Source organism: Mangifera indica, chromosome 4 (genome assembly GCF_011075055.1).
Source record: "Mangifera indica cultivar Alphonso chromosome 4, CATAS_Mindica_2.1, whole genome shotgun sequence".
NCBI lineage: Eukaryota > Viridiplantae > Streptophyta > Magnoliopsida > Sapindales > Anacardiaceae > Mangifera > Mangifera indica.
Genome location: NC_058140.1, coordinates 9,736,088 through 9,808,176, shown reverse-complemented (window position 1 = coordinate 9,808,176; position 72,089 = coordinate 9,736,088). Strand labels below are relative to the sequence as shown.

The window sequence follows — 72,089 nt, the reverse complement described above, 5'->3', positions numbered from 1 at the left end:
CTCAACCCCTAAAGACCTTCATATGCGATAAAAAATCACACAAGGAAAAAGCATCTCTAAACAACGCACATTGAGAACAAGGACCTAAATTAAAACCATGTAACATATTGGAGACCAGGGATCTAAACTGAAGAAATTTACATCCAGAAGAACATTTGAAATAAGAGATAAAAATCTCAAACCTGGTCAGTATCACCAGCAGGTGCAATAGCATTAATTCTAGCAACTGAAGATCTCGTTCTCATGTCAAAACATTCCACAGCACCATCTTCCCCACCACAAGCAACTAGCCCATGAAGTTTGCTGAAATTGTAAAACAAGCCTCCTTAGCCTCAGATGTGCATATATATTATATTACTATAGCACATATAGGATATAACAATAGTAACAAGATTGAGCAACAACCTTCGAGAAACTACATTTAGAGCAGGTGATTGCGTATTCAGAGATGAGAGAAAACGACCCTGTAAATTACAAAGTCAATCACTAGCAATAGTACCTAAACATAAAGAAGGCCAAGGAATCTAAATTGAAAAAATGAGACCTATATAAATCTGTACAGAACAAAAAGCAACTAAATAATTCTATATAAATCTGCGACTAATGCACAAAAAGAAAATAAATAAATTCTATATAAATCTGTAATTAAAGCACAAAAAGCAACAAACTAAATTCTATATAAATCTGTAACTGAAGCACAAAACTCATACAGAACAAAATGTACCTGTTCTAAATTAATTCTATATAAATCTGGAGATGAAGCAGCACAAAGCAAGTCACAAGACCAGCAATCATATGCCATATCCCTCCCCATCCTGTTAAATACATTCAAATCCACAACATCAACCATTGCTCATATAATTTGAAAAGAAAAAGTCAGAATGGTAAAAGTTAACAAATGCAAATTGCAAAGGCCTAATAAAACAAAGGTAATAGAAGAGACAGATAATAAGATTAGAATCACATCAAAGTACCACTTAAGCTGTTAATTAGTCATGACCATCCACCAATCCCTATCAGTTTTTTTGCTTTAACCTATTAGACATGACCATCCACCAACTACAATCAGTTTTTTCATGGCACAATGATACAAACAAACTGATGAACAAGAGGCAAAACATTTCTAATGGGGATTTTTAATGCAAGTAATCCCAGATCAAAACTATCATACTAAAAAGAGACAGGCAGCTAATGAGAATCCATAATCAAGTGACATCCAAACACCAGTTAGACCACCAAAAAGCCCCTAACTGACAAAAAACTTCTGACACCCACTTCCACTCTAACTCCTACCTCACAAAAACTGTGATCGTTCCCACAATTCCAAGAAAGCATATCAATGTACTAGAGGAAACTTTCTAAGTTCACTTTATAGGCAAAGACATTGGCATAATATGCTATCATCTATGAGAATTTCTAATCTGCCCAAGGCACTGGACTAAAATGGACAAGTAGTGGGCACAGAATTGTTGTATCCTGGGGTTAAAAGACTGATGAGCACAAATTAAACCGTATCCAAAATAATAAACTATGATCCTTCATCTAAGGAAGTCTAATTCCAATACAATATATGCACTTTGAGCAACAAGCAACTATGAGAGGGCTTGAAACCCACAAGCTAAGGCTGGAAGCCCTGATAGACTGAAGTTGAAAGAATAGTGGAGAAAAGTGAAAACCTCTAACCCAAGTTTCATTTCACCCAAAGCAGTTTAAAATTTTCTGACAAAATCATATTTAACCACACCCTTAAATTCCTATACTCTAAAAACACTCAACTTATTAGAAAATAAGGCCAAAGCAATCAGAAACAAAGACTAAAAATAAAATGCACTACCCCAAATATTAAATTATTAAATACTGACAACCGAATTGTATCCCATTAAATTCATGAAATTCTTTCTTTTGGAACAAAATGGCCCACTATTTACAAAGAACTTATCCCCAATCTGTATTGATGCAATTATTCACTAAATAATCATGAAAATTTTGCTTGGAAATTAAAAAATAAAAATCCAAGCAAAACTAAACCATCACCGAATTTTCAGGGAATTTAAGAAGCATTTGAACCCCCCAAATTATAGACAAGTTACCACATTCTTTTCCAAATTTTATTTGTGCTTCTGATTGATCAAATCTCACAATTAAAACAACCTCTGAGCAATCAAAAGTTCATTACACATCCAAGCTTTTAGGTCTCTTAGGTTGACTTCTGTCTTCTTTTTCCCGGACACCAGCAAGGGTTATCAGTATTGGAATTTTAAAACTACAAATATGTTGGCGTATGCCTCTAACTCTCATCTACATGGACAGAACACTAACTTGCCTCTACCTCTAGATGGACACCACAGAAATAGCAAAATATTCCTAAAAAAGCTATTTTAACTTAATATCATGACCGAAACTTCCTAAAAACAATATTTTTTGCACAATAATGCATTAAGGAAGTCATATCAGAATTTCTCCTATCATAATTCATCATATTTCAGAAAATTTTGGCACCCACTCCTAAAACAAACAAAAAAAAAAATCCTCCAATTGTGAAATAAAATACCAGGCTGAATGTAACATGAAACATTAGTCCATCAAGGAAAACGCTTAATAGAAGTCCAGTAAATCAGTAAATCCAGCCATGTATTATCTATATCAATTATAAGTAATGCAAAATATTAAAATATAAGATGACATACAACAGAAACAGGAGCAAATAGCAAAAAAGATTAAAAACCTGGGGATTCGCAAAGTATAGTGCATTCCATATTTGGCATGTAGACAAACAGAGCGATCAGCACATAAAAATGCAAGCTTCGAATAATCATCAGCCAATACCTATATAGGCAACAAATCATTGTTACAAAAATATTAAACTAATTAAGTCATTGTCACTGAAAAGTCAGTTAATATATTAACTTAGGGAATATAAACTTTTAAAATTCTAAAATAAAACACAAAACTATCTTTCATAAGCAAGAATCAAGTGCAAGTACCTCAAAATCAATTATCTCGGAATCCAAGTGTCTCTCAAACTTCAAAGCCAATTGCCTTAACTCGTATACTTTGACTTGTGGTGGATATATACCTGCGTTTGCATTTCAGTAGTAGTAAAGTAACTTTAACAACAGGAAATCATATTTAAAATAAATTAAAGGAAGAATTTAAAATTTAAACAGGAAAAAAGACAAACTTAAAGCACCTGAGACGATAAGAAATTCTCCATCAGGAGTAGCCTTGATTTTTGTGGTTGCAGTTTCAAACCACAAGTCCTGAATTAATTCAACTCTTCGTTGATAATCTAGAATTGAAAAAGCCAAAGATAAAATATGAATACTTCTTTCCAAAAAGAATATATGTATGAATACTTAATAAGATATATGATAAATAACAAAACGGGTAAGATTAGGCATTAAAGTTCATATGAATACCAGCATTTTTACGAAGAGCTCGTTGCTTCTTTGGAGGGATCCAAGCAGCCACAGAGCGTTGTTGTGAAACAATGGAGTACACCTTTACTCCATTAACAGTTGTTGATTTTAGTAAGTTCCCTCCTTCTCCTCTTGATGCCATTACTTTAAAGTTGTTTTGAGGCACGGCTAGGGCTGGATTTGAGCCTGAACAGGGTGAAACTCGTTTTGGGGTGGGCTTAACTCATTAGAAAATAACTTGTTCGTGTTCAACTTTGTTCGCCACTCGAGAGTTTGTGTTTAGTTAGAAAAAGGCACATGTTCGTGTAGACAAACCAAACTTGGATCGGGTTCGCCGAACTCCTTCATTGGGCTTCAAGGTTGGCTCGCTTATTAGGCTTGGCTTCAAGCTCACTTCGAAATTCTGGATTTTTTGAATCAATTATTAATTTTTCGATTTCAGTTTAAATCTTTTTCCTTTCAATTTACTTTCACGGTTCGTTCTTGATTCCATGTTTGATACAATAATAAATACTAGAAAGAAATTACTGCTAAAAATTATTTTCATAAAATTTTCACCAGCAACAAATGTTAAAACAGCAGCAAACATAAGATCACTCCCTACACCAAGTCTAGACGAGCAGCCTTTTCACTGTCTATTTCTTGCATAATCCCAGGAGATTACATTAGTAGATTTCTTGTCGAAGTGAGTACAGTAATTAAACACATGCAAGGTTTTCTATTTTTTTCACCCATAGTTTTTAACGTTTTCAATATGAATTAAATAAATCCATATTACAGTAAGTTCTGCAGCACTGTCACTTTTAAGGGCCGTTCTTGCTTTGAAATTGAAAAGATCATGTTTCAAGCAAAAAATTTCAATTATCAAAGAAACACAACGTGAAATCTCAAATCTATAAAGAATAATCCAACATCTACCCTTTATGTCAATAATCCAACTCTCTGCCTATCCCAAACAGGGCGTATGAATATTAATTACTTTAGAAACCCACTACCCCAGTAGAAGATTAAAAAAGAAAACACAAATAAAAGCTAACACAATTCTTGAAACTTAGAGAACAAATACTCCATTATCAACCAGATTCATTACCATTGTCATTGGCAGATTGACCTAGATGCTACCTACAATATTCACCGTCACAATGCAAAATCTCCATCACCAGCAACACAAAAATTGATTGAACAATAGAACCGGCAGAAAAAAAAGGCATAAAACTTACAAGCCATAGTCACAGCATTCAAACTAAGCAAGAAAAAAATGGTTGACGTACTATGCCGACGTCGCCGAACGAGAAAGAAACGCCGGAGAAACGCGAAAGGCGCCGAAGTCGCAGCGGGAGAACACGAGAACGTGAGGAGGCGGAATCGCGGCGGGATAAGGGGATAGGGGGTGTAGATACTGCAGTAGTCTTAACGCGTTTGAACTTTAAACTTTTCAGGTTTGTAATATAAAGCGAGCCGAAAGAGCTGAGTGGTGGCGGCTGGGTTTTCAGAGTTTTCGTGGCAGGGGAAGATAAGAGTTTTTAAACCGTACATAATCTTCGAGGGGTTTTATAACAAGGGAAGGTGAGAGTTTTTCAACCGTAACTCTTTTTGAGTAGTTTAGTTTTGGAAATATTTTATTATTAAAATTAAAAAATTATTTTAAAGATTATTATATATAAATTATTATTATATTTAATAAAAATAAATATGTAAAAATAATTATTATATTTAATTAGAGGTAATAAAAATTATTAATATATTATTTTATTTAAATATTTTCGGTATAATTATTTTAAAATATTTTTATATTATTTGTTATATTAATTAAAAATAAAATTATTTTTGTCCTAAAAAATAATAAATAAATTATATATATAATAAAATCAAGATTACATCAGTAATTTTTTAATACTTAAGGAAGAGATAGTAATCAAATTACCTTTTATATTATCTGTCATATCACCATTGGTAATAGAAGACTATCAGAATTTTTATTACTTATAAACCAAATAAAGTAATATAAGTAATAAAAAATAGATTATCAGATTAATCTTTAATTCTCCTCAACCGAACGCACTCTTTGTGATATTTTGCTATAGGGGAAAAAGCAATTTTTTAAGCAATGAACTTTTGTGATATTTTGCAATAGGAGAGAATTTGCTTTTTCTTTTTTTTAATTTTGACAAGCGTGTTGTAATATAATTGGTTTAGGGAGAACGAATTGACATTTTTAGGATTAGGAGGCAGATTGAATTATAAGGCTTATGAGGGGGCTAACCAAAATTGTTATAGATTAAAGGAGACAAAATGGAATTGTCATGGATTGTAGGGGGCAAATAAAATTTATCATATTTTGGGGGCAAATTAAATTTGTCATTATTTTGGAGGCAAATTAAAATTTTTGTTAGTTTAGGGTTTTTAACATTTAGTTTTCAAATTTTCAATCTATTTTTCCGAATTATTATAGTAATTAATAGATTTTACTTATTGTGGGTTTCATATTAAGGTTTTTAGACATGTAATTTTTAAAATATTTTTCATTTTTTTGAATTATAAGGTTTATAAAGGGGAAAACTGAAATTATTCTAAACTGAGGGGGTAAAAAAATTTATCATGAGTCGGAGGTGGCAAATTGAAATGTTTGCTATCCTAGGGTTTTTTTATTTGTAGTTTTCAAATTTTTAGTCCATTTTTTTAATTATTACGATAATTGATAGATTTTATTTATTTAGAAGATATATATACGTTTTATATTAAGGTATTTTTATGTGTAGCTTTCAAGTTTTCGATTTGTTTTTTTGAATTATTTTAGTAATATTATGAAAATTGTCATGATAATAGTTTTTTTATTGTTTGATAGAAATATTCAAAAAAAAAAAATGGGGAGCATTAAAGGGAGCAATGAGGGAGACAGAGGAAGGAATTGAGATTTCCCAATAAGAGTTTATACTTCCCGACGGAGATAACAACCTAGATAAAATGAAAACCCATAGCCCCGATCGTGTCTACCTTAACCCAACTAAAAATGTTGGAAGGATGTGCTTTAGATAGTTTCTACGATTTAGAGACATGAGATTTAACTCAGCTTTGGTCCACTCATTTATATTGAGAGAGTTTACCAAACATGACATGAGAGACTAGTTATGGTTTCAGATTAATAGGGTTGAGTGAGGTTCAGCCCATATGAGCTTGGTCTTGTTACTAGCTTTCACTTATCGACGTTCACTGGCATTGCGATGTTTATGCCATAGGATGTCAGAAATAGGATTAGAGACACATATTTTTGAGGGTGTCGGATGCATGACCCATGGTGATATTGAGAGGGTATTTATCGCAAGGCCATGGGAGGTGATGATGAGGACGTCATTAAATTAGCTATGTTATATTGTCTCTATATAATGTTACTGGGGAACAACAAGCAAAAAAAGATTGATATGCGGTTTCTCCAATTGGTTAATCATCTTGATGAGTTCAATGTCTACCCATGGGGGAAACTAGAGTGGGACATGACGTACTGATCCATATGCAAAGCCATTACAAGATTATCATCGAACCCGCCTAACACCAATAGGAGAAAGTATAGTATTATGGGTTTCTCATATGTTTTTTAGGTAGGTTGATTAATATAAATAATTTTTTTTATTTTTAGTAAATTGATGGAATTTAGACTTGTATCTTGTTATTGTAACTTTGGATATATGAGATGTTAGACTCTGTGATTGAGTAGGTAGATCAAGTCGATTGTTTTGCGTTTTCACGTATGTTCAAGTGGAAGTCGAAAGGCCTCTCGAGATGAGATGATACAGGATATTTATTCAACCGAAATAATGTTAGTAACTTTGAATTGATTAATTGATTAACAAAGTATTAATTGTTATATTTTAATGAGTATGATAATGTAAATTTCTCGTTTGGTACTTTCCTAACCGAGGAACAGTTACCATGGTATATCGATGTCGTTGGCTACTTTGGACCAATGAGTTCACATCCTTTCTCTCCACTAGCATTGGCATTATCATCATCGACTTTTATACACATCTCCAACCATTGATCCTACTCCTCTAGTATCACCTGTCGTTGAGCCCACTCCTATTTCTCTATTCATTAAACCTATTCCTATTTCTTTATTGGTTGAGCGCCCTATTGTTGAGTCGACTATTGTCAATGACTTAGGTGTGCCCCCTACAATAGAGTGTCTATCGCCCGCCTGTGTGACCCCTATGACAAAGCATATTTCATCTATTGGTATAGCCCCTACAACGAAGTGCCTTCCGCCCACGTCTGTTGGTATGACCCCCACGGTGTCCACATTTAATGCTGTATTGACGAGATAGGGTAATTTTAGTTTGGACAAAATGCAACACGAAATGTCTCGTTTGCAAGAGGAGATGTCTAGTCAGATGTCTCGGATGAGTAGTTTAGAGGATATCGTAACGTAGATTGACCGGATGCATTCGTTCAGGTGAAAATGCCAAATGTATATCTTCATGTTTATTTATTCGTTATTAAATATTTTTTTACCTATTAGTTTGACACGTATATATTCGTACAGGGTTTTCATGAATGTTTTGGTAGGCCCACACGTTAGTAATTATTTTATTTGTTATGACATATTAGATGAAATGTTATTGAATAATTTAATACAGGGTTCTCCCAATGGTTGTCATAGGCCTTTTTCCCTATGCATTGTGATTCTATCTCCTTCTCCCCCAGCTGAGGCTATTAATTATTTGTTACGATATTTTATATAAAATGTTATTGAATAATTTATTATTACATTTTGTATAAGGTTTTGACCATAAAAGAGTATCGGTTTGTAGTTTTCAACATACATCATCCCCTATTGTAGAGGTATGAACATTGTTGTTTTGAAGTCGATCGAATAAATTTAATCTTAACAGGATGATAACTTTTTATTCTTCGTAATTCCAAGATGAACAATTATTCTTCCTAGTGAACCTCCCATGTAAGAAAAGTAAAAAGGTGTTTGATATCAACTTACAGGGAGATGATCTTATCCATGTACTATCAAAAGGAAATGGTGTTAAGGTATATACATAATTAAATATATTTTTTCTTCTATATATTAGTAATTGAAAACATTAAATTCCTTCCCCAATCTATCACGGGGGCACAGAAGGTTGACTTGACATCACAAGAGAACCCTCATGCTAAACCTTTTTCTTTCGTAAGTTGAAAAGCTAACATTAGCCTATTTCATCAACTATATTAATTAAGATGAATTATTGAATTAACATATTTCTATATTTTGTTCAGTTGATATGGACAACTCATGGTAAGGTCATTTAGAAGGGTTCACTCATACGCATTCTATATATAAATCTATTCAAACTGAGGGTAAAATGACAGATTTAGACCATTCCCTCATCGATCATAGAGCGTGAGAAAACTTTCTAGAAATGGTATGACAATACTAGAGCATCAAACAACTATGAGGTCTAAAGTCATATTTTGGTTCACCGTTGTCAAGCTGTGTCAGTGGCTGATCGACGATGTAAATGGTTTATATCCATTGACTTTGTTTAAATATTTTATATATTCATAAAAACATAGAACAATTCATGTTTTTTTGTAAATCATCAGTATGTAGATTCCTTTTTGGCACTACTACATCGGTATTAATACGAGTACAAAGTCATTGTCCTATAGAATTGGACTATAACCCACACATTCTTTGTGAGACATATTAGTATGGCATACAATTGTTGAAATTTCACCTCGCAAGGTGACTACAATGGGTCGCAACTCTTCATAAAGATAATAGAGATGGATTATACGTCAGGTTTATTTTACAAACCATGAAGGGTAGTTGATAGGGTACTATATACGTGGTTCCATTATAATTTATGTAACACCCCATCTAGAAGTACTGCCCTCCGAAGGAAAACATTACTAGATTGATTATTTTGAGCATTATATTTATTATAAAGCAATAAGAACACAATAAATAACTGAAATAAGCTCTTTATTAAAATTGTCAAAAACTTACTAAAATACCCTAAATAAAAATAAATCAGGGAGTTGTAACATCCCTCCCTAGAAGTACTACCCACCGAAGGAGAAATGTTACGAATTAATATTCGGAACGTCTATTTTTTTTCTTTTTAAAAATACTTTAAAATAAACACATCATTAAAAGTGTTTAGGAAGTATTCCAAGAAAATTGAAAATCTGGAAGCGAACAAAAGATGTATATACTCATATAAAGACTCATCTGAAAGTATCTGAAAACAAGGAGTAATCATATGCAACTGTACCATAATCTCAAAAAGTCAAAAGTCGATAAGAACATGCCACTATATGCATGTAATATAAACCAGAGATAACTTGCTCCAGTCAGATCTACCTACGCTGACCTGACCCTGCCTCGCAGTTAACTCGATCACCTGTACCTGCAATCAGGAAAGAAAAGGGAGTGAGTGATAAGAACACTCAGTAAGAGGAAAGAATCAAGTAAATTATTTTTTTTTCCTGTTCTAACTCACTTTTGAGACTCAACCTCACATCCTAACCTCTATAAGAGATTGAAGGGGTAATTTAGTTCACTCTTTATTATTTGGGTCATACTTTGTCTCATCTGGCGTTTATTTAATACTTTCTGGAAGCTAACTATAGGGATTTGACACTTTTCTAAGCTCAAGTTTTTTTCTTTCACTACACTATTTCTGAATCTGAATTGAGCTCTACTGCGAGCATGTTTTACTGCGAGCGGACCCTACTAGGGGTCTATGTCTTACTATGGACGTGTCCTACTGCGGACGTGCCCTACTACGGGCGGTGTAGTGTAAAGTGCCCCCTCATAGTTTATAGCATGCATGCGGGTCTTATATCTTACTAATTTTACTTCCATCTAAATTTATTCATAACTCATCAGACATTACTCTTAGGACAGCCCTTGAATCTTGAGTCCCAACCTTTTCTTGCTTTTCTTTTTTTTCTTTTTCTCTTTTTTTTTTTTCTTTCCTTTCCTTTCCTTTCCTTTCCTTTCTTTTCCTTTCCTTTCCAAACTGTGAAATATTGTTCACAACCCTGTTCATTTGACAGGGCAGCCTTCTTTTTCATACAATTTCACAGTCTAAACGGTTCCTAATTCATACAAGCTATATATCGTTGAAAAGAGAATTCAAAGAGCTTTCTAAAAAGCTATAATAGAACTCATAATTCATTCAATCAGGTAGTCAAAACAGCAGATAAAGTCAGTGGCAAAAACTGCCTCCTCTGTTATTTGATAAAGCAGTCCTTGTGGTTCATGTAATATTTAACAATCCAAATGATCCCCAATTCATACAAGCTATATATCACTGAAAATATAATTCAAAGATCTTTCCAACAAGATATAATAGCACTCATAAATCCTTATATAAGACAGTCAAAACGTGAGATGAAAACAATGACAAAACTGCCTCCTCTGTTTATTTGGTAAAACAGTCATTTTGGTTTATACAATATTTAACAATCCAAATGATCTCTAATTCATACAAGCTATATATCGTTGGAAAGAGGATTCAAAGAGCTTTCCAACAAGATATAATAGCACTCATAATTCATCAAATAAGGCAGCCAAAACATGGGACGAACTCCGTGGCAAAAACTGTAAATATTATGCAACTTTCTGCCATGAACAAAATCACATACATAGACATCCCAAATGGCAAAACAATATTCTTCAACATCAAAATCATCATTTATAACATAGATCCAAGGAACCAAAAGCCTAAAACATGTCACCTATCAAGGATGATATCCCTTACCTTGTTTCAAGCCAAATTTTTGCAAGTTGGCTTCCTCCTCTTTGTTTTGCTTCCTTTATCACCAAGATTACTTTAAATCAATACCAAAACACACTAAAATATTCACATAGCATGCATATAAACATAGATAAAAGGAGAAGGAAGGAGATCTTTGGTTACCAAAGCTTCCAAGGTGCTTCTCTTTTTTTTCTTTTTATTTTATCTTCCAATATCTCTTCAATTTCTTCCTTTGGCTTCAAGAAAGCAAAGAAAAGGCATGAAGTGGCTGTTGGAATATGGACGGAAAATGATGGAAAAGTCTTCTCTTTCTCTTTATATATAAAGCCTTATCTCTTTCTCTTTTTCTCTTTGTCTTTTTCCTTTTCTTTTCTTTTCTTTTCTTTTTTTTTTCTTTTTCTTTAGGTATATATATATATATTTATAAACACATATATACATATAAAACAAATATATGTACTTAAAATGGGAAATATCTCTAAATAGAGTCAAAAGACATAAATACCCCTGGAACATACCTGAGGGTATTATAGGAGTATAACAAAAGATGTTCATAAAATTAAAACCAATAAAAATGTACAGTCTAACATATCAACTAAAATAAAATTGAAAGTAATTAAAAGTTTGATAAATGTTACACCAATGGAAATGCTTTCTAACTTTACACCTTCTAATCATCATTTGTCTCATAACCATTACGATCATTTATACCTGCATATACAAAAAAAAAACAAGATGAGTGATAAGAACACTTAGTAAGTAAGAACTTAATAGACACTGTTATTGGATTCTCCAAATGCCCTCAATCTTGACTCTAAACTCTATCATCTGGAGTTGACAATGCACTTTGTACTGAATGATGACAGGTCTTAAGTACTCCTCTAGTGCTTATGTTGTACTCTAGGGCTAATTAGGTTATGTAACTTAACTCTCGGATCAAACTATGTCCCATTTAGTCACTTAGGAACCATTCCCCTAGATTTCTATCTAACGTGACTTTACTAACTTCGGCAGAAGCATTGCATCTGAATCTGAAAATTGTATTGCAATTATATACTAGACCAATCAATTTGGATCGAATATAGAGATTTGACACTTTGACCATATGAATTATCTCTCACTTCTTGATAGTAACTATATAGTAAAAGGGTTCTACTACGAGTAAGTACTTTATTACAAGTTTGGTGTCCTACTGTGAACTTGCCTTACTACATGGTGTCAGGAATAGGTACTTACGGTGCCCCCTCAAATGACCCTATGATGTTTAGCATGCATACATCTCGAGCCTTTACTAATTCTGGCTTATCTGTGTTTGTGCCTAACTATATCTTGTGTCATTCTATATCTTAACTCTTAGGCATGTGAGGTACTACTATGTACCTAGAATGTTTAGTCTATCTCTTAGACGACCCTTACTTACCTAGCCAAGTTCCCTTATTCTTTTTCCCTTTCTATCTCATATACACAAGCATGTTTATTGTTATGCATGAGGGTCTGTCTAATTATTACTCATACACAACTATCTCCTCGTGATTTCTCCCTGTGTATTACTATTCATGGACACATGGGTATGTATCTCCCTCTCACATGAGTGTGTGTCCTTTATATAGTTATTTCTCTTTTCTAACCCACCCCAAATTGTGTTTCTTTTTAGACCAAACGACTATTTCCCACCCAAGGTATGCTGTAATAACAAGTTTCCACCCTTTAACTATAGAAAAACCAAATACCCACCCATGACCGATTAAATTTAACAAAACCCTAACGCTTAAAAATTTTATCTCATTTTGCCCCCCTAAACTTTAAAAACTAAAATTTTTCCTCAGCCTAAGTTTTAAAAAATGACAGTTTCACCCTAGGGTTTGGTTTTGAAATCTCTGACAACGTCTCCGGCTCTATTGTCGATGACCTCTCCCTCCTGAAGCATCATCTCCTTTCGACGATCTCTTTCCTTCCATTTGGAGGGTCAATCGACATCGGAGACATCTTGGGAGACGAAAAACTTCATCGGGTAAGACAAAGAACTTCGTCTTCCCCGACAAAATTTTTCGTCTCCCAAGGCATCTGCGACGCTGATCGACCCTCCAAATAGGAGGAAAGAGATCGCTGAAAAGAGAGAATGTCTCGGGAGAGAGAGGTCGTTGGCAATGGAGCCAGAGATGTCGTCGGAGATTTCAAAACAAAACCCTAGGGTGAAACTGCCATTTTTTAAAACTTAGGCTGGGGGAAAATTTTAGTTTTCAAAGTTTAGAGGGGTAAAAATATATTATATTTTAGTTTATTTTTTAATATTATAGAGAAAATGAAGATTTTACCCTTACCATCGTTATTTTTAATTGGTCATGGGTTAGTATTTGGTGTTTTCATAGTTAAAGGGTGAAAACTTGTTATTACAACATACCTTGGGTGGGAAATAGTCGTTTGGCCTTCTTTTTAAGGGTAAATTGGTCAATTCACATTATATATGGTCATGCTGCTTGACACACGAAGGTGTCTACAAACCCTAGTTGACCGCCAACCGGTCAACGACATCCAATTATTACCAAAACACTAAGAAATATCCATTAAATTTGAGGCTTCATGTACATAGACATGTGTCTTATACCATATGACTGTGTGACTAGTCCAAAACGCAGGAAAGCATCCCACTCAAGCCTTAGATTGGTCACAAAATGAAATCCTCCTCTTTCTAGTAATCATACACTTTAATCGATGCAATTATACCATAAAGATCATCAGTAAGCCAATTTATGTGGCCACAAACCAACACATAAAACGCTATGAAGTCAATCAAAAACCCAATTGACGTGGCAAAGACACGTAACCATAACCTCCTTCACACACATTAATAATGTATGAAACATAAATAATATTGATATAAGATTCCAATGATTACATCTCATTTCAACTAGTGCATAAATCAAACTAAATAGAAGGTTTAAGTTGTGAAGATCTCTTTCTTTTATTTCTTCTTGATGAACCCAATGTCATCGAGCTTGAAGCCAGTGTTGTACTCTTACAATGTGATCATATATATCCAGGTTGATTACATCAATTGCGTATAATAATCTCACTCTATAAAGGACATTGATTCATGTTTGAAGGATGACCCGATTAACAAAAATCAAGAAACAATGGCAGAATAAGTTTTTCCTCTTCGGTATATAACCATTCTGATTAATCCCTCAGTGGATTGACAACTACATATATTGCACAATTGAATTTGGTGGTGTAGAAATGATGGATCTATGCATAGACATTGGTGAGCTTCATATGTCTTACGACAACAACGACATGCATACATGGATTGTGTGAACACTGAAACTTCATGCATATACATGTTTGCTCATAAAATCCATAATGCCAATGTATTTGCCCTTACTTATAACCTGGTACAAACATTTGTAACTAGACAAACTTGAAAGTTTGCAAACTTTAACACATAGTAGCCAAGTTTTTTCTCTGTCCATGGTGTAACCTGGTAAAGGCATTCATTTAAAAGCATTAACACATCCATTACTAAATAAGTGTAAGTGTAAAAAGTCATAGTTAGCATTAACACTATACATACTTGCATGGTTTCTCTGCTTGTAAAATCATTATTGTAAAGTGCCCCAAATGAACTTGATCAGCATAGAGATAGGCAAACCTCGCATGTGATTAACAAGTGTATTAATTGACTCTACGATATTAGTTGTCATTATGTTATACCTATTGCTCGGAAAATGTGTTTTGCTTCATTACTAATACCCTACCTCAAGTAGGTAATCCCTTGCTTCAAGATGCACCTCATTAATAAATTTTATCATGACCTCAAAATCTACCTTTGTATAGGCCTTCACTACATTCTTGTATAAACATGTGATCTATGAGTTACGTTTGTAATTTGATCATATGTTACAAAGAAAATGATGACATAACATCCATGGTGTATATTTAGAAACACCTTAACCATTGTAGAGTAGATAGTATGATGTCGCTATGAGATTATTACAAACTCTAATGCTTCACTTATGCAATCTTTAAGCTTTGTCAAAAACCATTATCACGTTAGATGATCATCATTTTTTCTTACATCTAAAGCTATTGGGTAGATCTGGTTATGACTATTGAAAGCTACGACAAGAAATAAATGTTTAAAATATCGACTCTTTAAGAAAACAGTATCAATACAAATAACTGGTCAAAGATATCATTGAAATGCATGGATAGAACAACCTACTACTATGAAAAAGTACTGAAAGCGATACTCATCATCTATTTGTATATGCATCATAGTGCCTAGATTAGCATGCCTTAAATTGTAGCAATAATATGGTAAAAACATCAATGACTTTTCTAATGAATCCTTCCATGACTGTATTGCCTAATTCTTTGCCCATCAAGTCTGTGATATATCAATTCTATGCTTGTCAACAATATTGACAATGATTTCTTTAGGCATATAAATACGACCAATCAATATGAACTTTGATTTCATTAACTGGCCTAAAGCTTGAGCTTCAACTTACCTATAATGTGGGTTTATCTGATCTCTTGAGCATATTTACATGGGATTCATAGAACAAATTCAAAATACGTCATTGGGTTTTATTCTTCTTCTTGATAGATACCATTCACATTTCTTATCAATGCACTTAATCTTTCATTTTTTCGTGTCTAACTTGGCCACTTTGTATCAGAATCTTTTTTCCAACACAAATTGAGTCATTGCATCTTTCAAGTGGTTTTTATCCCTAAAAATGTCACTAGTTTTGACAGCATTTCTCTGTCATACTGATCTTGCACCACTTGATGTTGTTGAAGGCTATAGAGTTAAATCGGATAGCCACTTAAATGTATCAATAAAGACATTATCAAAAAAATGGATCAACATAATTCCCGCCAGCCTGAAAAGGATCTTTAAGCTGGAGACTACTTATATCATAGTTAACAAGTAAGCTTTTTGACCCAAATTTTCAGTTTTACTTCTTTTAGATTTCTTTTAATATGAATTTAATTTTAAAATATTATATCATTTAAAAAAAAAAAGAAGCTTATGACAAATTCGGGCACAAACTTAATTTAAAATTAAAAATTATAAACTTTCCAATAAAGTTATGTATAAGTGTTAAAATAAAACTTAATGTATTAAATAATGTGGCTACATTTTCATTATATTTGTTGAGTTGATGTATTAACAATGTATTTATACTAATATTTAGTTAGTTATATTTGTCTCATCTTCTTTAAAGTTTGAAAAAAATCAATAAATAATGTTGGTTTTGTTCCATGTCTGGTGGATTTTCCATATGCAATAATGTTTGAAAAATGGGATGGAAATGCATTCAATGGAAGAAGAAGACAAGTAGCAAATTTGGAAAAATTGGTGGGAAGGCATTAAATTAGTATAGAGGCTGGCGAAAGATGTTACCTATATAAGGACCTCTTTCCTTCCCCCCCCCCCCCCCCCTTCATTTGTGTGGTAACCCCTTCACTATATGTTTGTTCTTAATCCCCTCTAATTAACAAAAGATTATTCATCCTCTCATGCTCTCCATTTCAACTTCGGTTTCTTCTCTTTATCATTACTATTAGAAATTATTTATTTTATTACAACATGTTATCAATACGATTAGCTCAGATATATCATAATATTTTCATTATGTCATTACATTGTTTGTATATTGTAAATATGAATATCTCATTTGTGATGTCATAGTTATCTTTTAATTGCTGTTGTTTTTCTTTTTAATTTTTTATTTATAATTATATCTTTTTTGCAACCCAAAGTTTGTAAAATTATAAATTTGGACCTAGACTTTTGAAAATAATGAATTTGGACCTAAAGTTTGGAACGTTATCTGGACATGAAGTCCTGATTATCATAAACCTGAACCTGAAGTCATGACTATCATAAATTTGGACCTGAGTCCTGAATATTATTTATAACCTGAAGTTTATAAAATTATTAATCTAGGCTTACAATCCTGAATATCATGAATCTGGATCTGAAGTTTTAAATATCATTTATAACCCAAAATTTACAAAATCATGAATTTGGTCCTAAAATCATGAATATCATTTGTAACCTGAAGTTTACAAAAGGCCAAAAGACTATTTCCCACCTAAGGATTGTTGTTTTTCCAAGTATCCTCTTTTTAACTTTGAAAATCTCAAATACCCACTAATGAGTAGTTAAATTTAACGGAACTCTAACCCCTTAAAATTTTATCTCTTTCTCCCGCCCCTCTTAAACTTTAAAAACCAAAAGTTTTCTCTCAACCTAAGTTTTAAAAAATGACAGTTTCCTCCTAGGGTTTGGTTTTCAAATCTCAGACACCAAATTCTACGTTGTGTCGGCCGTCTATCCCTTTCGAAGCTTCCTTTCCGTTCGACAGTCTCTTTTCTCCCATTTGGACGTCCAATCGACGTCGAATAAGGCTTGGAAGATGATGGGAGATGACACGAAGCTCTTCGTCTTCGTTTATCTTCCCAAACAAAGACAAAGATGTCGTCTTCGTCTGGGAAAACGATCATCTTCCCATACATCTTCTTTTATAGTGGCAATATCAAAAAAAGAAATTATGAATTAATATTTTTTTGTTAAAAACCATCAAACTCGTCCCGTAAGTATTACATCTTTCTTTGAAGTGAACGTAACTGCCATAAGTAGTTATTATGGGTGTGAGTAAAATCATCCTCACAAGTATTATATTGTTCCCTGAAATGAATGCAACTACCAAAAATAGTCATCATGAGTGTGAGATCATAGATAAATAATTTTTGATCTGAAGATGGTTACAATAGAAAATCTCAGTCAACCATCAAAAGTGGACTAAGACCAAAATGAAAAATAACAGAAAGTAAACTAATAGATGTGGTCATAAATGTCATTGATTGTGTACTTATAATACACACAAACATTGTGTGGATCTATATTAATTTTTTTTGATGGTTTTGATCTTGTCCATCCAACGAATCTTAATATTTCAAAACTTCTTTTAAGAATAAAAATATGGGTCACTTGAATAGTGACTGAATGTCCAAGATTTTTATAATTAAAATCTATCATATATATTTATTTTGGAGTCATGAATATTATTTTACATTTTATAATCATGTTCTCCCTCCTTTCAATATTTTGTGTACGCTATAACTAACGTAATTTTTAAATAAAAGGAAATGGACTCCAAAATTGAAGCGTGGATTTCAAAAGTTGATGAGAGAGACATGTGTTTGGTAGATAGTGCAATAATGCACACAATTCTCAAGAAAAATAAAATTTTCTTGACTTTAGCATTGATTAAAGCTAAAATAGACATTATATCATGATTAATAAATCTGATTGAAGGCTCCGAAAGAGCCACCATTTTGTTAAAAAATGGAACTAAATTAAGTATCAATAATGTATTATATTTAAGTAGATCTAGAAGAAATGTATTTAGCTTTAAAGATATAAAAAAAATAGTTATCACATTAAAACCATGAGTGAAAATGGGGCAAAATTTATTTGTATAAGTAGTAATTCCTCTAAAAGAAAGCTTATACTAGAAAAATTATTGATTTTATCATCTGGATTGTATTATATAATCATAAAGACAATTGAAACCTATGCAATATCGAACCAAAAGTTTTTTGATCTAAAAGTATTTATGCTTTGACATGATCGTTTAGACCACCAAGATCTACAATGATGTATAGGATTATTAAAAATTCACATAAAATATTAAAGAATTATAAAATTTTATTATCTAGTGAAAAATTTTGTACCGCCTATTCTCAAAGTAAATTAGTAATAAGATCACATCCCTCCAAAATTGGAGTTGAATCCTCATTAAAGGGTTTAAGAGGACATATGTGCACCTATTCATCCACCACGTGGGTCATTTTATAATTTTATGGTTTTAATTGATGCATCTACACAATGGTTTTATGTTTGTTTATTACATACTCGAAATGTTGTGTTTACTAAACTATTAACACAAATTATCAAATTAAAGACACATTTCACAGATTATTCGATTAAGTCAATATGGGTAGATAATGTTGATGAATTTACATCTAAAATATTTGATGATTATTGCATGTCTATGAGGATTGATATTGAACATCCAATCTCGTATGTCAACAACTCTAGGCAATTGCACATATTTTACTACTAATAACTCAATTACCTACTTCTATATGGGGACATGCTATATTACATGCTACAATATTAATTCGCTTATGATCTTCTTCTTATCATCAATATTCTTCCTTACAATTGGTTTTTGATCACTAACCTGATATATCTCATTTGAGGATATTTGATTGTATTGTATATGTTTCTATTGCGTCTCCTTAACGCATAAAATGGACTTCAATGTCATTTGAGAATATATGTTGGATATAATTTACCATCTATCATCATATATTTGGAACCATTAACAAGTGATCTTTTTACTATATGATTTGTAGATTGTCACTTTGATGGGACAACATTACTATTTTTAGGGGAAAAAAAACGTCTCTTGAAATTAGATATGAACTTACTTGGTGTGTACCTATTATGTCTCATTTAGATCCTTGCATATCCCAAAGTGAAACTGAAGTGTAGAAAATAGTGCGTTTACAAATTATTGCCAACCAAATGTCTGATGCATTTGTAGATACGACAAAGGTGACAAGATCACATGTTTTAGTTGTCAACGCATCAACAAGAATTAATGTGACTGCTAAACAATCTATTTGAGCCATTACTGATCAATTTACTACAGACCAAAAACGTGGTAGACTTGTTGGATTGAAAGACACAATTCCTTGAAAAAGAAAGACAAATAATCAAACATATGTCAATCATAAGGATCATAAAATGAATGAAAAGTTCACACTCTCTAATATTTCTCTAGAATAGGTTACGGTCCTTGAAGAGACCTAACCCTTTGAAGTGGCATAAACCCCTAAAGTGATATAAAATCCTGAATAATAGAAAAATAAAAATACTGAGATATCTTTAAATTATGCTTATACATGAGAGATGTGAAACTGTGAAATGATTACAATTGATGATATATTCTCATTTGTAGTAACTATTGAAATTATGAATGATGATAATTTTGAATCACGTACTGTAGTGAGTGTAAACAAAGACCTGATTAGCCTAAATAGGAAGAAGCAATTTGAGTTGAATTAACTCCTCTAGCAAAACATCAAGTGTTTGAGCTTGTAATTTTAACACCTTAAGACGTATGACCCTTTGGATATAAATGAATATTTGTGAGAAAAAGATATGAGAAAAATGAAATTGCTAGATATAAAGCCAGACTTGTAGCCCAAGGTTTTTTCCAAAGGCTAGGTATAGACTTTGATAAAACATATGCACTTATAATGGATATAATCACATACAGATATTTAATTAGTTTAACAGTCTTTAAAGAACTAGATATGCATCTAATGGTTGTAGTTACTGTTTATTTGTATAGAAATTTGGATACTAAAATTTATATAAAACTTCTTGAAGGATATAAATTGCCTGAAGCAAAAAAAGTTAATTCAAAAGGCATGTACTCAATTAAATTATAAAGATCATTGCAAGGATTAAAAATAAATCGACCGTATGCAGTACAATCGCCTCAGTAAATATTTGAAAAAAAAACTATGTGAATGACCCTATATGTCTATGTGTTTTTATCAAAAGAACATAATTGAGATTTACCGTCATTGTAACAATTTATGTTGATAACATAAATTTAATTGAGACTTCTAAAAAACTATTAAGTATCTGAAAAAAGAATTTGAAATGAAGGATTTGAAAAAAACAAAATATTGTCTCCACCTACAGATCGAATACAATTCAAATGAAATACTTATCCATTAATCATCATATATTGAAAAATTATTAAAACACTTTAATATAGATTAGGCTCATCTTTTGAGCACCTCAATAGTTGATCGATCTCTCGATCCGAAAAAAGATCAATTTCATCCTAAAGAAGAAGATGAAAAGATACTCGACGTTGAAGTACCGTATCTTAATGTCATTGGAGTCTTATTATATTTGGCCCAATATATTAGACTAGATATATCTTTTATAGTCAATTTGTTGGCTCGATTTAGCTTTACACCAACCCGTTGTCATTAGAATAAAATCAAACATATACTTCGTTACCTATATGGAACTAAAGATTTGAGATTATTCTATTCTGTCAAACCCCTTAAAAATCCTAGTTTGATTGAATATGTAGATACTGGTTATTTTTCTAACCCTCATAAGACCTATTCATAGACGAATATGTTTTACTTATAATGACACAACAATATTTTGACACTCCACCAAACAGACTTTGGTTACAACGTCTTCAAATCATTCAGAGATGTTAGCTCTTTATGAAACCAGCCGAGAATACATATAGTTACGGTCTACCATCCAACATATCTAGAATGCATGTAGTCTTCCTTCTACAACCAACACTCTTTCCATATTATATGAAAATAATGCAACATGTATTGCTCAAATTAGAGGTGGCTACATCAAAAAAGACAAAACCAAACACATCTCATTAAAGTTCTTTTACACTCATGAGCTCCAACAAAATAGAAAGATTGATATCAAACAAATAAGATCCAGTGAGAATCTTGCAAATTTTTTTACCAAAACTTTACTGACATCAACATTTAAAAAGTTAGTTTATAACATCGGTATGCGATAGTTCACTAAACAACTAAATTAATCCTACTACAAAGAGAGGGAACATTCATCAGGGGGAGCAATTTATCAAACAAATGTTTTGAAGTTGATCACATATTAAACAAAATGTGTATTGTATTTTTTTTCTTTCATTAGATTTTGTCCTACTAGGTTTTTTTAGTAAGGTTTTTAATGAGGTAGTTTTAATACATCCAACCCTCCTTTATAGAACACTAAATAATTTTGTTTCTTTGCTATAGTTTTTATCCCACTGGATTTTTTTTTGCAAAGTTAATGTAATTATCTGTAAGTGGTGAAAATCCAAAGAGGAGTATTGCATGTTTGGTGGATTTTTGGCCACATGTAGTAAAGTTTGAAAAATGGGATGGAAATGCATTCAATAGAAGAAGAAGACAAGCAGCAAATTTGGAAAAATTGGTGGGAAGACATTAAATTATTATGCAGGTTAGCAGAAGATGTTGCCTATATAAAGACCTCTTCCCCCCCTTTCATTTGTGTGGTAACCCCTTCACTACATGTTTGATCTTAATTCCCTCTAATTAATAAAAGATTATTCATCCTCTCATGCTCTCACTTTCAACTTCTGTTTCTTCTCTTTATCATTACAATTAGAAATTATTCATTTTATTACAATAGGTTTTGTTAATTGTTACTTTTGAAAAATTAAATAAAATATTGTTAATTGTATATATACCAATATATTAAATTTAAAATCTCATTTAAATTACATTAAAAAATTTATATTTTTTAATTAGTTTTTTCATATATAATAAACTCTAGCCCTTTTTATAATAAGTATTGGTTGGTTTCATAGTTTGGAAGATAAGACACCTTATGTATTTTGGCTTAGATTGCACTTTCCAAGACAATTTATTTATTTTGTAAAGGCCAAAGGCCTATTTGCCCCCAAATGTTTGCTGAAAAGACAAACATACCCAGGAGAGTTTAAAAACGCAAACACCCACCCATCTTAAAACTTTCATTAAGATATTAAATATAAACGTAAAATCTTCATTTTAATAAAAATATTAAAAAATATATAAATTAATCTCATTCTCCCCCAGGTTTTGAAAATAGACTTTCACCCCCAAATCTCAACTTTGAAAAATAACTTTTTCATCTAAAATCCTCAGGGTTTTTCCACTTCGGTGATGTCGATGTTGACACCGACGACCACCATCTCTATCCTCCCTTTGCCCTCCGCCACTGCTAATGACTCTGATGACATGTGAAGAAGTTCGACCTACGAACAATCGAAGACGAATTAAGGACAAACTGAAAACCATCACATTTTTATCGCATTTTTGTCGCGTTCTGTCGAATCAACTACAACCATCGTGTTTTCATGGCCTTTTGGTCTTCTCCTAGCCTATGGTTCAAGACGTGACTGTCGGTTTCAACCGACGAAGCCAAATCAATGGCCTCATCGATTTCTCTAGACGAAGATGATTCGTCTTCATCCAAACGACGACGATTCATTTTGTTCCAGACGACAACTTGTCTTCTCTGACAAAGACGAGGCCATAAGCAGTGAAAGAAATGGTCGAACAACATCAATTGCCAAAGAGGGAGAAGTTTCGTTGGAAAATCGAAACACTAGGGGGAAAAATAAATTTTTTAAAATTTAATCCTAAAAAAAAATTATTTTTTCAAATAAGGGGGAAAATGAAATATATTTTATTTATTTTAATATTAGTCATAAAATAACAATTTTATCCCTTAACCCTAATTGAAAATTATTGGATGTGTGGTAATGAAGTAAATTTTGAATGGATATTTGAGTTTTTAATCTCCTATGAATACGCATTTATCTTTTTCACCAAACTCTGGGTGGTAATAGTTCTTTGGCCCTTCGTAAAATCTAGTGACAATTTATAATTAAAACGTACCACCTAACCTAAATAGAGTGAAAGTGAAAGTGAGAGTATCCCACGAACTCGACTTTATTTTTTATTCAAATTAATCAGCATCTTTGATTTTTTTTTTTAAAAAAAACCTACTGCATAAGTTGAAAATAGTCTCTCTAGTCTCCACCATACAATAAAATAGTAGTCCGAAAAATTCAATTAGTTATTGGGTATGGTAAGCATCAAACAGTTCATTATACTCGATGATAATGAATTACTACATCAATATTATGTGTCAGAAAGGCACACATGAACTTTACACATCTACATTTCTAATAGAATGAATTTGACAACAAAACCTACAAATATGAAATCATATATAACCATGGAATCAACAGCAGCCCTATAAAATGATCATGATTAAGGTTGCCAAGACAAATTGTCTTAGACCCTTTCTGCCAAGAGCAGTTGTTCCAGCTCCTCTTTACGTCGCTCCAACTCCTAAGATATTTTACAAGAATTCATTTAAAAACTCTGCTGAAAATTCATGTTTGCACAACTCATGGAAATAAATGAACAAATTAAAAAGAATTTATATCAATGAAATGAAATTAATACTCATCATAAATCTTAGCAGCTAATATTCTCCAGGTCAAGGTAGACCTCAAGGAAAACTTAAACATCCTAATGTTACCATAGGATGCAACAAAATCCCAAGTCCCCCCACCCTCAAAATGGTCAGAGAAATGGAACTTCAATTCGTATAAACCCCAATAACAGATTCCACATACATCCAGACATTGTGAATCCACCACATGATAAGCCACAACTGTACATCATTTCAATTTTTATAATTTATAAAGAATAAGACTGTGTTGCATCAGCGTTTTTTTTTTTTTAAAGATGCATGATAATGATGTGAAATATTTGTAGAGTGAAAAACTTTGGAAGAGCTATAAATCACTGTTTGGATGAAGTTCAAGGGGGTGTGCAAGCAAATATTTAAAAACAAATAAATATGGAATCGTTACAGGCCTCACAGATAAGATACTTAATTCTGAATTCCCTTTTGGAAAATTACAACATGAGAAGACCTCCAGATGATGCTTATTCCAAATACATAAACATCAAAGAGAAGGATGAACAACAACAAAAACCTGAAGTGGCATGCAGATAAAAACCTAATTTGTAGTATGATGGCTTACCTCTAGATCCTTGACTGCTTGGTCCCTTGTCATTTCTTTCTGTTGACGAGTACGTTTGAGCCAGCCAATGCATAGAATTCCCTAGAAATTGGTAGTTGCAATTATGTGTTAAATATTATCAGTTTCAATTAAAACTCCAATTATAAACATACAAAAAGCTATAATTGAGAGAATTTTGAGTACAGCAAACCTATAAATATCATTAGGTATCAAATAAAGCAAAAGTGACATTAAAAAGCTACATGCATAAAAATTAAATATATCTTAAGACATCATTAATTGATGAAATCAAGAAACCTTGAGACTAAAGGAAAATAATAATTATACTGTTGAGCTGATATATCCAAAAAGCATCAACCCAGAACATAACAGAATATATTGAATTTTTTTAGATAAAAACAGAATCAATTTGACATAAGGTAGGGACTCCACATCAAGAAATGTCAACATCAGTTCAAAAATTTTCACAGGAAAATTATCTTTAACCATTAGCGATCCAAGTCAAAAAGTTAAAAAAAAAAAGAAATATTAAAGGGAAGAAACAAACAACTCCTGGCTTAAACTAGTAGTATTTAATATGTTTTCATCATCTTACCGATATAACATAAACTAAACCACAAGCAAGAAGCATATAGCAAGCTATATTTTGAAGAAGAACAAGATCTTTCTGGCTTTTAGAATAGTCAGGGAAAGCTCTTGTCATTACCGCAACACTGAAAAGAAAAACCATAAATTTAAAAAACTGAACGTGATCATTAATAGGTGTGTGTTTGAGTGTGAGGATAACTGTGATACTTTAATTGAAAGCTGAACAACATTACACAACAGTGAAAGAAATATTGTAATAATATATTCAAAGTTAAAATTATCTAATAAATGGTTTCTACAATAATCCTATTCTGGCTCTGTTATTGTGTGAGAATCAAACAAATTTTGACTGATTCTTAACTAAACTGATGCATTTGGTATAAAGTCAATTTGTTAAGATTGGGACACTTGTCTTCAATCCAACGGTTAATTTTTATTATAAATATATGTGTTAGTTTTCAAAAGGGGGGAGAAGAAAAATATCAGGGTTTGTTTAAGGGCAGCCATCCTTGGCTGAGTTAGGGAGGTCTCCGGCGCCTCGAACGGGCGGAAAATGTGAGGCCTCGAACTCCTCGAATTGTTCAGTTTACCATTGTAATGTTTTGGTTAATGAAATAGTTTAGTTTATTATTGTTTTTGTGTTTTAATTTTGTGTTTTGGTTGAAAAGAGTTGGCTTCCTAACACAATTCAATCTGATTTGCCAATTAAAATTGCCTTAGGGAACAACAGCCAACAGAACAGAAAGAACCTAGATATAATTCTGTGCCAAAAATAAGTTTTTTGGGTTGAACACATTTTGCGAGATAAAATAAAACAACTTGGCCATAAGGAACAATGGAGTGGAGACAAGAGACCAAAAAAAAAAAAAATTTGAGAGAGAGTGAGAACAAAGGAAAAGAAACATATTATATCTGTACAAATTCTGATCAACTTCGTATCATGTGGCTCAGGTTGACCAACATTTAAGAGCCTTCGCTAAAAAGAAAAGGGACAAAAAAAATATCATATATCTTACTGAAATAGAAGACATACAAGATCTGCAGCATACCCCTACCAGCCCAAAACTCCAATATCTGAAAATTTTTACCAAAGTATATCAATCAAGGCAACACAGAGTGTGAACAAAATCAAACAGTAACAAGAAGAAAAGAAATATGACGTATGCATACAACAAAAATTCCCACAAAGTGAGTCACGAAAGGCATATGACACATTTTAAATATGTACCTAAGTAATGCAATATGAATTATCAAAAACAAACAAAAAAATTGAAAGATTGAAAAAGGGACAGACATATCTTCTGGTACTTTTAATCTGACTTCTATCTTGAAGCAACTAAACAAATTACTGTAAGAAGTTGTTTGCCAATTACCCACTCATATATATTTGTCTTTTATCATCTACATAGAAAGTTGCTTGCCAAGTACCTGCTGTAATCCTGAAAGGAGCCACAGAATATATAATTTTTGTCCATAAGTCAGGAACAGAAATCTCTGTTAATTCACCGAGAGTTTAATTCCGCTAATAGAAACCCCAAAGGTGAAAAGTATCTTGCCTACAGTCAATACCCAATAGATAGAATATAATCCAGCTGGATCCAACTTTCGGTACTTTTCTTCTACCTAAATTTGCAAAGTGCTCTTTCTCTTTCCTTATAAGGTTACCCAAATAATAGGTCCAGGTCAAAGAATTTCATTTATTCAAGTTTGATATAATGTTTTCCCACTTGAACTTTGATGACATTAAATTGTTCACGTGGTAGTCGGAATTTGGTTGCTGAATTTAACTCTCCCCGGATCCCCAACAAGATAGTAAACTACTTAGGAATCTAGGAAATGGCAGTTTACTTCGGCAACCACCAAGGATGAAAACTAGAACTCTCCTATTTGCAATATATGTAGCCATATAAGTTTATTATAACAGCGCAATTACTATGATAAGGGAAGCAAATACCCAGTAATCTTAGAGAAATAAACCATCAAACTAGCAACATTAAAGCATCAGTTTGTCATAAACGTTTCAAAGTGATGTTTCACATTAGAAATATGGCATCCTACATCACAAAAATTAAAAATTAAAAATAACATTACCAATCAAATAACATAATACAGTATACCCTTGATAACACGTTTAAAAAATGAATTAATAGGCATGTGTTGGTGAAAATCATGAATATTTCAGCAGCCACTGTCATCCTACCAAAAATCAAATTAATTAAAACAAAAAAGACAATTCAATTATAGCAATAAAAAGTAATACAAACCTTCCAAAACTTCATAACGAACCCCCATTCAGTCTCAGCAAGAACAACGAAAAACGCAATCAAAACCGCATAACATCTAAAAATTCCGTCAAATACCTATAACCAGAAACAACATAAAACATATAAAACCAAAAGCCAAAATGACGCAAAATTAATAAACATAAACAATTGAACAAACATCGGATCCGTTTTTGAACGAGCGAATAGCAGAGAGAACGTTGACAGCAATGCAGAGAAGAGCGCTGATAGAAGTCACCAAGCTAAAGCATCTGCAGACCACCAAGAGCGCGTCCGGCCGCGTCCGGAGTCTGGCAGTCGATGTTGAACACGAGGGGGAGGGTGCGCCGTCTCCTCCACCGTTTCCATTTCTGGGCATTTTCTGATGATAACGAGAAGTTGGAATTCAATTATTAAGGGAAAATGACATAGTTTGTGATGGATTGAAGGTTGTTTAATGGTTTTCTTGTGTTGTTTGTGGAAGCGGGATTCTAATTCTTTCACCTCCTGTTCAAGGAAGGAAGACTCTGTTTTGCGAGTGAATGGTGTCCGTTAGAAGGACACGTGGCCATTTCAATTTTGTTTTATAAATTTAAGGGCAAAGAACTATTTCCCACCCAAGTTTTAACTCAATCTCAAAAGAATACTGATAGCAATTTGAAAACTCAAATATCTACCCATGCGCTAACTTCTATTAAAATTTTTTATTAGAGATTAGAGTAAAATTATCATTTTACTACTAAATCTTGAAACCCCAATAAACTATATCATTTTACCTCTATAGTTTGAAAAATTAATAATTTTTTTCTATAATTAAATTTTAAAAACTTACAATTTTCTCTTAGGGTTTGAAAATCTTTTCCAGTCAATAAATTTGACAAGTCATTAGTGGCCAAAACTCCAAGAGGATGACTTTTGGATGATGAAGAGTTGTCTGTCATCCATACATTGAAGGATGACGTTTCATCATCCAAACAAAGTGTCATCAATGACAATAATTTTCCGTCTTCCAAATTGATGATGTGTCTTGATGAAGTGTTGTTTAGATTGGCGACACTTCATTGTCCAAAAGCATCATCGATACGGAGACGACACTTTGTCTGGATGACAAAGTGGCATCCTTCAACATCTAGATGAAGGACTACATTTTGTCGTTTAGACACCTTTCTCTTGGCGTCCTGACTATCAACAACTTACCGGATTTATTGGTTGGAAAAGATTTTCAAACCCTTGAGAGGAAATGGTAAGTTTTTAAAATTTAATTCTTGAGGAAAATTAAATTGAAGGATGACGTTTCATCGTCCAAACAAAATGTCATCAATTTGGATGATACTTCTCTGTCTTCCAAATTGATGATGTGTCTTGATGAAGTGTTGTCTAGATTGACGACACTTCATTGTCCAAAAGCATCATCGATACGGAGACGACACTTTGTTTGGATGACAAAGTGGCATCCTTTAACATCTAGATGAAGGACTACATTTTGTCGTTCAGACGCCTTTCTCTTGGTGTCTTGGCTATCAACAACTTACTGGATTTATTGGTTGGAAAAGATTTTCAAACCCTTGAGAGGAAATGGTAAGTTTTTAAAATTTAATTCTTGAGGAAAATTGTTATTTTTTCAAACTATAGGGGTAAAAAAATAGTTTTTTAGGATTTAGTAATAAAATAATAATTTTACCTTTATTTCTAATAAAAAATTTTAACAGAAGTTAACCTATGGATAGGTATTTTAGTTTTTAAACTATTATAAATATTCTTTTAAGATCGAACTAAAACTTACGTGAAAAATAGTACTTTGCCCTAAATTTAATACAAATTCTTGACTGTGGCATTCTCAATTCCTTGGATATCCTTATGATGACCATATTAATTACTCTTTATGGTTAAGAGTAATTAATGAGTTGTGACTATAAAATACGTAAAATATTAGCCATCACTAAACACCATTGCCCTTAATCAACCATGACCATTGGATCTCTGATATACCCCCATCAACAAAACTAAGAGTCCGAAATGAGTTTGATTCAAGTGAATTTGAATTCGAATTTAAATCTAAGAGTTAAATATTTTAAAATTTGAGTTCAAACTTGAGTTTTAGTCATCTTCGTTTTTGTCTAGAAAAACCCTAAGGGGGCGTTTGGTTAGGAGATTTTAAGATTACCTTGGTAATCTATCTTTTATTCCCTTGTTTGATTTGCCAGTAATAAAATATTACAATAATCTTCTATTACCAATACTGACGTGGCAGGTAATATAAGTGAGAATCTGATTACCACCTTTACCTTAGATATTTAAAGATTACTGAGGTAATCTTGAGTTTATTATAATTATATTATTATTTATTAATTTTTTTAGATAAAAATAAATTTATTTTTAATTAATATGACAAATAATATAAAAAATATATAAAAATAATTATATTTAAGGGCATTTAAGTAAAATAATTTACTAGTAATCTTTTATTACCTTTAACCAAATACAATAATTATTTATACCTATCAAATTTTATCAAACATAATCATCATTTATACCCAGTAATCTTTTAAGTAATCTATCTTCAAGGTAATCTTTCTATTTTGGTAATAAAACATTACCCAAACCAAATGCCCTCTAAAAGGTATCATCATCGTCTGATCTAGAATCGTGTTTAAAAAAACATCAAGAGAAGCCATCTTGAATCACATCTTCTTCATCATTTGGAATCACGTCTTCATTGGTTGGTGAAGGAAGGATGCAACGGCTGCTTGGTCTTAATAGAGGAGGACGCCGACAATGAAGGGAGATCGATGTTGAAACTGCTCTAAAAACTGAAATCAAAGAAGGTTGAAATTGAGAGTTTTCAAAAGACAGTGGGGGTGGCCAAAATGGGTAAAAGATTAAGAGATTAGAACCTAAGCTTGGGGGGGGGGGGGGGGGGGGGGGGGGGGGAGGGGATCTAAAAATATGAGCCAGGGGTAAAAATAAAAATTTTAAAATTTAAGGTTAATCATGATTATGAGTTTAAATAAATTTACTAAATAATGATGTTATCCCTAACCGTAATAATCAAGATTAATAGAAAGATAAATATATGGATTTTAAAAAATCAACAGGTGCAAAGATGAATTTGATACTTAAGGTGCAAAGAAATGGGTTAACGAAATAGCCTAAGGGATTGAATTTAAACAAGGGTAGACATGACCTATTTTTATTAAAAAATTTAACATAAAGGTTGAGTCTGGGCCTATCCTTAATGAGACTATCCTTAATGAGACTGATTCTGTCTCTATATCTCCTTAATGACCAGAATTACGATTTCAATACAGATGTCACCTTATGTTTGTCCGTAGACTATGACAAAGAGAATGAACTTAGCGAAGATGATGAAAACAACATTGAGGTTGATCAAAATGGCTTTCGTATACGAGGTTTGTGACAATTTTATAAAGATGAGCAAAGGAAAAACTATAATTTGTTTCTTAGACAACATCATTGAAGAGTTTTTTCTTGGTCGGAACTTACTAGTAGCAAGAGTGTCATCAAGTTATGGAAAAATCTAGGTTTAGGATTAGGTCTGAATGTTGAAGACAATGATACAAGTAATGTTTTAGCAAATATGTCGATAATTTATGATACGAATGACGAACAAGAGATCCAAAATATCACTTCTATTTTGAAACCTGTAATTCCAGCTTTTGTTAATACAGCATCAACATCTTTTTTGATGACCTTTGCGACCAAAAATGAAGGCAGGGGTGTGCCTATTATACCCAACCTCATCCCTTCATTTAGATCATCAATGGTTGAGTCAACTGGACCACACCAACTCATCACAAACATCACTATTGTCCTAGCCTGGACAGGGTGACTTGCAGTACCACCACGATAACATAAGGATCACCAGAGATATTCTTACTGTGGTGGTGGTAATTAGACTTGTCGATTCCATTTCCCTTTCCTTTAGCGGCTGAACCACAAAGCTCATACTTAGGTGGTCTTTGGCACAGGGGGTGAAACAACAGTGCAACACTTTGATGGTCTTAGTACAAGTGGTGAAACAACGACGAAGTGTTGTATTTTTTTTTTTTTTAAGTTTTAGAAATTAAAATTGACGATTTTGGTCTATTACTGGGAAAATGACTCAGCAGTGAAAATTCACCTATACCCAAAAAATGCTCATTTTATAGACCTAACATTTCAATTATTAATAACAAATTAGATGACTATATACATATACAAATTTCTATGCAGTACTTATACAAGTTAACTCAATCACACTGAATCCTTCAACACTCATTAACACGATTGACAAATATCCTCAAGTTCAATAATCGGTACAAAAATAAATTACTCAAACATTGGAGTTATTTCCTTTGGGGACATTTGAATTGGCTTACGATATATCCCACTTGTCTTCCAAAGCCTCGCAAATTCTTGCAATGCAGCGGGCAGCACTCATTGGATATCCAGAAACTGGAGAAACAAAAATAGTAATAAAGCAAACGCCACATTATTAGCTCCAACATCAAAATCATATCAAACAACACAACACAACACAAACTAGGATTATTTTCTGTTATCTTCGTTTTTGGATTATACAGAAAATTCAAATTGAAACAGAAATCTACAAGTTATGGCTACTAGTTAATTTCAATTCAGCTTCACTGACAACATAGGAGTCTCAACTGGAGGGAGTCCAAAACCCTTTAACAAAAAGGCAACCAAATTATCAGAATTTTTAGAAAGAAAAGATGCAGATGGAACCCAGATATCTAATATGCATGACTCCAGGATATCTGAAGAAAAAGATAAAAGAAACATAATTAAGCTGGGAAAAAACAATACACCATGAACTTACTGGCTATAAAGTCATCTGTATAATCTGTATCAATCTTTCCGTGGGCCATTGCACCAACCTGAAAATGCACATTATTTTAGATTTTAAAGAAACAAGTTTATATCAGATAAAATAAAGACACAAAAGCAGATTTACAGTATAATGTATATTAAACAACTGTTACTTTTGAGCATACCACAAAAACAAGGTCCACATCATCACCTATAGGAGCCACATGATTCCTCATCTTAACCAGTTTGTCTGAACTGTATGAGAAACCTGTAATGCAAGAAAACAACTTCTAGTGTTCCCAATAGGAACATATAACATGAGATGACTAAAAACATTTAAGCTTACCTATCTTTCGAGAGTTTACGGGTAAATACTGGGTCACAGGACTCTTGATCACCCGCAACAATTTCTCATGCTTACCAGCAGCGGTTATACTTAATTTTTGTAGCAGCTGCACTTCATAGATTTTAAAAGCAAAAAACAAAAGAGAATTTCCCCCAAGTGTCAAAAGAGAGCATAATCACATGAGAGGCAAGCAAATGTATAAAGGATTTGAGAGAGATCAGCCAAACTTACACATGATACCAGAAAAACGCTTATATGTCCTTGGTAAACGAACATGTGGTTTAACTTCAAACAGAACACCTTTCTCCGTCTTAACATACACAGCTCGCAGCCTCCCAGCCTTAGTTAGTGGGCTGTCTAAAATTGATAAGAGAGCCTAAAAACAACAATAATTACAATTATTACAGTTTGCCTAAATGAAACCTAGATATATTACTAAAAGCAAGGTTAACATAACACAATCCATACAAATTCATGTTACAGTATTTCAATTTAGCATAAAAAGTTAGTCTACGTGATCACGTGATAAAAACCTTTGAATAAGATTCTAATTAACACATGCCATGTCAATATCAGTTCAGCCAAAAATTAGTTGTAGCACACTCTTGAATAGAAAATTTAACAAACTTTTAAGCTCACAAAAAAGCTTCTAATTGTGAAGTCACTGACCTGATGAACAATGTCAGGCCTATAATCACCTGGATTTTTGTTATTCTTCTTAAGGAAATTAGTATGATCATCTGAATTTAATATCTGGTAACTCTGCAAAAACAAAACCAACAATTTCATAAATTTTCACATACAAGCCTCAAAATTCTATATAATTAGAGAGAATTTCAATGTATCAACCTTTCCAACTTTTGCAACTTCAAGAGAAGCTTTCTCTAGAACAAATATAACTCCAGGTTTCTTCAAATTTCGGTCAGACAGGCCAATAGGGATGCCCTCCATCTCATGTACGGCTTCTTCTTCTTGTCCTTGATAGTCCTCATCATATCCATCAGGGTGCTCTTCGTCAACTTGTTCATGTCCTTCATCCTCCCGATCATATTTATCCTCCTCACTCTTCTTCCTCCTCTTATGCCCTTTCATAGTATACGGCCTCACCATCTTTTCTCAAAATAAATCAAATAAACCTTACCACAAAAAATACTATAGTGAACAGAAACACATAACTTTAGGATGAAAAAAATATCAACAATTAATCAAAACCAGGAATGAATAAAATCCAATAGCGAACACTTTCGAGACTCACCTGTGAAAGAAAATTGATTCTAGGTGTGCAAAACCCCAGCTGAGACTGTTAGGGTTTAGGGTTCCAGACTATCTAAGACTGCAAAACCAACACGGCTAAATAAACGACCCGAAGAATTCAATCGATCCGGCCCATTGGCCTTTCGATTTAAAATTTTAAAACTGATATTTCTTCATCAAAACGGTAAACAACTTTTTTTTTTTTTTTTTTCTAATAAATTTGTAATTTGTAAAACACGTTGTATATATTGAAAAAAAATTAAAATAATTTTTCTTAATAATGTTATACACTTTTGGGCATATATTCGGACAAGACCGCATATGGACCGGCAGTTCGAAGCCAGTTCGCAGTTTGGGACAGTTCAATGTTGGTTCGGTTCAGAAGAAAATATAAATTTAAAAACTTGACACGTCTCTGTCCTAAAGCTAAAAACCAAAACTTTTGTACCTCGCGACTGCGTCTCTGCTCTAAAGCCTAAATTTAACGCACTTACTTTGTAATTTACAGGGTCGTTTTCTCTCATCTCTGAATAGGCAGTCACCAGCGCTAAATGTTGTTACTCGAAGGTTGTCGCTAAATCTTTTTGCTATTGTTATTTCCTATGTCTACTGTAGTAATATAATTCATATGCTTATCTGAGGCTAAGGAGGTTTGTCTTAACAATATCATCAAACTTCATGGGATTGGGCTAGTTGCTTGTGGTGCTGTAGAATGTGTTTGGACATGAGAATGAGATCTTCCGTTGCTAGAATTAATGCTATTACACCTGCTGGTGTTATTGACCAGGTTTGATACTTTTATCTCTTATTACAACAAGGGTCAGAGAGGTTTCTGTTACTACAAATGTTCTTGTGGGAGTAAATTTTTTAGTTTAAATCCTTGGTCTCCAATATGTTACATGATTTTAATTTAGGTCCTTGCTCTCAATGTGCATTGTTCAGAGATGCTTTTTTCCTTTTTGTGTGATTGTTTATCACAGATGAAAGTCTTTAGTATGATTTAAAAAACTGGATCAGACTGTCACCCGTCTAAAAAAGTGATTTTGGTTTGTTATTGATCTTGAGGGTTCAAGTGGTTAAGCCATATTAGACTGGATTTGATTGGATTGATCCTGAGGGTTCAAGTGGTTAAACCACGTAAAAACTAGGTTTGACCGAATTTCATCGAAACTCCAAAATTGATGAGCAACGCCGTACACCCTCCCCGATATGAGTATTTTAATTAATGCCCCCTGTCCTATACGTCATATTATCAATTAATTGAAAAAACACCTCCCGTGTTCTTTCTAAATAAAAACAATCCAAATATTGGGTACATCAAAGCTTTTAAATCAAATTATCATTATTTAAAACGATGGTTTTTTTATTTTTTTCCTTTTCTTCCCAAGAAAAATTGCTGTAGATTGTGTTGAGCAGCAAGCCTTAAAATTTAGAAATAAATGACCGAAAGCACATATAAATGCTAAAAGAGCACAGATAGATATACATATTTTTAATGTATAAAATAAAATATTATTATATAATTAGTTGTTATTTTATCTTTAGTTAAAAATTATTATAAATATGTATTTACACATTCCTGATTATAGTGCAGATGAATCTACACTATAATTTGTCCCAACAACAATCTGAGTTTGTTTACACATTCCTGATTCACCATATGTAGCCTTAAATTATAAGTAAAATAACTGGAAAATAATCCAGAGTAGCCCTGGTAACCATTTCATTCTTCCTCATTCATGGAGGAGGTTCACTTTTTTGAGAACTTTGTTTGCCATCTCTGCTTATTCTTCTCAGATGTATTCCAATTTTGAGAAAACTTTGTAAGACCTTGCCTCAAAGCTCCAAGATTAACCCCATTATTCACCAAAATGCTTGTTACTCCCATTTTAGAAACCTGCATTTGAAGATGCAGAATTATCTGAGAATGTATAATTCGGAATTTAAAAATTAAATTTTCTTTTTACAATAAATTTTTCCAAAAATGCAATAAGTTGAAATGTTTTCAATAGGATACAATTATGAAAGCTTGTGAAAAAATAGAAATAAAGAAGATAAAAATATGCTCTCTGTTTTATATGGTTTAACTCAGAAAATAGCTTTTTAAATATTATCAAACAATGTTGAATATACAAAGGATATTAAATCATGAACCAAAGAAGTTAAAAATTCATAACAATCCTCTAAAGCCAACTCCGCCTCAAATACTGCTTTCACAAAATAATAGGAGATATATTTTTGGCCAAAAAAAATAAAAATAAAAACAGAAAGAGTGAAAGATATTTTACCCCTTGGATATTCCTATCCTCATCATCAAAAAAAAGCATTGAGTTAAAAGGCACTCCAGTCCTACTATGAATTCTCCGGAAGTGGTCTGTCTTATGTGTCCAGCTGGAAAAAATTTCCTTAAAAAACAAAATCATAATTAGCCAAATTGAATGGAGTACAAAATAAAGTAACATACGGCTATAGGTTCTATTCATTCGACAGATAGTGAAAAAAAACCCAAACCCTTCTTTAAAGGTTCCTACTTATAATGTTGAATAGGCCACCAAGGGCAAAAAAGTATCACTGGAGAAGATCAAGCACATCTTCCACCGGCAAGAAAACTATGTAACAAATATTTTGTTGAATGCTAAGTGTTATAATTTTCCTTTACATTTTAGGCCATAAATACAGAGCCTTGTACATCTGCTAATGCTCCGCATGTAATAATTAAAAAGATAATCTAGAGGCAACCCATGGAAGGGGGAAAATATCAATGAGCCAAATTTAACAGAACTTTTTACAAGAAAACAGTAATAGGAATGAGAAATAAAGATAAGAAGATTCTGAAAGGCTTACCTTGGTTACAAACATAGACTTGATGCTCAATTTGTCAAGAAATGTGCTTGCAATGTCAGAAGTTGGTGATCTAGAAGCAACAGCCATATCAATTCCCTTGTCCTTTAGGGCATGTAATATGCCTCTAGCGTGGGGATACAAAGATGGCATTTCACGCTTTGAGCGGCATTCACTGAAAAATAACCATGAGTAAATTTACACAACATATTAGAATAGGTAAGCATTTGAATGGGATATCTACATAATGATATTCATGTAAATAATTATATCCATGCATTTAAAAAAATTGCCAATTAACATCAAATCGCATATTAATCAAAATTTAAAACATCTCAAAACACTGTTTATTGATTGAAATACATCTTCTTAACAGCTTAACAAAATCTGCTACCTACCGAAAGAAAAATTCAATGAAATTTGCACAGAATAAACAATATGGAATTAGGAAGGCAGTAGATGGAAATTAGGTAGTCATAAATCAAACACAAGAAAATGCTTAACAAAGTAATGCCTGATTCCATGGGGAAACCTAAGCCTTCAGCAGTAAACAGCCAAACACATCAATATTGGATAAAGGAAGCTTTCGCTGCCCATTATATTTTGCACTCCTAGTGGAAAGTTGGTCCTCTTTGCACATGTAACAACTTCGATTTCAAATACAGAGTCTTATAAAATTTAAAAAAAATGCTTAAAACATCATATGCTACACTAAATGAAAGAAATATTGCACCTTGTTACCATTACTGTAAAGAATCAAGTTCATTCAATCCACAGCAAGGCTGCTTTTTTTTTTCCCAGGAAAAAAGAAATTTATGTTAAAAAAATGGACATCATATATGGCTGTAATAGTTGAGGGTAGTTACCAATTCAGCAATTTAAACAATAACTTTTCAAATATTAATGTGGCAGCCAATCTGAAACCAATCTCAATTAAAAAAAATATAAAAAATGCTGAAATTGAGTAATAGAATTGATTAAAGCGAAGAAATACCAGTAGAAAGGCCAGAGAGTGTAATCAAGATCGAAGACGACCAAACGAGGGAGAACTTGAAACATTCCAATTATTTGCAAAGCTTCTTCTTTCACTTTCTCTTCTCCCATGTCTGCGTTTCTTCAAATGGGTTCCCCTTGGTTGGTGGGCTTTTATTCGAATTTATAATTTGTTTATTTATTTGTCTTTTTTCTTTACGATTTATTGGAAAAAAGCAAAATTCCAATGTGGGTTAGGCGTATTATGTAGCATGTACATGCTTGGATGACATGGAATATTATAGGGTGCAGATTGAGTCAAGGCGTAAGATTTTTATTATTTTCTAAAAAAGACAACTCTTACTTTTTAACAAAAATATCCTCAAACCTATGTGTGCGGGAACAAAAAGTGAAAGGGTATATCTGTCTTTTAAAAATTTTCAACAGCCTCTGCTATCACAGATACGTTGGGAGAATATCATAAATACCCATAAGTTTTAAATTTTCACAATCGACCCTTAAAGTTTGAACAATGTACACTAATTTCCGTTTGTAAAATGATAGACCCTCAAAACTTAAAACCATGATCATGTTTCCCTTTCCTAGTTAGTAAACGAGATATAGAAAAAAAGTATATAAAAATTATATAAATATGATATGACAGATAATAAAAAATATATTTATAAAATTTAGATATAAAAAAAATAAAAAATAAATGTACGAATTTAATATGACATATCATTTTTAAGTATCAATAAAATTGAAGTAATAAATAATGAATTAATAGTGGGATATAGAAATAAGAAAAAGTATGAGATTATTATAAGATATTACTTGCCACAGTGTGAGTTAGGTTTTATATAGTTTATGTAAAATAATATTATTTTGTGTTTTGTAAAATGATATTGTTTTATCATTTGTCCAAAAAAAAATAAAATAAAAAATAAAAAATATGGTAATGACTAATACTTTTAAACATTACACCCTCCTAATCAATTCACAAAATTTTCTAAATGATTCAATCTGAGAACTAGATAAATGGAATAGTTAGATTATAAATGCATAAGGTCCATGTTATAGAAATCTAATTAAATGTTAAAGAAAATATACAACTCATATTTTGCTTAAACTGAATAAATTATGGTTTTAATATGAAAAAACTTTAGGTTTGTTCAATTTATTCTACATTTAGGAAATGGGTTTTTCTTTTTTATGGGTTTTATGATTTATTTTGTTTGATATATCAAACACTACTACATCAAATTTCGGTAAGGATAGTTATATTTGTTTTGTGTAAAAAAGGAGTAATAGTATATGTATTCTTTTTAGATATATAAATATATATATATATATTTACGTGATTAAATATTATTTTATCTTTAATTCAAAATTACTTAATCCCGTAATGACAAATATCATTGGGTATACATTTGTATATTTAAAGTAGGTATACATAATTTTATCGATAAAAAATATTAATTGGAGTAATACTTTGTATATCTATTTTGAGTACACAAATGGTATACACTTATGTGTGTCATGATTTGATTAAGTATTATTTTATCTTTAATTTAAAATCATTTAATCATATAATAACACATATTAAATATTTATTATATTTGTATATTTAAAGTGAATACGTATAATTACATTAATTAAGTTTTATTGTACACCGATCCCCTAATCTCAAATTTAATCAAGCTTATTGATTTACATCCACTTTCCCCAACTTTCTAATTTCAGATAATGAAATATACTTTTTCCTTTTTATATATTCATTTTCATCTTCTTGTTTCACAATTTTAATGTTATGTTTCATCAAAACAAACAAATATTTGAAATAAAATAAAATGTTTCATTGATTATGAAAATTTAGGTTTAAAGTTTATTATGTAAGATTAAAAATAAAGTATGAATAAATTTGGAAGTCATAATATATTTTTTAGTAAGTCCAAACTTGTGAAAACAGAAATACTTGTACTATAGAATAGAGATTAGATGAGGCTAAAAATCACTTCCCCTTCATTAGTGCTTTGGACAATTTAAAGGTCACTGTTTCATCTTCAATTCGTTTAAAAAAAAAAAATGAAGTTTGTGTAGCTAAGTAATTAATATTCTAATCCTTTAAAAAATAAATAAATAAATAAATCCAAGTGTTTAAATGAAAGAAATTTCTTGATGAATGAGTGGTTAAATTAAAAGTGACCCCAATTATTCCTACAAAACAATCAGAGCAGAAACAAAAAGAGCAATACTATGTGTACCCACTTTAGGTACACAAATATATACACACTCATATGTGTCATCATATGATTGGTTATTGTTTTATTTTTAATTCAAAATCATCCAATCACATGATGACACATATAAATGTGTACATATTTGTGTACTCAAAATAGGTACACATAATTTTATTGAAACAAAAATGGAACACCATTTCTCTTTATGGTGAATCTCACCAATATGAAGGAAATTACATAAAATCAGTAAATCTTTTGGTATTATGCAACAAGTCACAATTTAAAAAAAAAAAAAAACTTTTTTTTTCCCTCTATTTTCCTTTTTGTTGGGATGGGGGGACACAATTCACAATCTACTTACTGTACAATGCCAAGCAAAAAACTACTTAACACCACAAGAAAGCACTTGTTTTGGCAGATGTTCTTCTCCATCATCAGAAATCTCAAGCCTCAGCTTCTTAGCAACTCTTTTAGACACACGATCTTCATCCCTAATAGGCATTTTATCTTCTTTAATGTGAATGATTTCAGTCAAGTCTGCTTCTTGATGGGTGAGGGTGCAATTGCCACTATTAGAGGATCCAGTATCTTTGTTCTTGCAGGCATTTTGCGTGCAACATATCTCCTCAGAGTCTTCAACAACTAAAGCAGCAACTCCATTTTCCTCCTGAGAATCTTCAATGACAAGATCAAAAAGTGCATTATTTTCTTCTTCAGAATCTTCCACAAGAAAAGTAACAAATTTTCCACGGCAGCTTGGAGAATCTTCAGGTTTAACAGTGTTCGTCTCTCCATGGCTAGGCACTTCATATACCTCGGGCAGTTGATTTTCATCTATGTTTTCTTTAGATATATTCTGGTGTTCGCTAGTACACTCATCTTGTTTTTCAAAGTGCAATAAACAACGCCAGTCACAAGATGTCATCTGCGATACTCCATCTATGCAGATGTTAGAGGTTGAAGATTTTGCTGCCAATCCAAGTACTTTCTGACATTGTTCCACGTTAGATGATGCCTTAGCCTTTTCATCACTGGTTTCTTCAACTTCCTGATTTTGAGCAAAATATAACACAGCTTTTTCATTTAGTCAAATACAATTCAGAAAGCTCAGAAATCATCCCAATCAAGCAACTTTTTCTATTGTTCTTCTTCAATCCTAGTACAGCACAGTTTATTTAAATCTTTTTGCTCTTGGTTTTGTTATACAAAACCAGTTTCTGAAATGGCCAAACATATTTAACTGAGAAATTAAAGGAAAATCATTGAGAAAGAAATTACATTGACTTGGCAATACATAAAAGAAATAAACAGACAATTAGATTACATTTGGTGCTTCGAATAGAATTGAGATAAAAATTTATATAGTTCAATCCTACAAATTCTGTATGCAAAAGAATTATATTTTTAAATAATCTTAAACTATTCAAATGTATATTTCTTTATAAAAAATTTAATTAGGAATTGCTAGAGATTAGAGAGAAATAAAGTTACATTTTGTAAACTAAATGGACCGACATCCTCTTTGGGCTTGATGTCTTTTGTTTTGGTCTACCAGTATCCTCATTTCAGTAAGTGTAAGAACTCCTTCCTTTTATATTATTATCTTTTTGAGTTTTTATTTTCATTGACACATAATATGCATGAAAATTTATGATATATGAGTCCAAATAATCAAGCGTCTGAAACAAGCCCTTGGTTTTCTGATAATTTTAATAGATTTCACCTTATTTTTATTAGCTTAATTCTAAAAAGGGAGAAAGAGAGGATCACCTCTATTGGCGACAAGATATTCTTTGGATAACATGCAGTAATTTGCTCACAATGCTCCAGGGAAACCAATCCTGGGTCACTGTGGCCTTGTGCAACTCTCAAAGGGAGTGCTCCAATAAGTGGAGTTTCAATTCCCCTTCCAACATTGGAAGTTGAAGAATAACCTTGTGGAAAATTTTTAGTTGGAGTAGATATCTGCCCAACAATCACTGCTCCAGTTTCCTGCCCATCTTCATCAGGTGATAATGTGGAGGAAGGACATATTTCATCGATGCCATCAGCTGAAGGATCCTTATTAGAATGATTTTCAGAAAGTTCATATATCAACATCTTAATATGAGCACGATTCAAAGAAGCCTCCATTGGTGGAAACCAATTTCTTTTAAGCTGTTAAAATATCAAAATTTCATTACTATAGCTCACTAACATAACATAAATAGAGAAAATTAAACAGAATAAGACTTCACACAAGAATTAAATGCAACCTTATTCATTAAACAAGAATGCATAGACACTTCTAAAACGAAAAAAAGCTATGCAACTGCAAGAATGTTATTTTATTTATTGGGTACAGCACATAACTTATATTATGCCACGATCACTATCTAATTAGTTTTAAGGGATTTGAATTCCCTATCTATATCTTCACAACACTAGAGAAAACATTCCAAAGTTTACTCCAGTCATACTGAAAGCAAGAGAAAATATTAGATTGAGTGTACAGAAAAGAGCAATGCTATGTGTACCCATTTTTGGTACACAATTCATGTATACAGTGATGTGTCATTATATAATTAGATAATTTTAAAACATGTGTCATCATATGATAAAAAAATATCCAATCACATAATAACACTTTATCTGTGTATACAAATTATATATAAAAAATAAGTATACATAGTTTTATTGATACAGAAAAACAATGGAGAAGACAACTAAAAAAACCAGACACCACCACACAGAGGGCTTGGTTCAAATATTAGGTAAAATGAGAGTATCACTAATTCACTATAGTCCTGATCTTACTCAGCAGGACCCAGGAGGTGACATTTTGGTCCTACTCTTCAGATCATCAGTCCATACCATTATAATTTATCAGTTAAAAAGACTGGTCACATTACCTGAGTATAGCCAACAAAGAGCTTTAATATTTAGGACATTAAAATGTCTAATATAAAAAGGAAATCACATCTTATAAAGTATTATTTCCAGACTGTAAACTCTAATCAATTACTTCTCTATAATAAGTTCTACAAATATAAGTTGCCAGACACCAAAAATGCCATAGCTCTTTACATCATTTATGTTGGTGGAAATTTGTTCAGACAAGACATCAATGCAGGAACTGAATGCATAGATTTTACTGTCTTATGAAATGTCATTGTTATGCTCATTACACTGTGCATGATCATCTAAAATGAACTGCCATTCTGTATTAAGACATCAACCATCTTTTTCTCTAAATAGTCCATATTCTGGAACCTATGAATCAGTTATGCAATGCAAAAGTAGTGTACATCATAGAATGCTTATAATTAATATATGTAAGTATTACAGTATCACAGATATTTGGGATTCAACAGATCATGAAAGAAACTCAACCATATCTTAACACAAAAATATATTGACAAGTTATGAGCAGAATTAAATCCATATAGGTGTGAAACTAACATCCTGAATCATTACTATAATCAGCTTTCTCTAGGCGCAAGGATGAGTTCATACAAACCATAAAGGATAATTGCCAAAACTAACCACATATAATAGCATAAAATCATACATTTGACAGGCTTTTACAAAAATTTACTCAAATTCAAGATCAATAACATGTTAAATTAAAAACTTTGTGCCCTATCTCTACTAAATTACAAGCAAATCAATGCAAAATTTTGTTAGTAGAAAGCTCAGTAATGAAGATAGAATCACTTACAAAAGTGGAAAATCCTGTTATCTTAAAAGGATTGAAGCTAGGAGGAGCTTCTGCGATAAAAAGTTCAGCATAATGGAGCAAAAAGAGGCCACAGTCAAATGAATTTTCTTGCTGAGGCAGCTGAATCAAAATGAAAAGAAAAATAGCTGTTAAAAACTGTGGTTTCCACTAAAACTACTAAAGAAACCAGTTAATTGGCAGTAATTCTCTTTAACCCACTAACAAAACTTAAAATTAAACCTACCAAAGAAACTTGAGAATTTTTCAAACATAGCATAAAGCTACCTAGGTTAGAACTTTCTTCTTTTTCTTAAACCATATGGCATCGTACACAAGACAAAATTCAGTAATGAGAAAAAGAGAAAAAAAGAAAATTTAAATTTGGCATATTCATACAGGTGTCTGTATAATTGATGTATAACACCATGCATGAGCAAAAAATCCAAAAAGGGTGAGCTAAAAAATACTGTTCACTTCAAATTGCACTACTTTACAATTTCTTTAAATTAGGCTCCAAATGCAATTCCAATGCAGCTAAGCTTCATACACAAGTATTCATAACACATTAAACTATCATATCATCAAGTATTGTACAAATATTAATCAAGGCAAGACAATCAAAAATGAAAAAAAAGGGCAGTAGCAATTTTGTAATTTTTTATGCAATTCTTTGTCCAGACAAGGAAAACAATACACACACACTAAAATGACATCAAATTAGAACACAAGCATAACTAAGGCATAAAGGATAAATCCACCAACCTTAGAACTCCACCACCACTCTCTAAATACAAGAGAATGGATAAAGGAATTGAAAGGAATAAAGACTTCAAGCTTTTATACTAAAAATGACAAAGTTCCCAAAATTTGTTTTTACATTGGAATGCCTAGCCTTTATATAGAATGGGCTTGGCGGCAATACTTGCATAAATTTAACAAAAAAAAAAAATCCTCCTTTAGATAAACTGAACTCCTCAAATTAAGGTTAGTCATTCACTTCCTAATTGAGTCATGCCTCATTAATTTGCTTGGAGACAAAAGTGGTTGTCTTTTCCCTTAAATCTAGGGACTATGTCCCCTAATTTTGGCAACTAATTGCCACTTGGTTCAAGAGTAATTAAATTGCATTGTTTTGGACTCAATGAGCTTCCTTATTGCTCTTGGATGGCTTGGACTCTTGAAGAGGCTTTACTTGGACTTTCTTTGGGCCAAGGAATTATTCACTTGGGTCTTGAACCCATTCAAGGAGGCTATATCCAAAAGAGAGATTGGGCTTGTTTAAGGCTTGAACTCCAACCTTCATGGATCCTTGGCTTGCTTGCGACCCCTAATTTGGAGAGAGAACCGTATATGCATCAATAATCCTTTTTTATTTTTATTCCTATTTTTAATTCTATTGGGCTAACCTTAATGGGTTGGTTTTCTTCACTACATAAGAGAAAATCAAATCTCATAACTGATATGAGAATAAACAAACATAAGCAATTTTATTCGATTTATTATTATCAGAAGATGCGATTAGAAAAAAGAAAATTGCTTGATTTGGGGATAGAAGAGCAAAGGAAACATCCCAAATGAAAACTGCTACAATGGTAGATAACAAGAGGATGTAACAGGCATGGCAAGTTAAGAAGTACAAGCTAAAAGGAAATAAGAAAGTAAAATTTATAAATATTGTTGTTATTACTGATCACTTTACAAAGTAGTCAAGCTATTGTTAGCTTCTGTTGGAATGTATAAGTCCCATATTGGGATTAAAAATATCAAAATCAAAGAGTATACAAAGTAATGAGTATCCAAGTTAGATTGACTTTAGTCATTTTAACTATTGGAATCCAAAACATGCTAAAAGCTCATAACAATAAAGATGTTGTCCATACTCCAAGTTTAAAGGGCCCAAGATTTCAAACAGCCTTTTCTAGAAAAAACAAATTTAGCTGCTGGATGCAATTAATGGCTAATATCTTAAGTCCTGACATTAACTAGGTTATGGGAGTCCAAATCAAAGAACATCCCCATTTCATTGATTTGTATATAAACAATGGAAAAAATTATTAAACAAAGAAAATCCATAATAGCTAGAGTGAACCAGAGGTCCAACAAAAATAATAAAAAAAAAGCATTAAAACTTCCCCATCTATGATAATAAGGGAAAAAATATCCTATGAATTTTTTTTTTTTTTGTAATTCAAACCTTAGAAAGAAGCAAGAACATGAATTCTATCCCAAACCAAATTCACATCTTCTTTTTATTCTTCAAACAACCTTTTATTCCATTGACACCAATTAACCCATGCAGAGCCAAAACAAAACATCTCTAAAAATTTTGGAATAAGGCAATAATTGGACCATCTTTTCTGTATAAACTGCCCAACAGTAATATTTAATCTGTAAGGGCTATGAAACAACTTTGATTTGCAAAATAAAATAATAAGAAAAAATATAGAATAAGAATAATACTAATTTATCTATTCAGAAAGAGGGCATGACTTGCATACCAGTAAACCTACATACAGATTTACTAATTACTTGCTTGAGAAGAGGGGAAAAAAAATGAGAAAAGAATGAAGAGCTGAAGTGTCACCTATTGTGCTCTAGTACCAACATAAATTTGGAAATGAAAAGAGAAGGGTGGAAAAAAAGATTCAGAATATAGGTTACTAATTTCTCTAGAATGGGAACATAGAAAAGGGAGGAAATACCTCAAGAGGAACAAATCGTAATTGTAAGATTTTTGAAGGAACTTCATCACCTGTACTGTTATGCTTCTCTTTCCACTCTTCACATAAATAACTGTCATCTCAAGAGATATAACTCTAATCAACATTATAAAGTAAAAGAAAGAGATACTAATTTCAATACAATACTAAAACTGTCTAAATTTTATTTCACAGAGAGAGAGAGAGAGAGAGAGAGAGAGAAGGAAGTGTAAAAGGAAAGAGAAGATACACTGTGGAAGACCAAAAGTTACATATTCTCAATGTAAATGGCAACTACCTTCAGCAAATTCCTCCTAATCCGATGTATTTGCATTTTAAGAACCTATAAAACTATTTCTGGCTGACAACTCTATCAAAACTTTAATGTTTCATGATGTTACTCTCATGCAATATCTTCACTTCTTCCTACTCCCTATCTTATAGGTAAAGCACATAATCGAACACTACAACTCAATACAAAATTTAAATCTGCAATACAATCTGTGTTCATACAAAGTTTTCAGATCTATTTTGTGGCCCTCAAATTTAGTTAAGTTTGTTAAGGCTGGATACAAAACTCTATTTGGTCTGAGAAACATGATTCCCAGAAGGTGAAGTTTATGTTCATTCTTGGTATTAGGAGAATTTGGCTACTTAATGAGACTGCTCTCCTCCAGTCTACCAGGAGAGTCAGACTTCAAAATTTCTTGGGATAACTTTAGAAAATAATCCAAAAACTTCCAAGATTTTGGAATCCAATAGAGGAGAAAATTAAAAAGGAAAAAAGAAGAGTTCTTGGAGGACAAAAGAAAGCCTATCTTTCAAACTTAGAAAAATCCCTTTAAATCTGCCTGTTTAAACCACCATTCCAATTAATTTCGTTTCACCATTGAAACTCCCAAGTGGTGTGACGGAAAGAAAGAGAATTTCTAAAGGGGAAGCAATAAGGATAAAATTGGATCTACTCTCATTACAAAGTTTCAAGGCCAAAAAATAAAGGTGGATTTGTTATTGGAAACTTGGAAAAGAAATTTAGTATCTCCTTCAGCATAGTGACTCCTCTATTGGACTCCAAAATAACTTGGGATAACTGCAGAAAATAATCCAAAAACTTTCAAGCTTTTGAAATCCAACAGAGGAGAAAATTAGAAAGAAAAAAGAAGAGCTCCTGGAGGACTGAAGAAAGCCTATCTTACAAAATTTAGAAGAATCCCTTTAAATCTGCCTATCCCAACCACCATTCCAATGCATTACTTTTCACTATTCAAACTCCCAAGTGGTATTACTAAAAGAATGAGAATTTCTAACAGGAAAGTGATAAGGATAAAAGTGGCTCAACTCTCATTAAAGAAGTTTCGAGATGAAAAACTAAAGGCGGATTCATTAGTGGAAACTTGGAAAAGAAAATTAAACGTCCCTTAGCATAATGACTCTGGAGATTACCTTTTGAAAAAAAATTCACTTTGACATAAGGTTGTTATTATGGTTTTTAATCAGGCCATGCTGATTCATTTAGCCAGGATGTATAGAAATGCAATAATACTGTGCTCTATCCCCAACCCAATGCTGTCTAACCTATATAATGTTATGCAACCCAAATTGCCAACCTTTCAAATAATGCTCCTCTGCTTCTCTATAGCCTTCCTTGTTACAGCAGATCAGAACACCTAAACATGTCTTCCACCATAAAATCCTACCAGTCAAATCATCAATGAACAGATAAATACTCTCTCTCTCACTTTTCTCTTAATTTATTATTCTTATTTTTGCTCAATAACGGCAACCCAAGGAAAAAAAGAAAGAAAAGAAAAGGCAAACACAATCAACATAACTCCAAAGAGATATAACAATTTTGGTTTTCGTATCAAAGTAACCATTCATGAAAATGGAAAATACAAAAGTTACCTTTGAAGAAGATCCTTAAGGCCTCTATGACTTCCTTTAATAGAATCCATGTGCAAGATGCACGGTACCTTAGTTGACTTTTCAATTTCATCATCTGCAAGATGGTTCAAAAATTAGACAGTCAGTATAATCCAACAAATACAATAAACAAAAACTAGCCAAGAAGCATCTTGCCTTTAAAATAAGCCACTTCACCAGGATGACAGATGACAATCAAACTCCAATGAAGACTGTAATCAGAATGCAATTATATTGATGTTAAACACAATGCAATTTAAGATATTCTCCTGCAATCCAGTAAGAAAAAGAAAAAACATTATTTTCTGACCTGTAATTTACAGGAATAAACACGTAATCTTTCTCAAAAAGATTCACATTTTTTGTCCATTTACGAACACGTTGAAATGCTGCCTTGCCTTCACAAGCACCAGATGGATCTTTATCTAGATCAGCAAGCTTCCGAAAGAAAAAACTATTAAAAAAATGAAAACGATGCTGCTCCTCAGGTTGTAATTTCTTCTTCAAGTATCTAGCAAGAGGTCAGGTTTTGAAAAATTAATCCTTTAAGAGATGAAAGTGCTGAAGCCACATTGATGAGAAAAATGAGAAGAAATTATACCAAAAAGAACAACTTGAGTACAGACAAACACATAATTTAATCTTGCTTTCAAAAGCGAGTCAACTAAACAAAACTTCCTCAACTAGTGGTGGTTGGAAAACATCAGATTTTCAAATCAACATTGTGAAGACTTTTCTTATAATTTATCCAGAAGAAAGCACAAGATTTTAGCAAAAAGGAAATGAAGTCATAAACAAAATCTCAAACAACACATATTGGAAATCTATCAGAGGTAAAATAGCATTGAAAAGGAGCCAAACTTAGAGTTCAAGAACCAGTAAATTTGTGGTGATTATTACTGTAGTATCATCTAGTGAGGCAGTAAGCACAGTGCTGGCAGTTATATCTTCACTTTTAATTATTGGATTTTCTCAATATCACTCATTTACCTAATGCCAATGTCATATTTGGAAGCAAACTTTTTGATAGGAAACTATTAAACTACATGTTTGAAAAAAAAAAATCAAAACACAACAGATTGAGCTAGGTACACCTAGGGCTACAAATGAGTCAAGCAACTTGAGTTCGGTTCTCGAGCAAAACTCGAGCTTCATGTTGGCTGAGCTCGAATCGGCCTTCTTTGCCTCAAGATTAAGCTTGAACAGAGATCTTCTCGGCTCAATAAGCTTAAGCACTAAATACATGTTATCAGGCTGAGCTCAAGCGAACTGCTACTCAACTTTGCCAGCTTGTTTGCACCCCCAGGTACACTGGCGCACCAGAGATCAACAAAAATAAAAAACCAACAAGGGAGACAAATCTATACAACATAGCAACTAATGTTCTCTTCCCTACTGAAAACTTAGGAGCTCACTTGATGTCCAAGTAGAAAGTTTCAAATCATGACCAATTGTATAAGCCTAGAGCACAATCACCATATAAGAAGCATTAATGATTTTAGATTGGAAAAATGCAGATTTCTGCCATAAAATGTGTTATAAAAATCATCATGAACTTCACTAAGTTTGCTGCAACAGTAAGACAAAATGACTAAAGATACAAAGGATTTCATATATATATATATATATATATATAGAGCACATTTAAGAACCCATGCACTCAAACTAATATATAAAAATGCTAAGCTTGTTAAAACAAGAACTTTTTAATAGGAAACAAAAGGTTTGTATCATTGCAGAAAAAGATGTACAAAATAAACCGTGTCAGGGACCAAGTGTCCACAATAGCTAAAATGGAAAAACAGCCCTTAAGGGCGAAAACTGGAAATAAAAAAAAACATGGTTAAACCTTTGACATCTGAGACTAACTTGAAATTATAGATAAACAAGGAGAGCTCACCCAAAATAATAATAATAATAATTAAAAAACTCTTTCCAAGTTGAGTAGAATGAAGAAAACCCCCCAAAACCGAGGCCCCAACTGAAAACTGGATCATGCCCTAAGTTGCTGGCTTCATCCCCGTTCTTCTATACATTACTATTCACTGTGCTAGTAAAACTTTTTTAATTCATAAAATTTCTAATTTCATACTAAAATATCATACATATATATATGTAAATGTGTATATATATATATATATATGTATATATATATATATATATATATATATATATATATATATGTATATGTATATGTATATATTAAAAATACATACACAGAGAAAGAATATCTTCTCATCAGATAACTAAAGAGCCTGAAGCTTGAAAGAAAATTCACAGTTTCACAATATGGTAGGATATTAAATTGAACTCACTGAATATAAAAGTCAATGATAGTATCATTGATGAAGGTCTCGGGCCGTAGAAGCTCAATATCTTTCTTACTAATTACAACAGCATCAGGATCACCTTTCGGATATATAACATCTTCAAAATGCTCATCAAACCTGAAATTTATGAACTTTAATAAGAGATGTCATGGAAGAGAAAATTGCAACTGTGATTCAGCAGACACAAATAAGTAGCAAGTCTCATAGAATCCAGAAAGTACTTGTACAAGCATTATAAATTACTTCAGAAATGGCACATATTATAAAAAGCATTAAACACAAATTAACGTCATCCCGCACAGCATAAATTTAAAAACTATTATTGCTAATTTGCCATATTATAGACATGTACAAGGATTAGACTCCATGGTATGTTAAAGATTCACCCATATGAATCTCATTACTATATATGAATGTGGTTTATATGGGCATAATTTTTTAGCGTGATAATTATTTTCTTTTAACTCATTGTCTTACCCATCACAAATTTAGCCCAAATCTTCTAAACCAGGCAACTAATGGTTATGCAATGCTTGCCTGTCTTTATGGTGTACCACACATAACAATAACAATCCAAATGAACCTAAGTGAAGCAAACTGAATTTAAAAAACCAAGAGTATTACAATATAAGTAATATACAGAAAAAAAGAATCACAATTCAGATGTCAAGGAATAGGAAACACATAAGAGCATACATGATAAACAAAATCAAGTATAAGTACATTCCAAGGCATTTTAATAAGAAAAAACTGTATCACAGATTAATGGAGTAACATTAGAAGGAAAAATTATATCTTCCACTGACTTACTCAAAAAGATATTGATCTGACACCTTTTTTTTTTTTCCCAAGAAAGTATTCACTTCATTTTCTCTATCACAACTGCAAGAAAATAGCAAAATGACATAAATAGATGAGTATAAATAATTTATTTTTTCCGATTGACACAAAAAAAAAAGGTAAAAATAAAATAAAGAAAGTCATTTAGGGTTATTTGAGAAGTCCTCAGAAGGATATATCTCCAACTTATGAAATTTCCTATAATTAGTTTGAAGAAATTATTTACCTTATAAAATAAATTCCAATTTGACAAGATGTTGTTTTTACTTATTATAAAATAATTTACCTTCTATGCAAAACTCATAACATTTTAACGATCATAAGATGGTATCTTGTAAAAATTCTTTTGGATGTAATGTTTTGATTTAATAACAATTCAAAGGGTTATGAATTTAATGAGTTATTTTATCTTCTTTATTTCATTAAGGTTCAATTTAGATTGTTGACAGAAGATAATGAGGTTTAGAAGCTTGAACCTCCAGGCTATTTTACTTATAGATCTTGCTTCGATTGGCTTATTGATAAAATTTCTTGAAAGCAACTTAAATGATAAAGTTACTTGCAAAGACTTGTTTCTATCTGAGTTGGTGGCTCTGTCAAGTGACTTAGTTGTGAGCTAGGTATGCAAAGAAGCCAAAATTGCTTGTGAGTCAAGATATTTGTGATTTATTTTGCATATTAGATTCTTTGCATAAGATAGCCAATATTTTTGAAACCAGAGAATAATGAAGAGATGATTAGCAGTCTCCAAAATGTTGTACATAAGACACCAAGATAGAGTTATATATCAAACAATACCTTCTTTGAATCAACGAGATAATTGCCCCTAAAAAAAACCGTTATGAACAAGCTGTTGATTTACAAAAGGTGGAACAACAATCAACTAATTTAACACATGTAAAGCAAGAATAAATCTTGACAAAACAAAGGGATTCATCTAACAACTTAACAATTTTCTAGACTAAAGAACTCTGCATATCCTTAATAAAAACAAAGTCCAAGGTCACCCAAGATAGTTTTCCTCTTAAAAAAAAAAAAAAAGAAATGAATCTACCTTCCAAACATCTAATATAAATCTGAAATTTCTTTTCAACTAATAATCTTGAGATCTATTTCTCATGTAAAAGATGATCAAAAGTTGGAATACTATCAAATAGAAAATAATTATAAGACAAATTATGCAAACCAAAAACTTACTCAAAAACAACATCCCACACTTCCTCATATCTCACATCTAATAACTTGATTGCTTCTTGTCGTATAGACCAATCTGGGTCATAAACTGCAAACTTCAACAACTGAATGCCTACATGCGATTTCATTAATTTTAATATTAGAAAAAATTTAATACAAGAAAATAAATAGCAAAACAGCAATAAACCACATGCTTTCTCAATTTGGGAAAATGTGGAACATCATTTGACTCAACGCTACCGTTTAATAAACTAGTTACACAGATCATGTTATGCTAATTAGCAAGAACCATAGTGAAACTCAGTTCAGCCTATCACCCACAAACAGACAACCAAATCGAAGTGGTAAATTGAGGTGTAGGTGTTTTTGTTTTAGGAAGCATTGACAATGAACAGAAAGGTTGGCCTGTGCAAAGTTTTGGTACAATACCATCGTTCATAATACTACGGGCATGACAACCTTTAGGCTATTGATGGGAGAGACCCCCTCATTTTGTTTCGATTAGTGAAGGAAGATTCCAAAGTGAAAGAAGTTAATGTGTTGATTTAGGAAATGAATGCTATCTTAGATGAACTAAAAGACAATCTCACCAAAACTCTAGAAAGGATAAAGAGATTTGTGAACAAGGGTAGAAAGTAAATACAATTTAAAGTGGGGGATTATGCATTTCTTAAACTTCTGTCGTATCGTTTTCGATTGATAGCCTCTCACCCAAATGAAAAATTCAGCCCATGTTTTTTATGGGCCTTATAAGATCCTAAAGCAAGTGGGAATGTGTTAGGGTGAAGGTATATGTGAAAAGGAAATTCAAAAAAGGGAGAATGACAAGTGGCGGCCGTGTAGGAAGAGCACAGGATAATCAAGCAGCTGAGGAAAATCTTTCAAGTCAAGAGCAACAGAGGACTGAAGAAAGAAGTTTGTACTTGACCCAGGGTAATTCAAGCAATGAAGTGACAGAGAAAAGACAGGGAGTGGGGGAGTAGATATAATCTTGGGGTATGGAGTATAAGAGGTTAAGAAAAATTAAGAGAAAGGAGTAGTTAGAAAGGGAGAGATGACAGCCTCTCGAAGTGCTGTAGGTGTTGAGCGGTTGTAGTAAAAGTAGTTGCTGTTGGGGAGTGGTTTTGGTTGTTACTGTTTTGTATCTTTTTGTTAACCCAGTCTTGTAATTACTGTTCTGTATCTTTTGGTGTTAACGAGTATTATAATTGTAAAGCTGGGATGAATCCCTTGACCATTGTAATTGACAGCCAAATGGAAAAGAAATGAATGCATGAATTATATTATCTTGTTAAACTTGGTTATTACAGAATACTGTTACATTGAAAATATTGAGATAGTAATGTGGGTTGGATGAGAGTGAGATTCTGGAATTCTTGCAAGCCTGTTCTGCACCTCCAGATGAACTGTAATTCCCAGGTTCTGTAGTCTTCAGTCTGCCAGGTCCATAACAGAATGGTTACTTATAGGCAACCTTACCTTTATCAACTAAAATTCACCCCATTTTTCATGTATTGCAATTGAAAAAGCAGATTGGTCCAACTATCTTTAGTCAACCTTTGCCAGAATGTTTGACTGAGGAACTTGAAGTCCAACCACTAGAAGTGATGGATTACTTCTACTCACCCCAAGGGAATTAGAGATTCGTGCGAAGGGGGATCAACTACTAAACTATGAGAATTCTTGAAAGTTATATCAAACTTTTAAGCACTTTTTTCCACATATATACCTTGAGGACAAGATGCCTCTGGAGGGCAAGGAAATGTTAAGACTCATGTTTACATTTCCCACAAGATGAAACAACAAGCTCAAAGAAGAAGGGAGAATAAAAGTGGCAGGAAAATGAAAAATACATGTGACAAACACAAAGGAAGCAAGGCAAGACCACAAGGAAGTGAAGGGGAACATGGCAGGCTATAACAGGCATGATAGTTATGGGAAGAATAAAGGCTAAACTAAATCAAGGAGAATTAAGCACAAAAATGGTAAAATAAGTGATAAAGGGATAGAGCTGGCCTCTCGAATGCCATGGGATTTGTCTTGTTATGATTTACTGTTCTATTGAAGTTTGAACTGTTAGTCAATTGTAACCTTGATTGGGATTAATACAACCTATTGTGTTTAACTTTTCAATTGTTATTGTTTTGTGTGCTCATGTGCGGTTGAGGTTGGATTGAGTACAAGGAGGCTAAATTGAAGGTATCAACAGGAGAGAGTTTGTGAACCATTGTTGGTGGAAATCCTAGGTACCTATCAGTTTCTTCCATTATTCAGATGATGAATGATGCATTGGTGCCCCTTCTCAAATAAACAGAAGTCGTACGTGTGCTATTGTCCTGTAAATTGCTTTGAAAGCATCATAGAGATAATTAACCAACTCTCTTAAAAGTTGATTGTTACCACTATGTTGTCCCACACTGCCCCTTTGGTTAAAAAAAAAAAAAGGTACAACTTAGCCTACGATTCTATGACTAATAATAAATCATGTCAAACAATGGCATGTACCATGAGATCTACACAAAAATAATTTATGAAGTAATCTACAGCTTCATAGAACATATATTTTATTTTCAAATACTCAACTTAATAAACAAACATCCAAATTCTATATAAAATAGTTAAAAATCAAATGCAAGCAGCTCAATATATACACATGCCCCTTGCAGAGTTTTTCAACCATAAATGCAGATTATCATGGCAAACTACGAGAAAAAAGGATTAATGACTCTCATTTTACAAAAATCGTTGTGAGAACCTAGCAAGGCAGATGCTTCTACGCATGAAGCATAATTATCATCTGTAAAAGGTTACAGTGAACCATACAACATCATTAAATTGCTGCTCAAAGTTGGGGAATATTAAGAACTTAGCATCAATTTGAGGGTAGAATGCAAGCAAAATTGCTAGTAATCCCAATCATGATCCATTATTGCGTACCAGAAAGACACAGCTCGAAAGAAACTTTTCAATGGAACTGTGCCAACCTGAAATTTCATCTGCTTTTTCTGCTCCAATAGAATCATTTGATTTAAGCGTGAGATTAATAATAGCAGTTTCAACCTACAACCAGAGATAGAAATGCCTTATACTAACATATAGTATCTATATAAAGCATAATTGAAAGGAAGGATGGTGTTACTCACCCTCCCATGCCATGCTGACTGAATTTTGATAATATCGCCAACATTACATTCAAAGCTTAAGGTTCCATTGTTTCCATTTACAGTTGAACCTTCAACTTTAATGGAGCTACATGAAAACGTTATTCGAGCATTCGTACAATAAATCTCTTTATATAGAATGAAATCAGGGGAAACAATCACTTTCTTTTTTACAAGATCCTGAAAATCAAAACATCACAGAGGTTTATCATAAATTCAAACCAACCACTTAAATTAAGCAACACAAGAAATCAACATCTGAGAAGAATTTAACTGAAAGAAAATGTGAAGTAATGCAATTACATTATAAATGATGTAACTCCTAGTCAAGTGCATACAAAGAAACCATGGGCTGCTAGTAAAAAGAGAATTAACTTGATGCCACTCAATGCAACAGTCAAACATCTAAATCTTAAGGACTAAGCAGCTAACCTAAAAAAAGACACATTCAACAGAATTTGTTAAAGAATGAGGGAGAAGCTCAAGTTTTTTCAAATTACAATGCTGATTTTCCTTCCTAAAAACCATCCTTCATCCGAAAAAAAAAAGGGTCATTCCACAATAAACTCAAAATTAAAATACTGCAAGCTGTCTTTCTCAAGATCTTCCAAGCAACATAGGATAAGCAGTAAAATTTTTTGGCCAGAGTGAAATGGTCTTACATTTATTTCAAAGTTGTAGTAATCGAAGTGTCTTATGAGAACTGGAAAGGAGAGAACGGGAAAAAGACTTAATGAAGCATTTCAGTTGTAGTAACATCTCCTTGAAATACATACAACTCAATTCTATGCTAAAACTGCTTACCATATTGTTTGACTTTGCCCCTTTATTTGTTTTTGGTGAATACACCAAGTAGGTTTGATATAAAATGGTTTAACCATAGGTAATTTCATTGATTTTCAGCACCAACACCAGAAGGCAACTATATTATCAAGATATGTCTCTAAAATTAATCTTCAAATTCACAAAAAAGAAAAGGACTTGATGCCTTACACTACAGATCAACTACAAGTTTCAAAAAACTGAAATGTCAACCACTTTACTTTTAAAAATTCTATCACACAAAGCTAACTACAGAAGCACATTTTCTAATTGAAGAATTAAAGAGTATACTTTCTGAAAGCAGGAATTTTAATGCATAATATCTATTTTCTTCACATACTTTCCCAGAAGATGGTAAATTTCTTATTTGGGCCTTCAAGCCTTCAGTAAATATCTCTTCAATGACCACAAATTACATAATATAAACATGGTTGAACACTTACAATTTCATGTCCACAAAAACTTTGCCCTGCCACCAATTCTTCTAATAAAATTCAAACAAAATAGAAGTTATCATATATGATCATATCATAAAAGAAACATAAAAGTGAGTGAATCATGTGCAACAAAAGAATAAGTGCTAAGTACCTTCATTATCCGGAGGAGAAGATGAAATTGATGAACTCATTTCAATACAATCATCATCATCGGAAATCACACTAACTTGCTCATTCTGAAACAAATTCAATTGAATAAGTACAAAGGGCATTCAACATCTACAAGAGGCCTTTCACATATAAATGATCCAAATGAATATTGTAAAACATTAGGAAAAAAATCAAGTGATGAAGCTTTTCAAATTTTGCTTCCAGCTAGCCTGATCCAAAATTCATCTTGAAAGATAAATAGGAGAAGAATCAGCACTACCTCATAATCTGACGAACATGATAACAAAGATGTATTTAACCCTGTAGCCTCTCTTAAAGTGCAATCTTTTCTTGGGTTGCCTTTCAGATAAGATAGAGAATATGTGCAATGATTATCCATACAACTATCACCAACATCCAACAACTTCTCCATAATCTCCTTTTGATGAGAGTTTTCCCCTTGTGCAACTACAAAGGAAATATTTCAAAGACGATTACAAATTTGCACATTGAAGTACATCTAAGCAATTGTTTTCAGTACCTCCATCATCTACAACAATTGGTTTATTGTTGATTTCCATCTCTTCAGACTTTGCACTTTGTGCAGCTGTACGGAAAGAAAATGAAAAATGAATATACTATAAACCAAGAATTATACAACAGAAAAGCAGCAGTTCTTGGCCTAACATAAGAACACTTAAGGAAAGAAACCCTGAGACTAGAGGCGTCAATTAGGTTGGGCGGCCTGATCCAAAACTCGGAAATAAGGCCCAACTCAAAAGGGTAACCCCACACTAGAGCATGTCGGGCCTGATCCATGGGCCTTTTGGGCTAGGAGCCTAGATGTTAAGCCCATGGGCGAGTCTATTACTATTCAAAAAAATTTTTAAAATTATAATATAATTAATTAATAATTATAAAATAAAAATTATAAATATTTATAAGAAATAAAATTTTTTTATTAAAAAAATGAGTTTAAGTTCTTTGGATCAATCTCAAATGTATGAGATAACTAAAATTTTAGTTTGATTGAAATATGCTGCTTAACCCTTATTTATAGTGAGTGAAAAAAGTGAAAAATTTTATTCTTTTATATGCGGAACTCTTTGCAAAGTATAAAAGTGTAAGAATAAAAATCTCACATCTAAAGAATATAATAATTCATTCCCTCTATGCATTATAAATAAAAGTTAAGTGAAGTAAAAGATTCAACCAAACTCATGTTTTAGATCCCACATTGATGAGATTGATTATGAGAACTCAACTCACCTATTATCAATAAGTTTTTCTATTTAATCAAAATTTAATTTCCTAACCTATTTTCAAAGAAAACATAATTAAAAGAAATTATTTAATAATTTTTTTTAGGGGTCTTGAGCCTTAAATTTTTCATAAGTCGGTCTGGCCCGAAAGCTTGTTACTATGCAGGCCTAAGGCCTGATTCATGAGCTCGATAGGTCGAGCCCGAGCCGGTCCAGCCTATCGCCACCTCTACCTGAGACTTTTGAGGAACTACAGTGTTGGTGTAGTAGAAAGAGTTCGATATTTCAGACTTAAATTAAAAATGTGCACTAATTCCCCATACCTTCATCATTAATGTCGATTGTCTCACATCTAATTTCCTTTTGTTGATTATAGATACCTTGTGAAACTACATAGGAAGAAGAGAGAAGAAGATAATCATGCATATACTCAATGAAACATAGATACCTGAAGGAAGCAAAGATACCAGGTTTAATAGCATAATAACAACCAAGAACGCAATAGAGAGAAAAAGAAATAAAGAAGAGTAAAGTAGCATAAGAGCATTTTATGAGACAGAAATCTTGAGCAGTGAATAACCTCAATAGAAAAATCAATTTTAAGTAAATGAATCCTCTAGGTAACAGGAATACACATAAAATTTTCAAAAATGTTGATATTTATAAAAAATTAACAAGAAAAGTGTCAAATTGGCTTTCAAGTTGTAGCTTGGTTAATCTATGCCCTATAATGGGACAATCTTATTATTGATTTTTTTGGACTTTCTAAGCCAGGTTAATCCAGCCTGCATTCAGCCCAGGCTTGAGGCAATCTATACAGATCAAGCCAGGGCTGGGAACTACACAATACAATACTGACAAACAATTGTAAGTTAAACAACAACAAAATTTTCATGATTCATAACCTAAAATGGCATATAATAGGAATTGGGATTTGGGGATGTGCATCAAACCTTTTTTTTTTTTTTTTTTTGACAGAGGCAATCAAGTAACCAGTATAGGATGATACAACCATCCCCATGCAAAAGTAACAAAGGAAATATCAGCATTCCTATTGTTGCAAACTGGGAAAACAAAAATTCAAGTTGAACAGCCCTATTATCTTGTAGTTATTCAGAGAAACCTTGTATTTTAGTTGAAACATAAAACTTCTATTTTTCATGTTAAGTAGAGGACAAAATTCTCTAGTAGCTAAACCACAAATAGGAAAAGATGTGACAAAAACAGTATGGAAGAATAAAACTTTTTTTCTGTAAACTAACAAGATGACACAGAACTGCTTACAGAAGCAAGAATTGAAGTATTTCCTCATAGCCAGTTGTCCACAAAAGTAACTCAGTACTGCTATCATACATAGAAGCATTGCCTAAAGTGAACAGACATTGATTTTCATCATTCCATGAAAATTTATATGGACACGAGAGTCTTCTAATTTCTAACAAAGCATATTGAAATTATACAGGCCCTAAATTGCCAAAACCATAACCCATGACTTCTCAATTCAAATTACTTGGCCACTTGAATTGGCTTTGTAGTTGACATCGACAGGTTGATAGTCTTTTTCTGCTCAACACCTAATTTTCTAATATAATTGGGATCCAACAAGAACTTTCCTTACAGTGTCTTTACCCACATTTCTCAACCAACAACAAAAGACTGAACCAGCTAGGAACCAAGTAAGTAATAGCATCAAAATTGAAATACAACACTTTGAGGAAGGTCATGGGTGAATTCGGCCAAAGGTAAGTTCCATGGGACGAAGTTGTGTTCATTATAATTTTTTCTTTTTATTTTATTTTCAAATTACCGAAATGATCAAATATTTTTATATTCCCTCTAAAAAGCCATTTTCTAATTTCCATATTTTCCATCCTTCTTGCCATCATCCAACCAAAACATAATCCTGACAATCCAACAACTATAATTTTTTAATCGAAATTCCTCCCACTTCTAAATCAATCAAATTGAAACATTTTATTTACACTTCACAATCCAAAAATCAAGGAGTAACAGCAAAAAATATCGCCAACCTCTATCATTAAGCTTAATCAAATTTAAAACTGTTTATAATTTTCGGACAATTGAGGAGGTTCTAGTGTTAGCTAGGAATCCTCCAGGACTTTTATTGTTTATTTCAAAATTTTTTAAAATGCTTCGTTCTTTCTAATGATAATATTTCAAGTTCTTAACAAATAAAAGGAGAAACAAAGAAAATGCAAAACAACCATACACTTTAATTAAAATTTCAGATTCTACTCCACGTCCCAATTTCTCACAAAACAAACATAAACAGATCATTATCACAAATCCCCAATGAGCAGAATAACTAAATTTTCTTTCAGCCTAAAATCCTGAAAGAAAATCACACTCCTTAGATTTCAAATTTCAAATTTTCAAATTTCGAACTCCGATCCCCCGACTTTCTCATCCTCAGAAACCAAACAAACAAAAGCTTGACATAAAACAAAGTAAAATAAATTAAAAATTCAAGAAGCAAAGAGAGAGACTGACAGCACTGAAGAAACTTGTACTTGTCAACGGGAGAAGTGTGGTTGTTTTTAGGAGAGAACTTCCCAAGAAACTTCTTAGAGATCTTCTCCACGCGCTCGTCTTCGTCGTTGAAATCAAACACTTGATACTTCTTCTTCTTCATGGTTCGTTCATCACCTTGCGTCACAAGTTTTCCACTGTTTTGCCTTTCGAGAACACTTCGCGCTTCTCCTGTTTCTCTGCAGTACGAGCCCTGGCCTCACTCACATCAGATTCAACATTTAAAGGGTCCGGGTCCGGGTCCGGTTCCGGTTCCGGGTCCAGGATCCGGACCCGGGTCCCGGACCCGGGCTAGCGTTTAAAATTCTGTAAAGAGAAACAATTTCTATTTATAGCCTAAATTTAGGCCTGCCATTGGAGTCGTTGGGTGCTGTGTTATTCCGGCTTTCGAATCGATTAGTAATATTTTGTGTATATAATTTTAATATATGATTTGTATATATAAATAATATATTATTATAAAATTAAATATTATTTTATTTTTAATTTAAAATAATTCAATCATATAATAATACATTATTTATATATAAAAATATGCACATATAATTTTAATGTTAATTAAAACTCCAACAAAACTAAATTTATATTTAAATATCTAATTTGAATATGATCTGTAGAAAAAATAATTATATTGTGTCAAAACAGAAACCATTTCATTTGCATAAATGTGACCCGAATTAATATATTTTGACACCAGACAAAGCGATCCGAATGTGACATAACACTTGTCCAGGAGGTGTGTTTGGAATATAAAAAGTTAATATAAACAGAATCCCATCAAATTTGCAAATGAATTTATTAGAATTAGAATATATGTTAAAAAAAAGGCCAAATGACTATTTCCCACCCAAGGTTTGATGTTTTCTCAAGTTTCCACCCTTTAACTATGGAAACACCAAACACCCACTCATGACCGGTTAGATTTAACAAAACTTTAACGGTGATAAGGGTAAAATCATTATTTTTACTATAATATTAAAAATAAACTAAAATAGAATCTATTTTGCCCCCCTAAACTTTAAAAACTAAAATTTTCCCTCAGCCTAAGTTTTAAAAAATCGTCGTTTCACCCTAGGGTTTCGTTTTGAAATCTCCGACGACATCTCCGGTGACATTACCGACGGCCTCTCTCTTCCGAAGCTTCCTCTCCTTTCGGCGAACTCTTTCCTCCCATTTGGATGTCCGATCGGAGTCAGAGAAGTCGTGGAAGACGAAGAACTTCGTCGGGGAAGATGAAGTTCTTCGTCTTCCCAGTTGTTGTCGTCTGGGAAGACGACTCGTCGTCCTCTGGGAAGATGAGTTGTCTTCATCTGGGAAGACGATCGTCTTCCCAGATGATGAAGATGAGATCGATCGATCTCGTTTTCGTCATCTGGGAAGATGATTTCTCTTTCCAGATGACTTATCTCTGCGTCGGATGCGTAGTGCAAGAGTTGAGGGCGACCATCGGTGGAAGAGAAACCGTCAAGAGGGGAAGACGACCGGTGATGGCGCCGGAGAAAGTGAAAGGGTTTGGAAATAAACCCTAGAGGGGAAATGTAATCTTTTCAAACTTAGCTTAAGGAAAAAATGTTAGTTTTTAAACTTTTAGGGGGGAAAATAAGATTAAATTTACCACCGTTAGGGTTTTGTTAAATCTAACCGACCATGGGTGGGTGTTTGGTGTTTCCATAGTTAAATAGTGGAAACTTGAGAAAACATCAAACCTTGGGTGGGAAATAGTCATTTGGCCTAAAAAAAAAAGAAAACTCAATCAAATCCAATTGGTTCTTTTACACTTAATAGTCTTTCATCCCCATTTTTGAATTTAATTTTCATTTTTGAATTTAATTTTCATTTTTGAATTTAAATATTTAAGTTATTATATTTTTCAATATATTTATATTTGTAATTTATTTTTTAATTTTATTATTTAATATTAAATTTTATATAAATTCTAATTGTAAATTTTATAAAATATATATAGTTTTTTTTTGGGAAATTAAATTAAATATCCATTTTACCTTTTTATTAAGCAAAATGCTCATTTTCTTTATTCCTAAGCAAAAATACCCATTTTTCCTATTCCTAAGCAAAAATGTCCTAAATATTTTTTAAAATATCAAAACTACATTTCACTACATCTATATAAACTTTCTCACTGTCACTCCCACTACATATATTTCGCATATCACTCAAACACTTATTCTCACTCTCATTTTAACTTAATATTAATTACTACAGGTTCATTCAGAAAGAAGAAGTTTGTATTTTTGAATTCGAGTCAAAAAATTAATTTGTGAAAAAAGAGGTATTTATATGAATTTTAATTCAAATTTTAATTTTATTTGTTAAATCTAATTCATATGTCATGTAAATGGGGCATTTGAATATTTGATAATAATTTAGAGGTTAAATAAAATGTTAAAAAAATATGAGAGGACATTTTGATATTATACAATATAAAAAATATTTAAATAACATGTTAATAATAGATAGATGCATTTTGAAACAAGACAACATACAAGGGTGTTAAAGTAATATTATATAATTATGAGGGGTAAATGAAATGTTAAAAAAATGAGGATATTTCGATATTAAACATTGTACTAACGTTTTAAATGAAATATTAGGAATAAATAAATACATTTTGATACAAGATAACACACAAGAATGTTAAATGAAATATTAGATAATTATAGGGGGTTAAATAAAATTTTAGAAAAATATGAGAGTTTTTTATATTAAACATTGTAAAATGATTTTAAATGATATATTATGAGTATATAGATGCATTTTTATATATGACAACATGTAAAGGTGTTATATGATAAGTTAGATAATTATAGGGGGTTAATTGGAATGTTGAAAAATATGGGAGGTATTTTGATATTAAATTTTGTAAGACAGTTTTAAATGAAATGTTAAAAGTTGATAGATGCATTTCCATAGAAAACAACATGTGAGGGAGTTATAGAAATGCCTCATAATTATGGGGGATAAATGAAATATTAGAAAAATATGAGGTGTTTTGATATTAAACATTGTAAGAATGTTTTAAATGAAATATAAGGAATAGATAAATGTATTTTAATACAAGACAACATACAAGGATGTTAAATGAAATATTAGATAATTATAGAGGGTTAAATAAAATGTTAAAAAAAATATGAGAGTTTTTGATATTAAACATTGCAAACCGGTTTTAAATGATATGTTGTAAGTAGATGATGCATTTTCATACGATATAATATATGAGAGTGTTATATGAAATGTTAGATAATTATAAGGAGTTAATAGAATGTTGAAAAAGAATTTGGGGAGTATTTTGATATTAAACATTCTAAGACGGTTTTAAATGACATATTATGAGTAGGTTGAGATATTTTGGTAAATTATAAGTGGCATATATATCATTGGAATAGTTATTATGAATTTTTTCTTATAAATGTTTAATTTTTCCAAAAAATTTATTATTGTAGGATTCATAATTAAAATGGTTGATTATGCATCAGTTTGTTTCCAAGAAGAATAAATTCAACGTGATGACAACACAATGAAATATATTGAAAGATGTAAACAACTGATTAAAATTCCCTCTGGAATAACATTTAAGGGATTTATTCAACTTTTAAAGGAACATTGCAGTCTTAATCCAATTAAAAACTACTTTTAACTATCTATACAGCCAAAAAAAATTGAGTTCGACCGTCTTATATAGATTCAAAATGATAAAGATGTCTAAGGTCTTATTGATATGTGTCAATACTTTTAAGAATGTATTTCTATTTTTGTTATATATACCTCGATCGAAAGGCAAAAAGAAGAAAAAAAAAAGACAAATTAGTGAAGTGAAAAAAAAATATGATTTGAAAGACTTGATTAATTTCAGTAACGATGCATTGTATATTGTAAACTTATAGGCTCATGGAAAGAAAGATAAGATTCCCGACTGGGATGACTTTGAGAGAAATGACATGACTGATATTCCTCTTGATGAGGCAGAGTTTAAGCAAATGTCACCAGTTACCGCGGGTATAAATAGTTTACAACTTGAAGATCTTATTTTGGGTGGTAGAAATTATTTTGGGTCATTTTTTGTCAATGTCCATACTAATCCATTTAAGTGGCTTCCTGATTTTCCTCCATAGTCATTAACATCATTAAGTGATACATAATCGATCTGAGAAGGGAATGCTATAAAGCTTGGTGATATTTTTTATAACAAAAAACACTTAAAAGATGTTGTGAGCCAATTTACCCTAAAGAAAGGATTTCAATACAGGGTAAAGAAGTCTGACACGAGGCAATGGAAGATTATGTGTGATGATGAAAAATGTCATTGGTATATATCTGCAACCAAAGCCAAAGTCAATAAAGTCTTCCAAATCATTAAAATGAATTCAACTCATACATATTCAGTTGATCAAATAATGTCACGTCATCAACAAGCTAGGGCCCAAACTTTAGGTCAATTATTGAGGTCAAAATTTGTATTGATTGATCGAATTTATCAGCCTAAAGAAATAATTTTGGGTGGTAGTTTACAGCTTGAAGATCTTATTTTGGGTCATTTTTTGGCAATGTCTATACTAATTCATTTAAGTGGCTTCTTGATTTTCTTCCATAGTCATTAACATCATCAAGTGATACAGGATCGATCTAAGAAGGGAATGCTATAAAGCTTGGTGATATTTTTTATAACAAAAAACACTTGAAAGATGTTGTGAACCAATTTACCCTAAAGAAAAGATTTCAATACAAGGTAAAGAAGTCTGACATGGGGCAATGGAAGATTATGTGTGATGATGAAAAATGTCATTGGTATATATCTGCAACCAAAGCCAAAGTCAATAAAGTCTTCCAAATCATTTAAATGAATTCAACTCATACATATTCAGTTGATCAAATAATGTCACGTCATTGACAAGCTAGGGCCCAAGCTTTAGGTCAATTATTGAGGTCAAAATTTGTGTTGATTGATCGAATTTATCAGCCTAAAGAAATAATTGTCAACATTTTCAATTGGTATAAAATTGATATTTCATATTCACGGGCTTGACGATCAAGAAATTAGGCTTTAAATTCACTAAGAGGCTCACCAGAAGAATCATTTATGCTATTACCAGATTATTGCTATAATTTACAACATACTAATTTAGGAATCATGATCGTTATTGAAACGAATGATGATTATCGATTTAAATATTTTTTCATGGCATTAGAATGTTTCGTCTGTGCATTTAGATAATATCTTTAACTTGTTATTTGCATTGACGTTGTTTTCCTTAAAGACTGATATCTAGGTTATTTATTTTTTACAGTAGGTCTCGATGGTAATAAACAGATATATCCCATTGGTTTTGGTGTTGGTAAAAAAGAAGATCATGACATGTGGTATTGGTTTCTCAGAAAGGTTAAAGAATGCATCAATGACATCCTTGAGTTGGCGATATTCTTGGATCAACATCATGTTATATATTTTGCAATGGCTGAAATCTTTCTAGATATCTACCATGGGTGTTGTTGTCATCACCTTCTGTGTAACATATGAACAAAGTACAAATATGACTCAACAGTAACATGTTTAAACATGTATAAAATTTTTATTCTATTTAACATTTCATAAATCTTGATCATAAAGTTCTCATGTTATTTATTAACTTGCAGGTTGTGGGTGCATATTAGAAAGCCGTAACATCATATACAAAAACAGATTTTGAGGTTATGATACAATCTCTTGATGCAATGAATTCTCAAGTTAAGGCTTATCTACGTGAGGTCAAATTTCAACAATATAGCAGGGTACATTCCCTAAGACATTGGTACACCATATTTGTTAATAACCAACATAAGGGAGATGTGCTCAAATAGATAATTATTAATAACTAGGTATGTACTTGCATAATTTCTTTTCTTGTAAAACCATCGCTATAATGTGCCTCGAATAAACTCGATGAGCATCATGATAGACAGACCCCGTGCATGTTTGACAAGGGCATTAAATAACTATTGTTACCCTATAGATGGAAGAGAAGATCAACCATCATGTGTTAAAGTTTGCGTGTTTGGAAGTTCAGCCAATTACATCTCTTCGATTTTAGGTTGTTGGTTTTGGTGGATACATAAGCATTATAGACTTCAATGAAATGCTTTGTACATGCAGAAAGTTTCAACTTTTATGTATTTCGTGTAAGCATACAGTTTTTATTATAAGACATATGAGACTCACAAATCTCAACGCATAGGTTTATCCATTCTTCTGCATCAAGTTTTACCGTGCAATATATGTGGAACCTATCAACCCTCTCGAATGTTGTTCAAATGATATATAATCGATGTATTTTGATTAATGTTTCAGATGAGTAATTGTGTTCATATTAAAGGATTTTGACAAGAAAATTAAAATTTTTAATTTATGTTCACATCATATGTAACAATGGTAATATGATATTTACATGTTGTTTCAAGAAATAAAACATAGAAACATGTAAACTATCTTATACCTTGTAAATTGATTTGAAGTTTGGAAGCTTGAATCACTAAAATAAGTGATCTCTTGACTTGCACCCTTCAAGGAAAAAAAATGGAAGAAAAAGAAAAGCTTTTCCCAGCCAAGAAGAAGAAGAAGAGAAAATGGTATATTTTTCTTTATTTTCTCTCACATTTATTGCATTAAAACTTGATATTTATCAAGTTAAAATATATGTTTAATTCTCATTGGTTGATAATTAAGAGAAAGGAGAATTTGACACATGTTAAATAATTTATGCCCAAAATTATTCATTCTAACTTTCTCAAGAAAATGTGTATTTTTACTGACCATAATTCTTTGATCAGAGTTAAAGTAGAAATAATATCCTCAACTTTCTTTGGATAACCGACCCTTTTTTGCTCGGGACTCTAGTTTATCAGTTCTAACCACTTTGACAAATGTTGGACATCTCCAAATTTTTAGGTAGTTTGCACTTGGAAGTCTGTCATACCATAATTCATATGGTGTCTTTCGAATGGACTTTAATAGTGTTTTATTCAACACATGTAGTGCTGTCTGAAGAGCATATCCCCATAAATAAACTGACGAATCAGTAAAACTCATCATAGATCGTACCATATCTAACAAAGTACGATTTCTTTGTTCAGACACACCATTATACTGTGGTGTGAATGACGGAGTCAATTGAGATAGTATTCCTTTGTCTCTTAGAAACTCCTGAAATTATGTACTCAAGTATTCACCTCCACGATCTGAACGTAAAGCTTTAATATTTTTTCCAGTCTAGTTTTCTACTTCTTTTTGGAACTCTCTGAACTTTTCAAAAGCTTCAGATTTGTATTTCATTAAATACAAATACCCATATCGAGAATAATCATCGATAAAGGTAATGAAGTACGAAAAACCTCCTCGGGCCATTTCATTAAAAGGGCCACACACATCAGTGTGTATCAACTATAATATATTTTTGGCTCGCTCCTCTTTATTCTTAAATGGAAGCTTAATCATTTTTCCTCGAAGACAAGATTCACAAGTAGGATAGGGTTTTGAACCCAATGAACCTAAAAGTCCACTTTCTCTTAATTGTCGAATCCGAACCTTTCCAATATGACCAAATCTGTGATGCTATAGAACTATGAATTTATATATTCTCTAGTTCTTTTAGATGATTTGGAATATATGGTGCTATGTAAATCAAGTTCTACCACATACAAACCATTTGTATTGATAGCATTGCCTACTAATATATTCCCAAAATAAATTAAACATTCATTTCCAGTAAATGTAAACTGATAACCATTTTTACACAAAACTAGAATAGAGATGATATTCCTGGTGGTATTAGCAAAATACAAAGTTTTATACAAAGTTATTACATGCCTAGTAGGTAACTGTACACTACATATACCTATAGCCTCTACGAAAACTCGTGTCCCATCAACCAATCTCAGTGTGATCTCATCACTTCTCAAGACAGAACTATTCTACAAATGCTGTAAACAAGCACAAACATGTGAAGTTGCAACAGAATCTAATATCCAAGAATTAATGTTTGAATTAACATTTAATTCAAATTCAATTACATAACACTGATATGTACCTGCTTTGCTTTTTCTCAGATCATCAAGATATAGAGGGTAGTTCCTCTTCCAATGCCCCTCTTGGGTGCAATAAAAACAATTGCTCTTCTCTTGCTTCTTTTCTTTCTGTGGAATAGATGGTTGTGAAAGTTGAGAACGTGATGCCCCGATGTTATAACCCTTCATCCTAGAAGGCCTGGTAGTGGTTTTCTTAAAACCCCTTCTTTGTACTTTTGGTCTACCATATCTCATCTGTGAACCTCTCTACCAAGGCTTTTGAGCTTGCCTCTTTTTGCCTCTCGTGGCAAAGGTAGCTAGCAACTCACCTGGTGTTTTCCCTTTCTTCTCATTATTGTAAAATTCTTGAATATCATTGAGAAGCTCAGGGAGAGTGTGTTCAATCCTATTGAGATTATAATTTGTAATAAACGGCTTAAAAATTGGAGGGAGTGAATGGATAATCAAATTCACCCAAACATTATGCGGCAAATCTGTGCCCATAATTTGTAACTCCCCAGTCTTGTTAATTATTTTAATAACATGATCATTTGGGGAAATGTCTTCCTTAAGCCACATGTTGAATAGTGAAGTCATCAAATTATATTCCTTCACTTGAACATTTTCACTATATAATTGTCTTAAAATAGTGATAATTTCATATGCACTCTTCACGTTCTCAAACCGAGTTTGAAGTTCAGAGTTCATTGATGCTAGCATATAACTACGAACTCGTAAGTCAGCATCTACCCATTCAGCATAAACCCTTTGCTCTTCCTCAAGGGCATCAGGGTCCACTGCTATTGGTAAAGGTGCCTCCAAGACATAAGTTGACTTTTCAAGATTGAGAACAATGGTCAAATTTCTCAGCCAATCCTTAAAATTGGGACCAATAAGCACATGCGAGTCCATCAATTTCAGGAGTATATTGTTTGCCGTTGACATTTTGAGATTTTAGATCACAAGAGAGAATGTTGCGGGAAATAACAAATTCATTATAAATTACCAATAAACCTAATCTTATTAGCTCCCACTATTTTATTCAAATCTTATACTTCCCCGATTGAAGATTCGGAAAGTTCATTGGATCACTTTCTAGTGGGGAATCAAGTTCTTATCAAACTTGACAAATCGCACATAATAGATCTAAGTCCGTCAAGCTCAATAAGTAGGAATCAATTTCCTTTTATATTCTAAATGTAAGCTATGATTCATGTGAGCCTCTAGCTTTGAGCACCACACATAATAGATCTAAACACTCTAAACTAGTCAAATTCAACCCATCATACTTTTCAGATATAATACCCCATCACTCTTGCACATAATAGAATTTAGGGAATGACAGAAATAGTACTCTAGACACCAATCGACTAATTTTACGTCTATGACATAGTATCTGCCACATAATAGAAATCTAGGATTTCTAGCATTATCACGTAACCCTAATCAACCCACAATGGAAGGCTTGAATTTGATATTGAAAATTTGGGGAAGATTTTATTATTATTAATTAGATTCATTTTATATCTTGGATAGTCTAGGATGTATCTTTGGATACGTATTTGTCACCCAAGACATGTTACTAAACCATATTCTTACAATTTATGTCATTGAAAACTTTTCTAATATCCTAAATGGTATTGTAAGAATATTTCATGCCTAAAAGTTTTAGTTTTCTAAAACACAAAACTATATGTTAGATGCCATAAATAAATTACATGATACCATAAAACATAAAATTTAGGCATGCTATTGAATACATATAAACTATATTATTCAATAATCAAAAGAAATCATATTTTCATACAACTTAGCATATCACATATCTAAAATGTACATTAGGTTGATCTTATTATAAGACATCCAATATCTTATAACTTAATCTTAGACTAGCAAACTTGAGTTTTTATTTATGTATCTAAGACAACAAACATATCCAATATGTTAAGTCCATTTCATTAAAGCATACATAATATTAAGCATTTAAAAGCATGATGTTTACCATATCACAATGTCTCATATACATAGCATACACATATCACACATTAATACTATCACATATATCTTTAATAACATGACATTTTGGGCATCATATTAATATTTATAACACTATAGTCAAACATTCAAATATAGAAATTAAATTTGTAATTTGGTAAACTTAACAAATAATTTACCATACTTCATGCTTTTTATTCAAGTTTGGTAAAACACAAACACATCCAATGTTTGTGTCCTCAAGATCAAACTATAAGAAGTATACAAAGTAATTTAAACCAAAATTTTATATTGCATTTTTCTTGAAACCAACCATGAAACCCTAACTCTTGATGTTTCCAAAACACATACCAAGTTCACCAAAATCTCACTAACTATGTTTCAATTCATACTTAAACATGAATAAATTTTAGAATGACAAGTTGTAAAATAAATACATAACACATGCCTAATATGAGCCAAATTTACAAGTGTCATGCATTTGACCAAATCATGACATATATGAATCATTCATTACTCAAACATAATCCATCTCATCATGTAATAATTATTCAAGCATGAATATGGTTACTCATAAAGTAATTTATCCAATCTAAGCTATCAAGAATTCAATTCTCAATCAAACCAAGTCAAACACTAGTTTAAGGAATTAATAACAATTCAATCAACATTGAATGTTATTTCCATCAACCAAACACATGGAAATCTTGTCAACTTGTTCATGCCCTTCACCAAGTCACACAAACTA

The 72,089-nt window shown here is 32.2% G+C and overlaps 5 protein-coding genes across 11 annotated transcripts in view; all 5 read right to left on the bottom strand.

Moving 5' to 3' along the window:
• The window catches only part of LOC123213999 (nucleolar protein 10), an 11,674-nt gene extending 6,722 nt beyond the window's left edge, over positions 1-4,952 (bottom strand). Inside the window, exons 1-8 of one of the 3 annotated variants that reach the window (XM_044633674.1) lie at positions 4,640-4,952; positions 3,420-3,822; positions 3,191-3,289; positions 2,985-3,076; positions 2,726-2,826; positions 725-815; positions 406-464; positions 183-303 (exon numbers count right to left, since the gene is read on the bottom strand). In XM_044633674.1, the coding sequence (XP_044489609.1) occupies positions 183-303; positions 406-464; positions 725-815; positions 2,726-2,826; positions 2,985-3,076; positions 3,191-3,289; positions 3,420-3,561 (705 nt within the window). In that variant the 5' untranslated portion in view covers positions 3,562-3,822; positions 4,640-4,952. Of the gene's footprint in view, positions 1-182; positions 304-405; positions 465-724; positions 816-2,725; positions 2,827-2,984; positions 3,077-3,190; positions 3,290-3,419; positions 3,823-4,509; positions 4,527-4,639 lie in introns of those variants that run through there. The other 2 variants (XM_044633673.1, XM_044633675.1) reach the window with 2 other exon arrangements.
• An 18,973-nt stretch (positions 4,953-23,925) lies between these two features.
• Positions 23,926-28,293, bottom strand: LOC123213141. The gene is made up of 6 exons (XM_044632509.1): positions 27,925-28,293; positions 27,747-27,842; positions 26,516-26,556; positions 25,490-25,607; positions 24,895-24,975; positions 23,926-24,190 (listed from the first exon to the last, which is right to left on the bottom strand). The coding sequence occupies exons 1-6, from the start codon at positions 28,120-28,122 to the stop codon at positions 24,134-24,136; spliced, it is 591 nt and encodes a 196-aa protein (XP_044488444.1). The 5' UTR covers positions 28,123-28,293; the 3' UTR covers positions 23,926-24,133.
• A 3,633-nt stretch (positions 28,294-31,926) lies between these two features.
• On the bottom strand, positions 31,927-34,378 carry LOC123213287 (ribosomal RNA small subunit methyltransferase nep-1-like). Of its 2 annotated transcripts, none has more exons than XM_044632684.1 (8): positions 34,175-34,378; positions 33,769-34,029; positions 33,589-33,681; positions 33,151-33,295; positions 32,920-33,030; positions 32,759-32,841; positions 32,584-32,641; positions 31,927-32,198 (listed from the first exon to the last, which is right to left on the bottom strand). In XM_044632684.1, the coding sequence occupies exons 2-8, from the start codon at positions 34,027-34,029 to the stop codon at positions 32,119-32,121; spliced, it is 831 nt and encodes a 276-aa protein (XP_044488619.1). In that variant the 5' UTR covers positions 34,175-34,378; the 3' UTR covers positions 31,927-32,118. The 2 variants fall into 2 exon arrangements, with proteins under 2 accessions (XP_044488619.1, XP_044488618.1); XM_044632683.1 differs by having other exon boundaries at positions 33,769-34,055; positions 34,175-34,376.
• A 1,305-nt stretch (positions 34,379-35,683) lies between these two features.
• LOC123213054 (magnesium-dependent phosphatase 1) lies at positions 35,684-38,183 on the bottom strand. Its single transcript, XM_044632388.1, has 4 exons — positions 38,009-38,183; positions 37,018-37,189; positions 36,462-36,578; positions 35,684-36,070 (listed from the first exon to the last, which is right to left on the bottom strand). The coding sequence occupies exons 1-4, from the start codon at positions 38,116-38,118 to the stop codon at positions 35,924-35,926; spliced, it is 546 nt and encodes a 181-aa protein (XP_044488323.1). The 5' UTR covers positions 38,119-38,183; the 3' UTR covers positions 35,684-35,923.
• Positions 38,184-40,400: 2,217 nt separating this feature from the next.
• Positions 40,401-61,539, bottom strand: LOC123213053 (probable ubiquitin-like-specific protease 2A). Of its 4 annotated transcripts, none has more exons than XM_044632383.1 (18): positions 61,256-61,539; positions 59,068-59,133; positions 58,024-58,089; positions 57,763-57,950; positions 57,484-57,568; positions 57,339-57,379; positions 56,056-56,253; positions 55,897-55,972; positions 52,916-53,024; positions 51,689-51,760; positions 50,864-50,995; positions 48,859-49,059; positions 48,705-48,760; positions 48,531-48,624; positions 46,629-46,719; positions 43,927-44,046; positions 41,997-42,383; positions 40,401-41,274 (listed from the first exon to the last, which is right to left on the bottom strand). In XM_044632383.1, the coding sequence occupies exons 1-18, from the start codon at positions 61,395-61,397 to the stop codon at positions 40,609-40,611; spliced, it is 2,790 nt and encodes a 929-aa protein (XP_044488318.1). In that variant the 5' UTR covers positions 61,398-61,539; the 3' UTR covers positions 40,401-40,608. The 4 variants fall into 4 exon arrangements, with proteins under 4 accessions (XP_044488318.1, XP_044488319.1, XP_044488320.1 ...); XM_044632384.1 differs by having other exon boundaries at positions 57,339-57,376; XM_044632385.1 differs by lacking the exon at positions 61,256-61,539 and adding an exon at positions 60,029-60,071.
• Positions 61,540-72,089: the final 10,550 nt, after the last annotated feature.

Excerpts from the sequence above, each read along its gene's own strand:
- LOC123213141 (XM_044632509.1), bottom strand. The coding sequence starts at position 28,122 with ATGCCCAGAAATGGAAACGGTGGAGGAGACGGCGCACCCTCCCCCTCG. Across the intron at positions 25,608-26,515 it reads AGGGGTATGCTGCAGATCTT|TGTTGCGGTAATGACAAGAG; the intron begins GTATGTCTTCTA and ends TTTTCTTTTCAG. Across the intron at positions 24,976-25,489 it reads GTTTAGTTTATGTTATATCG|GGAATTCTATGCATTGGCTG; the intron begins GTAAGATGATGA and ends ACCAATTTCTAG.
- LOC123213287 (XM_044632684.1), bottom strand. The coding sequence starts at position 34,029 with ATGGTGAGGCCGTATACTATGAAAGGGCATAAGAGGAGGAAGAAGAGT. Across the intron at positions 33,682-33,768 it reads AAGTTGCAAAAGTTGGAAAG|AGTTACCAGATATTAAATTC; the intron begins GTTGATACATTG and ends TTGTTTTTGCAG. Across the intron at positions 32,199-32,583 it reads TACAGATGACTTTATAGCCA|TTTCTGGATATCCAATGAGT; the intron begins GTAAGTTCATGG and ends TTGTTTCTCCAG.
- LOC123213054 (XM_044632388.1), bottom strand. The coding sequence starts at position 38,118 with ATGGGAGAAGAGAAAGTGAAAGAAGAAGCTTTGCAAATAATTGGAATG. Across the intron at positions 37,190-38,008 it reads ACTCTCTGGCCTTTCTACTG|TGAATGCCGCTCAAAGCGTG; the intron begins GTATTTCTTCGC and ends GTTATTTTTCAG. Across the intron at positions 36,071-36,461 it reads AGGATAGGAATATCCAAGGG|GTTTCTAAAATGGGAGTAAC; the intron begins GTAAAATATCTT and ends CTTCAAATGCAG.
- LOC123213053 (XM_044632383.1), bottom strand. The coding sequence starts at position 61,397 with ATGAAGAAGAAGAAGTATCAAGTGTTTGATTTCAACGACGAAGACGAG. Across the intron at positions 59,134-61,255 it reads GTACAAGTTTCTTCAGTGCT|TTTCACAAGGTATCTATAAT; the intron begins GTCAGTCTCTCT and ends CTTCCTATGTAG. Across the intron at positions 58,090-59,067 it reads AATCGACATTAATGATGAAG|CTGCACAAAGTGCAAAGTCT; the intron begins GTATGGGGAATT and ends CTTTCCGTACAG.